This window comes from Phalacrocorax carbo, unplaced genomic scaffold, assembly GCF_963921805.1.
Source record: "Phalacrocorax carbo unplaced genomic scaffold, bPhaCar2.1 SCAFFOLD_203, whole genome shotgun sequence".
NCBI classification, from domain to species: Eukaryota; Metazoa; Chordata; class Aves; order Suliformes; family Phalacrocoracidae; genus Phalacrocorax; species Phalacrocorax carbo.
The window spans coordinates 1-66,431 of record NW_026990343.1 but is presented as its reverse complement, the minus strand read 5'-3'; the positions used below and the strand labels follow the sequence as shown (position 1 = coordinate 66,431).

Here is a 66,431-nt window from a genome sequence, read left to right as displayed (position 1 = left end):
CCCCGTGGGCACCGTGGGGATGCCGTGGGGCCCTGTTGGGACCCCGCTGGGATCCCGTGGGCACTGTGGGGATGCCGTGGGGCCCTGTTGGGACCCCGTTGGGACCCCATGGGCACTGTGGGGATGCCGTGGACCCCACTGAGACCCCGTGGTGTGGCGTGGGGCCCCGCTGGGACCCTGTGGGCACCGTGGGGATGCCATGGGACCCCATTGGGACCCCGCTGGGACCCCGCTGGGACCCCGCGGGCCCCGGGGAGGTGCCGGGGGGCCCCGTGGGGCGGCGCGGGCGCCGTCCGGGCCCGGGGGGTCGCGGGGGGCCGGTGGCGGCGGGCGCTGCCGGGGCCGACAGCTTGAGCGATGGGCGGCATTAACCAGTTAATCCGCCTGATTGAATGTTTGCTTCCTCCAAATTGAAACATTAAACAACGCGGGGCCGGGCGGGCGGCGACAAATCACTCATGAAAGATTCATTTTCTCCCGAATAATGCGGCTCATGAGCGCGGAATATCCAAATAGGCGGCGGCGGCAACTCCCCTTCCCGCCCGCCGCCCCCCGCCCGGCCCCCGCCCGCCGCCCCGGGCGGGATGGGGGGCGGGGGGGATCCTGCGGGATGGGGGGCGCGGGGGGATCCTGCGGGATGGGGGGCGCGGGGGATCCTGCGGGATGGGGGGCGGGGGGGATCCTGCGGGATGGGGGGCGCGGGGGGATCCTGCGGGATGGGGGGGCGGGGGGGATCCCGAGGGATGGGGGGCGCTGAGGGATGGGGGGCGGGGGGGGATCCTGCGGGATGGGGGGCGCTGAGGGATGGGGGGCGCGGGGGGAATCCTGCGGGATGGGGGGGCGCTGAGGGATGGGGGGCGCTGAGGGATGGGGGGCGCGGGGGGATCCTGCGGGATGGGGGGCGCTGAGGGATGGGGGGCGGGGGGGGGATCCTGCGGGATGGGGGGCGCTGAGGGATGGGGGGGCGGGGGGATCCTGCGGGATGGGGGCGCTGAGGGATGGGGGGCGGGGGGATCCTGCGGGATGGGGGCGCGGCGGGGGGATCCTGCGGGATGGGGGGCGGGGGGATCCTGCGGGATGGGGGGCGCGGGGGGATCCTGCGGGATGGGGGGCGCTGAGGGATGGGGGGCGCTGAGGGATGGGGGGCGCGGGGGGATCCTGCGGGATGGGGGGCGCTGAGGGATGGGGGGCGGGGGGATCCTGCGGGATGGGGGGCGGGGGGGATCCTGCGGGATGGGGGCGCTGAGGGATCCTGCGGGATGGGGGGGCGGGGGGATCCTGCGGGATGGCGGGGGCGGGGGATCCTGCGGGATGGGGGGCGCGGGGGGATCCTGCGGGATGGGGGGGCGCTGAGGGATGGGGGGCGGGGGGATCCTGCGGGATGGGGGGCGCTGAGGGATCCTGCGGGATGGGGGGCGCTGAGGGATGGGGGGCGGGGATCCTGCGGGATGGGGGGCGCGGGGGGATCCTGCGGGATGGGGGGCGCTGAGGGATCCTGCGGGATGGGGGGTGCTGATGGATCGCGTGGGATGTGGGGTGTGGGGTGCTGAGGGGTGCGGGGTACGGGATGGGGGATGCTGAGGGATGCGGGATGGGGCGGGATGGGGGGTGTGGGGTGCTGAGGGGTGCGGGATGGGGTGGGATGCGGGATGTGGGGTGCTGAGGGATGCGGGATGGGGCAGGATCGGGGGTGTGGGGTGCTGAGGGATGCGGGATGGGGCGGGATGGGGGGTGTGGGGTGCTGAGGGGTGCGGGGTACGGGATGGGGATGCTAGGGATCCTGCAGGATGCGGGATGTGGGGTGCTGAGGGATGCGGGATGGGGCGGGATGGGGGGTGTGGGGTGCTGAGGGATGCGGGATGGGGCGGGATGGGGGGTGTGGGGTGCTGAGGGATGCGGGATGGGGCGGGATGGGGGGTGTGGGGTGCTGAGGGGTGCGGGATGGGGAGGGATGTTGAGGAAAGCGGGGTGTTGAGGGACGCTGAGGGACGCGGGGTGTGGGATGAGGGATGCGGGGGGATGCGGGGTGTTGAGGGACACTGAGGGATGCTGGGGGATGCAGCAGGGTGGGGGATGTTGAGGAATCCTGTGGGATGCGGGATGTGGCGGGGTAGGGGGTGTTGGGGTGGCTGAGGGATGGGGGATGCTGTGGGCCGTGGGGTGTTGAGGGATGCTCTGGGCTGCGGGATCCCGTGGGATGCGGGATGCTGTGGGATGATGTCAGACAACCCGGCATGGGGGGTGCTGCGGGATGCGGGATCCTGAGGGATGCGGGATGCAGGACACCGAGGGATGCTGCGGGAGGTGGGGTGCTGCGGGAGGAGGGGTGCTGCGGGAGGAGGGGGTGCTGCGGGAGGTGGGATGCTGCGGGAGGAGGGGGTGCTGCGGGAGGTGGGATGCTGCGGGAGGAGGGGGTGCTGCGGAGGTGGGATGCTGCGGGGAGGTGGGGTGCTGCGGGAGGTGGGGTGCTGCGGGAGGTGGGGTGCTGCGGGAGGAGGGATGCTGCGGGAGGAGGGGGTGCTGCGGGAGGAGGGATGCTGCGGGAGGAGGGGGTGCTGCGGGAGGAGGGGTGCTGCCGGGAGGAGGGGGTGCTGCGGGAGCAGGGGATGCTGCGGGAGGAGGGGGTGCTGCGGGAGGAGGGGTGCTGCGGGAGGAGGGGGTGCTGCGGGAGGAGGGATGCTGCGGGAGGTGGGGTGCTGCGGGAGGAGGGATGCTGCGGGAGGTGGGGTGCTGCGGGAGGTGGGATGCTGCGGGAGGAGGGGGTGCTGCGGGAGGAGGGGTGCTGCGGGAGGAGGGGGTGCTGCGGGAGGTGGGATGCTGCGGGAGGAGGGGTGCTGCGGGAGGAGGGGGTGCTGCGGGAGGAGGGGATGCTGCGGGAGGAGGGGTGCTGCGGGAGGAGGGGTGCTGCGGGAGGTGGGGTGCTGCGGGAGGTGGATGCTGCGGGAGGAGGGGGTGCTGCGGGAGGTGGGATGCTGCGGGAGGAGGGGTGCTGCGGGAGGTGGGATGCTGCGGGAGGAGGGGTGCTGCGGGAGGTGGGATGCTGCGGGAGGAGGGGGTGCTGCGGGAGGTGGGATGCTGCGGGAGGAGGGGGTGCTGCGGGAGGTGGGTGCTGCGGGAGGTGGGATGCTGCGGGAGGTGGGATGCTGCGGGAGGAGGAGGTGCTGCGGGAGGTGGGGTGCTGCGGGAGGTGGGATGCTGCGGGAGGAGGGGGTGCTGCGGGAGGAGGGGTGCTGCGGGAGGTGGGGTGCTGCGGGAGGAGGGGGTGCTGCGGGAGGTAGGATGCTGCGGGAGGAGGGGGTGCTGCGGGAGGTGGGATGCTGCGGGAGGAGGGGGTGCTGCGGGAGGTGGGATGCTGCGGGAGGTGGGGGTGCTGCGGGAGGTGGGATGCTGCGGGAGGTGGGACTCGGGGAAGATGCAGGATGCAGGATTTTGAGGGATGCTGCGGGATGAGGGATGCAGATGCGGGACGCTGGGGGATGGGGGGATGTGGGGGGACGCTGGGGACACTGGGGGATGCCACAGGGTGCGGGGTGGGGGGGGGCATCCCGGGACGGGGAGCAGCCGGACGCTCCCTGGCACCCCCGCACAGAGGCTCCAGGCAGCCCCCTCCCCACAGGCGTCATCCCCTTCCCACCACAGCCGGGGGGCGTCCCGGGGGGGGGACACGGCCCCGAGCACACGCGTGTGCGCGCACACGGGCCTTGCACACACGCCGTTACATGGGACCACACGCATGTGCACAGGGACACAGGCTGGGCGGGGCGGGGGGCGTGATGCCGCTGTGTCCCCCGGGGCTGGGGGAGCGGGGGGTCCCCATCCTGTCCCTCTGTCCGTCTGTCCATCCCATGGGGGGGGAATATGTCACACACGTGGGTCATGGGTGACGGTGCTGGTGGCCTGGGGATGGGGATGTGTCATGTGTCCCCCCCCCCCAGGCTGGGGACACCCCAAGGCCGGGGATGCCCCCCATCCCGGGGGGGGGGGGGGTCAGCAGCCTCCCCCCATGTCCGTCTGTCCTGCCTGCTGCTGCCTGTCCCCCTCATCCCTGCCGCACCCCGCCCCCCGCAGCTTCCCACCCCTGTGCCCATCCAGCTGTCCGTCCAGCTGTCTGTCTGTCCCCCTTCTCCCTCTGTCCGTCTGCGTCCCCGGACACCGTCAGCCTGATGTCGCCCCGAGGGTCTCCGTCACCCCCGTACCCCGCTGACACCCCCTTATCCCTCCGTCACCCCTTAATGCCTGGGTCACCCCCGTATCCCCCGATACCCCCTTGTCCCTGTATCACCCCTTAATGCCCCCATCACCCCCCAATCCCCCATCCCCCCTTATCCCTCTGTACCCCCCAATCCCCCCATCCCCCCCTTATCCCTCTGTACCCCCCAATCCCCCCATCCCCCCCTTATCCCTCTGTACCCCCCAATCCCCCATCCCCCCCTTATCCCTCTGTACCCCCCAATCCCCCCATACCCCCCTTATCCCTCTGTACCCCCCAATCCCCCCATCCCCCCCTTATCCCTCTGTACCCCCCAATCCCCCCATCCCCCCCTTATCCCTCTGTACCCCCAATCCCCCCATCTCCCCCTTATCCCTCTGTACCCCCCAATCCCCCATCCCCCCCTTATCCCTCTGTCACCCCCCAATCCCCCATCCCTCCCTTATCCCTCTGTCACCCCCCAATCCCCCATCCCCCCCTTATCCCTCTGTCACCCCCCAATCCCCCCATCCCCCCCTTATCCCTCTGTCACCCCCCAATCCCCCATCCCCCCCTTATCCCTCTGTCACCCCCCAATCCCCCCATCCCCCCCTTATCCCTCTGTACCCCCCAATCCCCCCATCCCCCCCTTATCCCTCTGTACCTCCAATCCCCCCATCCCTCCCTTATCCCTCTGTACCCCCCAATCCCCCCATCCCCCCCTTATCCCTCTGTACCCCCCAATCCCCCCATCCCCCCCTTATCCCTCTGTACCTCCCAATCCCCCCATCCCTCCCTTATCCCTCTGTACCCCCCAATCCCCCATCCCCCCCTTATCCCTCTGTCACCCCCCAATCCCCCCATCCCCCCCTTATCCCTCTGTCACCCCCCAATCCCCCATCCCCCCCTTATCCCTCTGTCACCCCCCAATCCCCCCATCCCCCCTTATCCCTCTGTACCCCCCAATCCCCCCATCCCCCCCTTATCCCTCTGTACCTCCCAATCCCCCCATCTCCCCCTTATCCCTCTGTACCCCCCAATCCCCCCATCCCCCCCTTATCCCTCTGTCACCCCCCAATCCCCCATCCCTCCCTTATCCCTCTGTCACCCCCCAATCCCCCATCCCCCCCTTATCCCTCTGTCACCCCCCAATCCCCCCATCCCCCCTTATCCCTCTGTCACCCCCCAATCCCCCATCCCCCCTTATCCCTCTGTCACCCCCCAATCCCCCATCCCCCCCTTATCCCTCTGTACCCCCCAATCCCCCCATCCCCCCCTTATCCCTCTGTCACCCCCCAATCCCCCCATCCCCCCCTTATCCTTCTGTCACCCCCCAATCCCTCCATCCCCCCCTTATCCCTCTGTACCCCCCAATCCCCCATCCCCCCCTTATCCCTCTGTACCCCCCAATCCCCCCATCCCCCCTTATCCCTCTGTCACCCCCCAATCCCCCATCCCCCCCTTATCCCTCTGTACCCCCCAATCCCCCCATCCCCCCCTTATCCCTCTGTACCCCCCAATCCCCCATCCCCCCCTTATCCCTCTGTACCCCCCAATCCCCCCATCCCCCCCTTATCCCTCTGTACCCCCCAATCCCCCTTCACCCCCTTATCCCTCTGTCACCCCCCAATCCCCCCATCCCCCCCTTATCCCTCTGTCACCCCCCAATCCCCCATCCCCCCTTATCCGTCACCCCCCAATCCCCCCATCCCCCCCTTATCCCTCTGTACCCCCCAATCCCCCCATACCCCCCTTATCCCTCTGTACCCCCCAATCCCCCCATCCCCCCCTTATCCCTCTGTACCCCCCAATCCCCCCATCCCCCTTATCCCTCTGTCACCCCCCAATCCCCCATCCCCCCCTTATCCTCTGTACCCCCCAATCCCCCCATACCCCCCTTATCCCTCTGTCACCCCCCAATCCCCCCATACCCCCCTTATCCCTCTGTACCCCCCAATCCCCCTTCACCCCCTTATCCCTCTGTCACCCCCCAATCCCCCTTCACCCCCTTATCCCTCTGTCACCCCCCCCAATCCCCCTTATCCCTCTGTCACCCCCCAATCCCCCATCCCTCCCTTATCCCTCTGTACCCCCCAATCCCCCATCCCCCCCTTATCCCTCTCTCACCCCCCAATCCCCCCATCCCCCCCCTTATCCCTCTGTCACCCCCCAATCCCCCATCCCCCCCTTATCCCTCTGTCACCCCCCAATCCCCCCATCCCCCCTTATCCCTCTGTCACCCCCCAATCCCCCATCCCCCCCTTATCCCTCTGTACCCCCCAATCCCCCCATACCCCCCTTATCCCTCTGTCACCCCCCAATCCCCCCATCCCCCCCTTATCCCTCTGTACCCCCCAATCCCCCTTCACCCCCTTATCCCTCTGTCACCCCCCAATCCCCCTTCACCCCCTTATCCCTCTGTCACCCCCCAATCCCCCCTTATCCCTCTGTCACCCCCCAATCCCCCATCCCTCCCTTATCCCTCTGTACCCCCCAATCCCCCATCCCCCCCTTATCCCTCTCTCACCCCCCAATCCCCCATCCCCCCCTTATCCCTCTGTACCCCCCAATCCCCCCATCCCCCCCTTATCCCTCTGTCACCCCCCAATCCCCCCTTATCCCTCTCTCACCCCCCAATCCCCCATCCCCCCCTTATCCCTCTGTCACCCCCCAATCCCCCTTCACCCCTTATCCCTCTGTCACCCCCCAATCCCCCCCTTATCCCTCTGTCACCCCCAATCCCCCCCATCACCCCGCCTCCCCCCCCCATCCCGCTGCCCATCCATCCCGGTGGTGTCCGTCCATCCCGGTGTCCGTCCGTCCGCCCCCCCGCTCCCCCCCCCGCCCTCCCCTCCCCCGTCCCTCTCTCCTTTGTCTCTCCCTCTCTCCCGCTCTCAAGTGTTTTCAATTTTATTCTGAGTGGAATTAACTACCCCTGATGTCAAATTGCCGCCGCAATCGATAATAATATCTTTACAAAAGAGGATATTCTTCTCTCTGCGAACGGCCCCTGAAAAATGGAAAATTTAGTCGAAATTGATTCATTACTTGACACTTTATAGGACGGGCCTGCTATTGATCGGGGGCTGTCATGTCCTATCTGCCGTAATCGAAGCTGAGCCGCGCTGTCGATGGGGGTATTTTTCATAATTCCAGGAGACCAGACAGATACGAAAACACACGCGGCTCCCGCCCGCCCCCCCCCCCCGCCCGCCCCCCTCCCTCCGCCGCCCCCGGACCCCCGCGCGCGGACCACCGACCGGCCGCCCGCGGGGATGGGGGCACCCACCCCCCCACCCCCGCCCCCAGAGCAAATGGGGGGACCCCCTGCTGGGAGGGGGGGCGGGGGGGGCAGGGAGGGGGGGCAGGGAGGGTCCCCCCCCCATCCCCATTCTGCCTCCGGGGACTCCCCACACACACACAAGGGGGTGGGAATGGGAAGGGTGACACACACACCCCCCCCCGACCCAAAATGGGGGACCCCCCGGTGAGGCTGGGGTCGGGGAGGGGGTCCCCAGAGCCAAAATGGGGGGACCCCCCCCAACCAATGAGTTTGGAGTCAGAAGGTAGGGGGGGTGTGTCGTTCCCCCCAGCCCCAAAATGGAGGGTACCCCCTGCTGGGATCGGGGCGGGGGGGGGGGGGCGTGTGTGTGTGTGTCCCCGGACCACAAATTGGGGGACTCCCCCACCCCCCCGTAAGCACAAGGTTTGGGGTTAGGAGGGCGTCCCCCAGACCCAAAATGGGGAGGGGGGGAACCCCTGATGGAGATGGGGAGGAGGGGGGGGTTCCCCCAGAATGGGTCAGGGTGGAAGGGGGTCCCCCAAGATCAAAAATTTGGGGGTTCCCCCTCCTGGGATCTGGGAGAGGGGCCCCCAGACACAGATCGGGGGGGGAAATGCCCCTCCCGAGGGTGGGGGGGGGGTGTCAGGGCGGGAAGGGCATCCCCCAGCCCCAAAAGTGGGGGGGCCCTCCCAGACCCTCCCATAATGAATTTGAGGTGTAAAAGGCGTCCCCCAGACCCCAGATTTGGGGACACACCCCCCAAGAAGAGGCTTGGGGTGGGAAATGCCCCCCTCGAGAACCATAACCGTGGGGTGCCCCCCCCCCGGTGCCTCGCCAGCCCACCCACGCTGCCCCTTCGTTTAACCGCCGCTAACGAGGTCCCTGCTCGGGGACGCCGCCGTGACAGCCCGTGGGGGGGGTGGGGGGCACACGCGTGTGCGTCCTGCCAGCACGGGCGCGTGTCACACGCCGGCTGCGTGTGCAAGGCCACGCTCGTCACGGCACGCGTGTGTCACGGCACGCACGTGCCAAGGCTTCGGCCTCCTCCGGGCACACGTTTGCACACGCGTGTGCGGCACGCCTGCAGCCTTCACGCGTGCCTTTGCACACGCCTGTGCGCCAAGGGTGGCCTTCGCACCCAGGGCAGGCGTGTTCGCCCCTCGCACGCCCCTCGCACACCCGTCGCACACCCCTCGGCCGGCCGGTGTCCCGGGGGTCCGGGGGTCCCGGGGTGCTGCCGGCGCCTCCCGCCGCCCCCCCCCAGATCGAAGCCCATTTAAGGCCGCGCCGCGACATCTGTTTTCAAATTTGATCAGCGATGAACTTTATTTTCCGAGTTTGAGGAAAATTATATCCATCGATCCGCCGGCCCCGCTCGGCCGCTACTTAAACCCCACGCCGCCGCCGCCGCCGCCGCCGCCGCCCCGCATCCCTCCCGCAGCCCCTTCCCGCTCCTCCGGCCCCACATCCCTCCCGCAGCCCCTTCCCGCTCCTCCGGCCCCGCATCCCGCCTCCGGATCCTGCCCCACTCTCCCTCAGCCCTCCTCCTCGCCTTCATCCCCTTCCCGCTCCCTCCATCCCTCCCGCAGCCCTCCTCTTCTCCTTCATCCCCTTCCCGCTCCCTCCATCCCTCCTCCAGATCCTGCCCCACTCTCTCCATCCCTCCATCCCTCCTCCAGCCCCTTCTCCTCTCCCTCCATCCCTGCCCCTCTCCCTCCATCCCCCCACTCCTCCTCCAGGCCTCCTGCCCTCCCTCCTCCTCCTCCTCTGCCCCATCCCTCTCTCCTCCCCTCTCCCCTGCCCCGCTCCCTCCTTCCCTCCCTCCCGGCTCCCACCTGCCCGCTCCGCTCCCTCCTTCCCCCTCTCCTCCTTCATCCCTCCTTCCCCCTCTCCTCCTCCATCCCTCCTTCCCCCTCTCCTCCTTCATCCCTCCTTCCCTCTCTCCTCCTCCATCCCTCCTTCCCCCTCTCCTCCTTCATCCCTCCTTCCCTCTCTCCTCCTCCATCCCTCCTTCCCCCTCTCCTCCGGCCCCTGCCCCGCTCCGCGCCCGCCTCCATCCCCGCTCCGCCGCCGCCGCCTTCCCTCCCGCACGCCGGATCCCGCTCCCTCCGTCCCCGCCGATCCCGGACCCTCCGTCCCCGCTCCCTCCGTCCCCACCGCCCCCAGACCCTCCATCCCCGCTCCTCCGTTCCCGCCGACCCCAGACCCTCCATCCCCGGACGCTCCATCCCGCTCCCTCCGTCCCCGATCCCGCCGACCCCAGGCCCTCCGTCCCCGCCGACCCCAGACCCTCCATCCCCGCTCCTCCGTCCCCGCCGACCCCAGACCCTCCGTCCCCGCTCCCTCCATCCCCGCCGACCCCAGACCCTCCATCCCCGCTCCTCCGTTCCCGCCGACCCCAGACCCTCCGTCCCCACACCCTCCGTTCCCTCTCCCTCCATCCCCGCCGACCCCAGACCCTCCATCCCCACACCCTCCGTCCCCGCTCCCTGCATCCCCGCCGCCCCCAGACCCTCCGTCCCCAGACCCTCCGTCCCCGCTCTCTCCATCGCCGCCGCCCCCAGACCCTCCGTCCCCAGACCCTCCGTCCCCGCTCCCTCCGTCCCCGCCGACCCCAGACCCTCCATCCCCAGACCCTCCGTCCCCGCTCCCTCCGTCCCCGCCGACCCCAGACCCTCCATCCCCAGACCCTCCGTCCCCGCTCCCTCCGTCCCCGCCGACCCCAGACCCTCCGTCCCCGCTCCCTCCATCCCCGCCGACCCCAGACCCTCCATCCCCAGACCCTCCGTCCCCGCTCCCTCCGTCCCCGCCGACCCCAGACCCTCCGTCCCCAGACCCTCCGTCCCCGCTCCCTCCATCCCCGCCGACCCCAGACCCTCCGTCCCCAGACCCTCCGTCCCCGCTCTCTCCATCGCCGCCGACCCCAGACCCTCCATCCCCAGACCCTCCGTCCCCGCTCTCTCCATCGCCGCCGCCCCCAGACCCTCCGTCCCCAGACCCTCCGGTCCCCGATCCCGCCGACCCCAGACCCTCCGACTCCGCTCCCTCCATTCCCGGCTCCTTCCCGCACTCCTCCGTCCCCGCTGTCCCGCTCCCCGCATCCCCGGTGCTCCATCCCCGCTCCCTGCGACCCCGCATTCCCGCTCCCTCCGACCCCGCATTCCCGCTCCCTCCGACCCCGCATCCCCGCTCCCTGCGACCCCGCATCCCCGCTCCCTCCGATCCCTCCGATCCCGCTCCCCGCATTCCCGGTGCTCCATTCCCGCGCTCTCCGATCCCGCTGCCGCCGACCCCGATCCCGCCGACCCCAGACCCTCCATCCCCGACCCCTCCGGTCCCGATCCCCGCATCTCCCGGTCCCCCATCCGCTCTCCCCGCATCCCCGCTGCTCCCGGTCCCCCCAATCCCGGCTCCCTCCGACCCCTCTCCCCGCATTCCCGGTGCTCCATCCCCGCTGTCCCGGCTCCATCCCGCTTGTCCCGGTCCCCGCATCTCCGCTCCCCCCGCTCCCGGTGGCTCCAGCCCGCATCCCCGGTCCTCCAGCCCGCATCCCCGGTCCTCCAGCCCGGCTCCAGCCCGCATCCCCGGTCCTCCAGCCCGGCTCCAGCCCGCATCCCCGGTCCTCCAGCCCGCATCCCCGGTCCTCCAGCCCGGCTCCAGCCCGCATCCCCGGTCCTCCAGCCCGCATCCCCGGTCCTCCAGCCCGGCTCCAGCCCGCATCCCCGGTCCTCCAGCCCGCATCCCCGGTCCTCCAGCCCGGCTCCATCCCGCCTCCCGCTGCGGATGCGACGGACCTTCTAGGCGGGCTCCGCCGACCCCGGCCCCGGGGGCGGCCCCGGAGGGTCCCCCCGCCGCCGCCGCGGAGCCCGGCCCGATGCGGAGCCGCCCCGCGGTGAGTTGCGAAGTTTCCCGACGGCGCCGGCTCGGGCCGGTCCCGCGTCCCCGTGTCTGTCCGTCCTCGTTGTGTCCGTACGTGTGTCCGTGCGCGTGTCCCACCCCCACCCCCGCACCCCGTGTCCGGGTCCCGCCGCGTCCGTGTCCCGCCGCCCATCGCCGCGGCCCCGGGGCGGCTCCGCCCGGGCTCCCCCGGCCCCGCCGCCCCCGGCCCGGCCCCGCCGCCCCCGGCCCGGCCCCGCCGCCCCCGCCCCGGCCCCGCCGCCCCCGGCCCGGCCCCGGCCCCGGCCCCGGCCCCGGCCAGGATCGAAGTTTCTGGCAACAAAGGGAAATAGCGAATCGATCGGCGCCGGAGATTAAGAGACAAGTGCGAGAATCCATCAGCGCCCGCGGCCGCCCGCAGCCCCCGGAGCCCCCGGAGCCCCCGGCCCCTCGAGCCCCTATAGCCACGGCCCCTCGAGCCCCCGGAGCCCCCGGCCCCTCGAGCCCCTATAGCCACGGCCCCTCGAGCCCCTATAGCCACGGCCCCTCGAGCCCCCGGAGCCCCCGGCCCCTCGAGCCCCTATAGCCACGGCCCCTCGAGCCCCTATAGCCACGGCCCCTCGAGCCCCCGGAGCCCCCGGCCCCTCGAGCCCTTGCCCCTATAGCCCCCAGAGCCCCGATAGCCCCGGGTCCCTATAGCCACGGCCCCTGTAGCCCCCAGAGCCCCAAAAGCTCCCAGGGCCCCGATAGCCCCCTGGCCCCTATAGGACACCCCAGAGCCCCCGGTAGCCCCTATAGCCCCCAGCCCTTATACATCCCAGAACCTCCAGGCCCTATAACCCCCAGACCCTATACACCCCAGACTCCCTCATCCCTATACACCCCCAACCCCATAGACCCTGGCCCCTATACATCCTCTGACCCCATAGACCCCCCGACCCCGCAGACCCCAGACTCGCAGCCGCATGGTCCTATGGGCCCCCTGACCCCCAGCCCCCCCATAGCCCTATAGCCTCCCCATAGCCCTATAGCTTCCCCATAGCCCTATAGCCCCCAGCCCTATAGTGGGGGGCAGGGTGGGGGGCTGCATAATGCGGCGCAGGGCGCAACGCGTGACCGGGGTGCAAAGCTGGCGGGGGGGGGGGGCTCAGCGCTGCCACGTGCGGGGGACACACGCGTGTGCACACACACGCCACCACCCACCCCGCCAGGCGTGCAACGCGTGTGCCGCTGAGTCCGCACCCCCCCAGCGCCACCAGGGCTGCGGACTCGGGGTGGGGGGGCCTGCGCGTCAACCCAAAATAAGCCAGTTTGAACCCAAAACCCCAGCTGGGGTGGGGGGGTCTGAGCCTGACCCACCGGGGGGGCTGCGGCAGACGGGGGGCCGGGGAACCCCGAGTTGCCGGGGGGTCGGGGTGGGGGGGGGGCTGATGCTGGGCAAGCCCACGCGTGCGATCGCACACGTCTCGCTGCGTGCGCCGACACCGGCTTGCACACCCGTGGGCTCCCCGCACCGCCGCGGTGGGCTTGCACACGCGTGTCGCGTGCCCGGGCACGCGTGCTCTGCGCGGCCTTGCGCGTGTGCTCACGCACCCTTGCATGTGCTCCGCACACCTGTACACGCGTGCCCTGCATGGCCTTGCACGTGTGCTCTGCGCATCTGTACACGTGAGCTCTGCACGCCCTTGTCTGCGTGCTCCGCACGCCCTTGCATGTGCTGTGCACGCCTGTACACGTGTGCTCCGCACGCCCGTGCATGTGTGCACTGCACGCCCTTGCATGTGCTCTGCACAGCCTTGCACGTGTGCTCTGCACGCCTGTACACGTGAGCTCTGCACACCCTCGTCTGTGTGCTCTGCACACCCGTGCACGTGTGCTCTGCACAGCCTTGCACGTGTGCTCTGCACGCCTGTACACGTGAGCTCTGCACACCCTCGTCTGTGTGCTCTGCACACCCGTGCACGTGTGCTCTGCACAGCCTTGCACGTGTGCTCTGCACGCCTGTACACGTGAGCTCTGCACACCCTCGTCTGTGTGCTCTGCACACCTGTACACGTGTGCTCCACACGCCCGTGCATGTGCACTGCACAGCCTTGCACGTGAGCTCTGCACGCCTGTACACGTGTGCTCTGCACACCCGTGCACGTGTGCTCTGCACAGCCTTGCACGTGAGCTCTGCGCACCCGTGCACGTGTGCTCTGCACGCCCTCGTCTGTGTGCTCTGCACGCCTATACACGCGTGCTCTGCACAGCCTTGCACGCGTGCTCTGCACGCCTGCACACGCGTGCTCCGCGTGCCGTTATGCGCGCGCCCTGCACGCCCGGGCACGCGTGCTCCGCACGCGCCCGTGCCCTGCTCGCCCTCGCGCCGCCGCTTTGCACGCCCGCCCTCGTGCCCGCGCGCCTTGCACGCCCGCGGGCCTACGCGTGCGGGGCGGCGGTGCCGGGGCCCGTGCGCGGCCGCCCAGCGCCCGATCGATCGGCGCGAGAGTTGCATCTTGTCACAATAATTTATTGCTCTCATCCCGCCTGATCGATGCCGGGAATTAGCGCCCGGCTTTCGGCGGTACCCTCCGCCGCGTCGGCCCCCCCCCCGCCCCCCGCCCCGCCGGGACCCCCCCGGCACCCCCCGGCCCCGCCACCGCTCGCCCCTCCGGCGCTGGGAGCTGGCCCCGGGGCGCTGCCGGAGCCCCCCCCCCCCCGCCCCCCGCCCCGCCGCAGCCGAACCCCGAAACGTCGGTGCCAGGGACCCATGGGCGGCGCCGCTCAGCCTCGGCCCCCCCTCGCCGGCGCCTCGGCTCTGCCCCACGGCGGCTCTGCCCCACGGCGGCTCTGCCCCACGCTTCGGCCGTACGCTGGCGCCTCAGCTTTGCCCCACGGCAGCTTTGCCCCATGGTGGCTTTGCCCCACGGCGGCTTTGGCCATACACCGGCACCTCGGCTTTGCCCCACAGCAGCTTTGCCCCACGGCGGCTTTGCCCCACAGCAGCTTTGCCCCACGGCAGCTTTGCCCCATGCTTCAGCCATACACCGGCACCTTGGCCTTGCCCCACAGCAGCTTTGCCCCACGGCGGCTTTGCCCCACAGCAGCTTTGCCCCACGGCAGCTTTGCCCCATGCTTCAGCCATACACCGGCACCTTGGCCTTGCCCCACGGCAGCTCTGCCCTAGGGCGGCTCTGCCCCACAGTGGCTTTGCCCCACGGTGGCTCTGCCCCATGCTTCGGCTGTACACCGGCGCCTTGGCCTTGCCCCACGGCGGCTCTGCCCCACGGCGGCTCTGCCCCACGCTTCGGCCATACACCGGTGCTTTGGCCTTGCCCCATGGCGGCTCTGCCCCACGGTGGCTTTGCCCCACGGCGGCTCTGCCCCACGCTTCGGCCGTACACCGGCACCTCGGCCTTGCACCGGCATCTTGGCTTTGTATCGGCGCCTCGGTTTTACGCCGGCATTTCGGCGCTGCGCCGTCGATCCGCCTGCACCCGGCGACCCGGCGCGGCTCTGCCCCACAGCGGCTCTGCCCCACAGTGGCTCTGCCCCACTGCCTCGGCTTTACCCCACTGCCTCGGCTTTACCCCACTGCCTCGGCTTTACCCCAGCGCCTCGGCTTTACCCCACTGCCTCGGCTTTACCCCACTGCCCCGGCTTTACCCCGGTGCCTCGGCTTTACCCCAGCGCCTCGGCTTTACCCCACTGCCTCGGCTTTACCCCACTGCCTCGGCTTTACCCCAGCGCCTCGGCTTTACCCCACTGCCTCGGCTTTACCCCACTGCTCTGGCTTTACCCCAGTGCCTCGGCTTTACCCCACTGCCTCGGCTTTACCCCACTGCCTCGGCTTTACCCCACTGCTCTGGCTTTACCCCAGTGCCTCGGCTTTACCCCACTGCCTCGGCTTTACCCCAGCACCTCGGCTTTACCCCAGCGCCTCGGCTTTACCCCACTGCCTCGGCTTTACCCCACTGCTCTGGCTTTACCCCAGCGCCTCGGCTTTACCCCACTGCCTCGGCTTTACCCCAGCGCCTCGGCTTTACCCCACTGCCTCGGCTTTACCCCACTGCCTCGGCTTTACCCCAGCGCCTCGGCTTTACCCCAGCGCCTCGGCTTTACCCCACTGCCTCGGCTTTACCCCACTGCTCTGGCTTTACCCCAGCGCCTTGGCTTTACCCCAGCGGCTCGGCTTTACCCCACTGCCTCGGCTTTACCCCAGCGCCTCGGCTTTACCCCACTGCCTCGGCTTTACCCCACTGCTCTGGCTTTACCCCACTGCCTCGGCTTTACCCCAGCGGCTCGGCTTTACCCCACTGCCCCGGCTTTACCCCAGCGCCTCGGCTTTACCCCACTGCCTCGGCTTTACCCCACTGCTCTGGCTTTACCCCACTGCCTCGGCTTTACCCCAGCGCCTCGGCTTTACCCCACTGCCCCGGCTTTACCCCAGCGCCTCGGCTTTACCCCACTGCCTCGGCTTTACCCCACTGCTCTGGCTTTACCCCACTGCCTCGGCTTTACCCCAGCGGCTCGGCTTTACCCCGGTGCCTCGGCTTTACCCCAGCGCCTCGGCTTTACCCCACTGCCTCGGCTTTACCCCACTGCCTCGGCTTTACCCCAGCGGCTCGGCTTTACCCCACTGCCTCGGCTTTACCCCAGCACCTCGGCTTTACCCCAGCGCCTCGGCTTTACCCCACTGCCTCGGCTTTACCCCACTGCCTCGGCTTTACCCCAGCGGCTCGGCTTTACCCCACTGCCTCGGCTTTACCCCAGCACCTCGGCTTTACCCCAGCGCCTCGGCTTTACCCCACTGCCTCGGCTTTACCCCAGCGCCTCGGCTTTACCCCACTGCCTCGGCTTTACCCCACTGCCTCGGCTTTACCCCAGCGGCTCGGCTTTACCCCACTGCCTCGGCTTTACCCCACTGCTCCGGCTTTACCCCACTGCCTCGGCTTTACCCCAGCGCCTCGGCTTTACCCCGGCGCCTCGGCTTTACCCCACTGCTCCGGCTTTACCCCACTGCCTCGGCTTTACCCCAGTGCTTCGGCCTCACGCCAGCGTCTTCACCTTCGCGTCGGTGCCTCGGCTTCGCACGACCACCCCGCTCTTGCCCCCCCTTGCACCCCCCCGGCCCCCCCTTGCCCCACCGAGCCGCCGGCGGGCGAGCGAAGGGCGCGGGTCCCCCCGGGACCGGAGCGGGGGGGTCCCCCACGCCCCCCCCCCCCCCCCCGGCGGCGTCTCGGGCCGCGCACGCGAAACGCTTAAATAAAAGTGGCGTCAGGACTAAAGTGGCTCCAAATGAAGAAATATGGAGCCGGGGCCGGCGGCGGCTCCGCGGCGCGGGGGGACCCCGGGGGGGCGCGGGGGGACCCCGGGGGGGCGCGGGGGGGACCCCGGGGGGGCGCGGGGGGCGCGGGGGGGACCCCGGGGGGGCGCGGGGGGGACCCCGGGGGGGGCGCGGGGGGCGCGCGGGGGGACCCCGGGGGGGCGCGGGGGGGCGCGGGGGGACCCCGGGGGGGCGCGGGGGGCCCGCGGCCGGGAGCCGAGGGTGGGACGCCTGCCTCGCACACGCGTGTGGGTCCCAGGCATGTTGCACACGTGTGAATCCAAGGCTTGTCGCACACGCGTGTGACTCTGAGGCACGTGCACACGCGTGTGGGTCCCAGGCGTGTCGCACACGCGTGTGGATCCATGCGGCATGGCGGGTGCTTCTGGGTTGTGTCGCACACGCGTGTGACTCTGAGGCACGTGCACACGCGTGTGGGTCCCAGGCGTGTCGCACACGTGTGAATCCAAGGCTTGTCGCACACGCGTGTGACTCTGAGGCACGTGCACACGCGTGTGGGTCCCAGGCGTGTCGCACACGTGTGTGAATCCATGCGGTGTGGCGGGTGCTCCCGGGGCACGTCGCACACGCGTGTGGATCCGTGCGGCGCGGCGGACGCTGCCGAGGCGCGTGCACACGCGTGTGCAAGGGGCCTCTCGCCCCCCGCCCTCACTAACACCCCACCTGCCGCTGTGGTTAATTAGCGCCGCCGTCCCGGGGGGGTCCCCGGGGGGGTCCCGTGGGGTGGCCCGGCCCCCCCCCCCCCCCCCGCGCGGGTTCCGGCCCCCCCCCCCCGCCGCATTAATCACCCGGTAACGGCTAATGACGGCAGCCCCGCCCCCCCCGCCCCCCCGCCCCCCCTCCCGGGACCCGCCGAGCGCAAACAGCCCCCGGCCACGCGTGTTCGCGGCGGGGCCGGATCCGCCCCGCGGCGGCGGCGCTTTGATCTGGCGGCCCCGGGCCCCCCCCCGCCCCCTCCCCCTTCCCCCCCCGCCCCCCATAGGGGACCCGCTTCTGGCGCCCGCGCCGTCCCCTATGCAGGGGCCATATGGACACGCTGCTGCCGCATCCCCCACGCACGGGCCATGCAGCCCCCCACCCCCTATACACGTGCCATACTGACCCCCCCCCAATGCACACTCCATGCAGGCGCCCCCATCCCCTATAGACGTGCCACACAGCCCTCTTGTACCCTATACACGGCCCACAGTGACCACCCCCCCCTTTATGCACACTCCATACGGACCCCCAGCCCCTATACACACACCATACGGACCCCCCGTACACGGTCCATACTGACCCCCCCCCGCGCACGCTCCATACGGCCCCCCCATCCCCTATGCATGCCTGTACGGCCCCCCCATCCCCTATGCATGCCTGTACGGCCCCCCCATCCCCTATGCATGTCTGTACAGTCCCCCCATCCCCTATGCATGCCTGAACGGCCCCCCATCCCCTATGCATGTCTGTACGGCCCCCCCATCCCCTATGCATGTCTGTACGGCCCCCCCATCCCCTATGCATGTCTGTACGGCCCCCCCATCCCCTATGCATGTCTGTACGGTCCCCCCATCCTCTATGCATGTCTGTACGGCCCCCCCCATCCCCTATGCATGTCTGTACGGTCCCCCCATCCTCTATGCATTGTCCATACGTGTACGGACACGCCGCTGTTGCCGTCTGCACCCCGTATGCACGGTACGTATGGACACGCTGCTCTCCCCATCCACATCCCCTATGCACAGCCCGTAGCCTTGTCCCCTATGCACGGTACGTATGGACACGCCGCTGTCCCCGTCCCCCCGTCCCCTACACATGGTCCATAGGGCCACGCTCCGGCTCTATAGGGTCCGCAGGGGCGCGGCAGCCCAGCCGCGGGAGCAGCCCTCGATGTAGGCGCCGCGGTATGGAGCCGCCTATGGGGTGCGTGTGCGGCCCGTGCGGGAGGGCACAGGGGCCGCGGCCGCCTGCGCGCAGGTATATAGGGGCTGGGACACCCCCTCTGCAGCCACCCCTATAGGACCGGGGGTTGTGTCGGTGCCGTATGGACGCGCCCCACGCGGCCCCGCCGCGCAGCCACCTATAGCCGAATTGCATAGGGGACGCGCTCCCTGCACGGGTGTCCCCGCTCTCGGCTGCCGCTCCCGCGGGAGCACCTATAGCTGCCTTGCACTAACGCTCTGCTATAGGGGCCGCGCGGGGCCGGCCGCAGGGCAGGGATGGGCACGGCGCCCGTGCGGCGGGGGGTTATTCCTCCGCAAACAGCTATAGGGGGCGATCCTATAGCGGTGTCTCGGTTGATGCTGTTTATTCAGCGCGCAGGCAGCGGCGGTGCCTCTATAGAGGGACGTATAGCTGCTGCGGGCATTTCCCTTCATCCTCCCCTTCAAAGGATATTTATATAGGGAAGCTGCCCCTATAGGCTGCTGCTGTTTCTATACCGGTTTCTGTATTTACAGAGCGTGCGGTAACGCGCGGCGTGTAGGGGCTGCTCGTCCTGCTGGGGGTAGGCTGCCGCGTTCCCCTATAGACCCGCCATAGGGACCCCTCGTGCCCCTGCAGCGCTCCGGCCGTGCAGGCTCGCCTGGCGGGGCCCTATAGCGCTATACGGTGGGGCTGTATACCCGCATATAGGGGTGTGTGTACCTCTATACGGTGGGGCTGTATACCCGCATATAGGGGTGTGTGTACCTCTATACGGTGGGGCTGTATACCCGCATATAGGGGTGTGTGTACCGCTATACGGTGGGGCTGTATACCCGCATATAGGGGTGTGTGTACCGCTATACGGTGGGGCTGTATACCCGCATATAGGGTGTGTGTGTACCGCTATACGGTGGGGCTGTATACCCGCATATAGGGGTGTGTGTACCTCTATACGGTGGGGCTGTATACCCGCATATAGGGGGTGTGTGTACCGCTATACGGTGGGGCTGTATACCCGCATATAGGGGGTGTGTGTAGCGCTATACGGTGGGGCTGTATACCCGCATATAGGGGGTGTGTGTACCTCTATACGGTGGGGCTGTATACCCGCATATAGGGGGTGTGTGTACCGCTATACGGTGGGGCTGTATACCCGCATATAGGGGGTGTGTGTAGCGCTATACGGTGGGGCTGTATACCCGCATATAGGGGGTGTGTGTACCTCTATACGGTGGGGCTGTATACCCGCATATAGGGGTGTGTGTAGCGCTATACGGTGGGGCTGTATACCCGCATATAGGGGTGTGTGTACCTCTATACGGTGGGGCTGTATACCCGCATATAGGGGTGTGTGTACCGCTATACGGTGGGGCTGTATACCCGCATATAGGGGTGTGTGTACCTCTATACGGTGGGGCTGTATACCCGCATATAGGGGGTGTGTGTAGCGCTATACGGTGGGGCTGTATACCCGCATATAGGGGTGTGTGTACCTCTATACGGTGGGGCTGTATACCCGCATATAGGGGTGTGTGTACCTCTATACGGTGGGGCTGTATACCCGCATATAGGGGTGTGTGTAGCGCTATACGGTGGGGCTGTATACCCGCATATAGGGGTGTGTGTACCTCTATACGGTGGGGCTGTATACCCGCATATAGGGGTGTGTGTACCTCTATACGGTGGGGCTGTATACCCGCATATAGGGGTGTGTGTAGCGCTATACGGTGGGGCTGTATACCCGCATATAGGGGTGTGTGTACCTCTATACGGTGGGGCTGTATACCCGCATATAGGGGTGTGTGTACCTCTATACGGTGGGGCTGTATACCCGCATATAGGGGTGTGTGTACCTCTATACGGTGGGGCTGTATACCCGCATATAGGGGTGTGTGTAGCGCTATACGGTGGGGCTGTATACCCGCATATAGGGGGTGTGTGTACCGCTATACGGTGGGGCTGCACAGCCCTATAGGGGTGCTATAGGGCCACCCACACCCCCCCATCGTGGCGCCAGTTCCCGTCAGAGCCAAAGCTCTGCCCCGTGCTCACGGGTGAGCACACGCGTGCCCGGCTTTGCACACGCGTGCCCGGTGCAGCTCCGGCGCGCTCAGCATTGCAGGCGTTGCACACCCATCCGCGACCTTGCAGGACGTTGCACACCTGTGTCAAGCGTTGCAGGGCTCTGCACACCCGTCCCTGGCTTTGCACAGGGTTGCACACGCGTGGCAGGGCGTTGCACACGCATCCTCAGCTTTGCTGGGCGTTGCACACCCGTCCCCGGATTTGCAGGGCGCTGCACACCTGTGCCAAGCATTGCACGCCTGTCCCTGGCGTTGCAGAGCGTTGCACACCCGTCCCCGGGTTTGCACACCCATGCCAAGCGTTGCACACCCATCCCCGGCATTGCAGGACGCTGCACACCCGCGCCAAGCGTTGCAGGGCGTTGCACACCCGTCCCCGGCGTTGCACACCCGTCCCCGGCGTTGCAGGACGCTGCACACGCGTGGGGACCCCCCGCACCCCCCATCCCCCTCCCCGGCCCATGCGGCGGGGGTCGCCCCCCCCCGCCCCCCTCGTTCTGCTGCCGGGGCCGGCGGATCAAAGCGGCCCCATTGATCCCCGCATCGATCCGGGCCGGGGGGGCCGGGGGGGGCCGGGGGGGGCCGGGGGGGGCCGGGCCGCGCTCCCATCGCCGCGGGTCATGAAACAACGAGCCCAGGCGGGCCGGCGGCCGGGCGCTAATTGGGGCCATGAATAATGCAGGGAGGGGGGGCTGGGCCGTGGGAAAGGGGGGAGGGGCGGGGGGGAGGGGGGCCGGGCAAAGCACGCACCCCCCCCCGCCATCCCCGCGCGGCCACGAGTGGGTACGGGGCCGGGGGGGCTGCGCATATGGGGGTGCGGCAAAGGGGGTGTATGTGTAGGGGTGCACGTGTATGGGGGTGTGTGTATGGGGGGGCACGTGAAGGATCCGAGGGTATAGGGGACGTACGGCAGGGGCTGGGGGTATAGGGGACGTATGTGAAGGGGGTGAGCGTATAGGGGTGTATGTAAAGGGTCTGACAGAATAGGGATGTACATGCAGGGACCATGTGTATGGGGTGCACGTGCAGGGGCTGAACGTATAGGGGATGTACACGATGGATCTGAGGGTATAGGGGACGTACGTGCAGGGGCTGGGTGTGCAGGGGATGTACACGATGGATCTGAGGGTATAGGGGACGTACGTGCAGGGGCTGGGTGTGCAGGGGATGGACACGATGGATCCGAGGGTATAGAGGGGACGTATGTGCAGGGGCTGGGTGTGCAGGGGATGTACACGATGGATCCGAGGGTATAGAGGGGACGTATGTGCAGGGGCTGGGTGTGCAGGGGATGGACACGATGGATCTGAGGGTATAGGGGATGTACGTGCAGGGGCTGGGTGTGCAGGGGATGGACACGATGGATCCGAGGGTATAGAGGGGACGTACGTGCAGGGGCTGGGTGTGCAGGGGATGGACACGATGGATCCGAGGGTATAGAGGGGACGTACGTGCAGGGGCTGGGTGTGCAGGGGATGGACACGATGGATCCGAGGGTATAGAGGGGACGTATGTGCAGGGGCTGGGTGTGCAGGGGATGGACACGATGGATCCGAGGGTATAGAGGGGACGTACGTGCAGGGGCTGGGTGTGCAGGGGATGGACACGATGGATCCGAGGGTATAGAGGGGACGTACGTGCAGGGGCTGGGTGTGCAGGGGATGGACACGATGGATCCGAGGGTATAGAGGGGACGTATGTGCAGGGGCTGGGTGTGCAGGGGATGGACACGATGGATCCGAGGGTATAGGGGACGTACGTGCAGGGGCTGGGTGTGCAGGGGATGGACACGATGGATCCGAGGGTATAGAGGGGACGTACGTGCAGGGGCTGGGTGTGCAGGGGATGGACACGATGGATCCGAGGGTATAGGGGACGTATGTGCAGGGGCTGGGTGTGCAGGGGATGGACACGATGGATCCGAGGGTATAGAGGGGACGTACGTGCAGGGGCTGGGTGTGCAGGGGATGGACACGATGGATCCGAGGGTATAGAGGGGACGTATGTGCAGGGGCTGGGTGTGCAGGGGATGGACACGATGGATCCGAGGGTATAGGGGACGTACGTGCAGGGGCTGGGTGTGCAGGGGATGGACACGATGGATCCGAGGGTATAGAGGGGACGTACGTGCAGGGGCTGGGTGTGCAGGGGATGGACACGATGGATCCGAGGGTATAGAGGGGACGTATGTGCAGGGGCTGGGTGTGCAGGGGATGGACACGATGGATCCGAGGGTATAGAGGGGACGTATGTGCAGGGGCTGGGTGTGCAGGGGATGGACACGATGGATCCGAGGGTATAGGGGACGTATGTGCAGGGGCTGGGTGTGCAGGGGATGGACACGATGGATCCGAGGGTATAGAGGGGACGTATGTGCAGGGGCTGGGTGTGCAGGGGATGGACACGATGGATCCGAGGGTATAGGGGACGTACGTGCAGGGGCTGGGTGTGCAGGGGATGGACACGATGGATCTGAGGGTATAGGGGACGTACGTGCAGGGGCTGGGTGTGCAGGGGATGGACACGATGGATCCGAGGGTATAGAGGGGACGTATGTGCAGGGGCTGGGTGTGCAGGGGATGGACACGATGGATCTGAGGGTATAGGGGACGTATGTGCAGGGGCTGGGTGTGCAGGGGATGGACACGATGGATCCGAGGGTATAGAGGGGATGTACGTGCAGGGGCTGGGTGTGCAGGGGATGGACACGATGGATCCGAGGGTATAGGGGATGTACGTGCAGGGGCTGGGTGTGCAGGGGATGGACACGATGGATCCGAGGGTATAGGGGATGTACGTGCAGGGGCTGGGTGTGCAGGGGATGTACACGATGGATCCGAGGGTATAGGGGATGTACGTGCAGGGGCTGGGTGTGCAGGGGATGTACACGATGGATCCGAGGGTATAGGGGACGTACGTGCAGGGGCTGGGTGTGCAGGGGATGGACACGATGGATCTGAGGGTATAGAGGGGACGTATGTGCAGGGGCTGGGTGTGCAGGGGATGGACACGATGGATCTGAGGGTATAGGGGACGTACGTGCAGGGGCTGGGTGTGCAGGGGATGGACACGATGGATCCGAGGGTATAGGGGATGTATGTGCAGGGGCTGGGTGTGCAGGGGATGTACGTGATGGATCCGAGGGTATAGGGGATGTATGTGCAGGGGCTGGGTGTGCAGGGGATGTACGTGATGGATCCGAGGGTATAGGGGATGTATGTGCAGGGGCTGGGTGTGCAGGGGATGTACGTGATGGATCCGAGGGTATAGGGGATGTACGTGCAGGGGCTGGGTGTGCAGGGGATGTACGTGATGGATCCGAGGGTATAGGGGACGTACGTGCAGGGGCTGGGTGTGCAGGGGATGGACACGATGGATCCGAGGGTATAGGGGACGTACGTGCAGGGAGCGCCCCTATAGGGCTGTACATAAGGGCTCTGGGTGTGGGTGTCGGGACGCGCTCACGCCGCGCTGCCCCTCTGCACGGGGGGGAGTCGGGGGGCGTGTAAGGGGTGTGTGTGTGCGCGTGCAAGGAGCGTATGTGTAGGGGGTGTGTAAGGGACGTGTCTATACGGGAGCTGGGTGGGTGTAAGGGAGGCGTGTACGTGTACGAGGGAGGCGTGTGTAAGGGGAGCTGTATAAGTGACGCACGTGTGTAAAGGCGGTGTGTGAGCGCGGTGCGTATGTGTGTAAGGGAGGCGTGTGACCGTGCGGGGGGGGTGTCCCGCTGCCTAAAGGGGGGTGCAGGGGTGTAAGGGGCACGTACATGTGTGTAAGGGGCACGTACATGTGTGTAAGAGGCATGTACACATGTGTAAGGGGCACGTACACGTGTGTAAGGGGCACGTACATGTGTGTAAGAGGCACGTACACGTGTGTAAGGGGCACGTACACGTGTGTAAAGGGCATGCACACATGTGTAAGGGGACATACACGTGTATAAGGGGCACGTGCATGTGTGTCAGGCACACACATGTGTATAAGGGGCACGTATAGGTGCGTAGGGGCACATAGATGTGTGTAAGGGACGTGTACGCACGTGTGAGGGTGGAGCAGGGATGTTCATGGGGCTCGTGTGCGCCAGGGTGAGCGTGCAAGGGATGAGTGTGTAAGGGGTGACCGTGTATGAAGGGATGAGTGTGTGAGGGGTGCCCGTGTGAGGGGCGCTTGCACGAGGGCCGCGCGCACACGGCGGGGCCGCGGGGGCCGCGTCTATAGGGGCTGCGCGTGCAGGGCCGGCGGCGGGGGGGCCGCGGGCCCCAATTCCCAGCGCTGCTCGTTAGTGGCGGCCGCGGGAGCCGCCGCCGCGGGTTGGAAGCGCCGCGACCCCCCTCAGAACTGACAAGGAAACGGCCGGGCGCCGGCGGGGAAACGGGGGGGGTGGGGGGGGATGGGGGGGGATGGGGGGGGAATGGGGGGGGAATGGGGGGAAACGGGGGGGAAACGGGGGGAAACGGGGGCAGGGGGAAACGGGGGGGAGGGGGAAAAAACGGGGAGGAAACAGGAGGGAAATGGGGGGGAAACGGGGGGCTGGGGGGGCAGGGATCCTCCCCAGGCCCCAAATCCCCCTCTGCGCCCCATCCCTGCATCCCCAAATCCTCCCCGTGCCCCCAAATCCCCCATGCGCCCCATTCCTGCCCCCCCAAATCCTCCCAGTGCCCTCAGAGCCCCCCACACCCCCTGTGCCTGCACCCTCAATCCTCCCTGCGCCCCTAAATCCCGCTGCACCCCCAAACCCTCCGGCCGCCCCCCAGGTCTGACCCACGCCATGGACTGCAGCTGCGTCTCCGACCTGCTCCTCACCTCGCCGGTGCCGGCCCTCTGGACCCCAGGTACCGCCCAGACGGACGGACGGACAGACGGACGGACACCCTTGGGGACCCTGCGAGGACCCCCCCCCGCCGTGAGCGGCACCGCCCCCCCCCACTCCCGGTGGGGCTGGCGGTGGGAGTGGGGGCACATGCGGTGTGGGGCACCGCACTGTCCCCCAGGACCCTCGGGACGTCGTCCCGGGCACCCCCCTTTCTCTGGGGCACCGCACTGTCCCCCAGGACCCTCGAGACGTCGTCCCGGGCACCCCCCTTTCTCTGGGGCACCCCACTGTCCCCCAGGACCCTCGGGGACGTTGTCCCGGGCACCCCCCTTCTCTGGGGCACCCCACTGTCCCCCAGGACCCTCGGGGACGTTGTCCCGGGCACCCCCCCTTCTCTGGGAAGGACCCACGAGGATGTTGTCCCGGGTACCCACGTTGTCCCAGGCACCCCACCGTTACCCGTGGCCGTGGGGTCCCCTTCCCATCCCCCACTGTCCCCCGCGGCCGTGGGGCCACCATCCCATCCCCCGCCATCCCCCGCGGCCGTGGGGCTCCCATCCCATCCCCCGCCGTCGCCCACCCCCCGCGGGCCCCCCGTCACCCGTGGGGCCGCCCCGCAGGCTTCGCCTTCCCGGACTGGGCGTACAAGCCGGAGTCGAGCCCGGGCTCGCGGCAGATCCAGCTGTGGCACTTCATCCTGGAGCTGCTGCGGCAGGAGCAGTACCGGGAGGTGATCGCCTGGCAGGGCGACTACGGCGAGTTCGTCATCAAGGACCCCGACGAGGTGGCCCGGCTCTGGGGCGTCCGCAAGTGCAAACCCCACATGAACTACGACAAGCTCAGCCGCGCCCTCAGGTGGGGCCCCCCCGGCACCCCAAAACCCGCCGGGCCCCCTGCCCCCGGGCACCCCAAACCCCCACCGGGACCCCCGGGCACCCCCGAACACACTGACACCCCCCAAACCCCCACCGGGACCCCCGGGCACCCCCAAACACACTGACACCCCCAAACCCCCACCGAGACCCCCGGGCACCCCCAAACACACTGACACCCCCCAAACCCCCACCGGGACCCCCAGGCACCCCCAAACACACTGACACCCCCAAACCCCCACCGAGACCCCCGGGCACCCCCGAACACACTGACACCCCCACGGGCACCCCAAAACACACTGACAGCCCCCAAACCCCCACCGAGACCCCCGGGCACCCCCGAACACACTGACACCCCCCAAAACCCCCACCGAGACCCCCGGGCACCCCCAAACACGCTGACACCCCCAAACCCCCACCGAGACCCCCGGGCACCCCCGAACACACTGACACCCCCCAAAACCCCCACCGAGACCCCCGGGCACCCCCAAACACACTGACACCCCCAAACCCCCACCGGGACCCCCGGGCACCCCCGAACACACTGACACCCCCCAAAACCCCCACCGAGACCCCCGGGCACCCCCAAACACACTGACACCCCCAAACCCCCACCGAGACCCCCGGGCACCCCCGAACACACTGACACCCCCCAAAACCCCCACCGAGACCCCCGGGCACCCCCAAACACACTGACACCCCCACGGGCACCCCAAAACACACTGACACCCCCCAAACCCCCACCGGGACCCCCGGGCACCCCCGAACACACTGACACCCCCACGGGCACCCCAAAACACACTGACACCCCCCAAACCCCCACCGAGACCCCCGGGCACCCCCGAACACACTGACACCCCCCAAACCCCCACCGGGACCCCCGGGCACCCCCGAACACACTGACACCCCCAAACCCCCACCGGGACCCCCGGGCACCCCCGAACACACTGACACCCCCCAAACCCCCACCGAGACCCCCAGGCACCCCCAAACCCACTGACACCCCCCAAACCCCCACCGGGACCCCCGGGCACCCCCAAACACGCTGACACCCCCAAACCCCCACCGGGACCCCCGGGCACCCCCAAACACACTGACACCCCCACGGGCACCCCAAAACACACTGACACCCCCCAAACCCCCACCGAGACCCCCGGGCACCCCCGAACACACTGACACCCCCCAAACCCCCACCGGGACCCCCGGGCACCCCCGAACACACTGACACCCCCAAACCCCCACCGAGACCCCCGAACACACTGACACCCCCCAAACCCCCACCGGGACCCCCGGGCACCCCCGAACACACTGACACCCCCCAAACCCCCACCGGGACCCCCGGGCACCCCCGAACACACTGACACCCCCACGGGCACCCCAAAACACACTGACACCCCCCAAAACCCCACCGGGACCCCCGGGCACCCCCAAGCCCACCGACCCCCCCTCAGGGCACCCCCAAACGAACCGACCCCCTCCTGGGCACCCCCAAATACACTGACACCCCCCAGGCACCCCCAAACCCCCCAGGACCCCTGGCCGTGCCCCCGGGGTGCTGCGGGGGCAGTGGTGAGGGTGGGGGGAGCGGAGCTGGGGGTCCTGGAGGGTACCAGGGGGTACTGGAGGCGCGGGGGGGGGGGGCACTGGGGGGCACTGGAGGGCACTGGGGATGCCCTGGGTCCCGGGGGGTTCCGGGGGGATCCAGGGGGGGTCGGGCGGTGTCCGGCGGCCGTGGCGGTCGGGGGAGCCCGGGGGGGGTCCGGGGGGGGTCCGTGGCGCCCCCCCGCCAGCCCCCCCGCCCCCCCCCCAGGTACTACTACAACAAGCGGATCCTGCACAAGACCAAGGGGAAGCGCTTCACGTACAAGTTCAACTTCAGCAAGGTGGTGCTGGTGAACTGCCCGCTGCTGGAGCTGCCGGGGGGCGCCGCGCCGCTGCTGCTCGCGCCCGCGCCCTTCCCGGGGGGCGCGCCCGCCGCCGACGCGCCCCCGCTCGCCCCCGAGGTTCGGCGGGTGCACGGCGGGGGGGGTGGGGGTCCCCCGCACCCCCGCGCCGCTCACCCGCGCCTCCCGCAGGCGCTGCAGGCGCTGTTCTGCGCCCCCCGGCCCGCCGAGCCGCCCCCCCCCGGGCGGGGGGTCCCCGTCTTCGAGCCGAGACCCGCCGAGGGCGACAAGCTGCGGCTGGAGGTGGCCGTGCCCTTCCTGGGGCCCGGTGAGCGGCGGGGGGCTGCGGGGGGGCTGCGGGGCGCGGGGGTCAATGAGGGGCGCGGGGGGCTGAGGCGGTGCGGGGGGCTGAAGGGGTGCGGGGGTCAATGAGGGGCGCGGGGGGCTGAGGCGGTGCGGGGGTCAATGAGGGGCGCGGGGGGCTGAGGCGGCGCGGGGGGCTGAGGCGGTGCGGGGGTCAATGAGGGGCGCAGGGGGCTGAGGCGGTGCGGGGGTCAATGAGGGGCGCGGGGGGCTGAGGCGGCGCGGGGGGCTGAGGCGGTGCGGGGGTCAATGAGGGGCGCGGGGGGCTGAGGCGGTGCGGGGGGCTGAAGGGGTGCGGGGGTCAATGAGGGGCGCGGGGGGCTGAGGCGGTGCGGGGGTCAATGAGGGGCGCGGGGGACCGAGGGGGTGCTGCAGGGGACTGAAGGTGCGGGGGGGCTCGAGGTGCGGGGGGGCTGCGGAGGGGCTGGGGGCGTTAGGGTCAACGGGGGGCGCGGGGGGCTGAGCGGTTGCGGGGGGCTGAGGGGGTGCGGGAGGCTGCGGGCATCAATGGGGGGCGCGGGGGGGATAAGAGGATGCGGGGGGAGGGGGGTGCGGGGGGATGAGGAGGCGTGGGGGGCTGCGCGGGGAATAGGGGTCTGCGGGGACGCGGGGGGTTGCGGGGGGCTGCGGGGGCCGCCCCCTCACGCCCCCCCGCCCGCAGCGCTGCCCGGGTACGCCAAGGCGCCGGCGCTGCTGGGCCCCTACGCGCGGCCGCTGCCCGAGTGCCCGTGGGGCTGGGGGCCCTGCGCGCCCCCCGCCGCGCTGCCGCTGCCCCCCCCCAAGCTCCCCGCCGCGCTCTACCCGCCCCCCCCGTTCCCGCTGCCCCCCCCGGCGGCGGGCGCGGGGCCGGGGCTGGGGGGGGGCGCCGCGGGGGGGGCGCCGGGACCCGCCTCCGACTCGGAGCTGGAGGTGACGGACGGCGGCAGCTCGGGGGACGAGGCCGGCAGCCCCCCGCCCCCCGGCCCGGGGGGGCCCTGACGCCCCCCCCGCCCCCGCCCCTGCAAGTGCAATAGCGGCTGTGCCCCCCCCCGCCCCCCCCCCCCGAGCTTGTGCGTCGTTGTGATGGAGGAACGAGACCCCCCCCCGCCCCCCAACACCCCGCCGCCCCCCGGCGGCTGCTCAAGCAATAAAGTCACCTCGCTCGGGCCCGCCTCCGCCTCGGGGGGCTGGGGGCGTCCGGGGGGGCTGGGGGGGTCTCTGGGGAGGGGCTGGGGGCGTCCGGGGGGGCTGGGGGGGTCTCTGGGGAGGGGCTGGGGGCGTCCGGGGGGGCTGGGGGGGTCTCTGGGGAGGGGTTGGGGGCGTCCGGGGGGGCTGGGGGGGTCTCTGGGGAGGGGCTGGGGGCGTCCGGGGGGGCTGGGGGGGTCTCTGGGGAGGGGCTGGGGGCGTCCGGGGGGGCTGGGGGGGTCTCTGGGGAGGGGCTGGGGGCGTCCGGGGGGGTCTCTTGGGAGGGGTTGGGGGCCTCCGGGGGGGCTGGGGGGGTCTCTGGGGAGGGGTTGGGGGCCTCCGGGGGGGCTGGGGGGGGTCTCTGGGGAGGGGTTGGGGGCGTTCGGGGGGGCTGGGGCGGGCTTGGAGGGGGCCTGGGGAGGGTCCGGGGGATCTGGGGAGGGGGCTTGGGTGGTCCGGGGGGGGGGGCGTGGAGGACTCGGAGGGGGGCTCTGAGGGTGTCCGGGGCGGCTTGGGGGACTCTCGGGGGTCTTGGGGGGCCTGAGGGTGTGCGGGGGGGGGATCTGAAAGGGGCTTGGGGGGGTCCGTGTGGGTCTGGGGGCTCCGCCCAGCGCCCCCCCCCCCCCCCGAAAAACCGCAGGCGGGGGCAGAAGCAACGACGGTTTATTTGGCATTTTCTCAGATTCTTTGGTTTTCTGCTCGATTCACCCCAAAACTGCGCGTGTCCCCCCTCCCCCCCCCCAGCGCCTGCCCACAGCGGGGGGGGTGGGGGGCGCCGCGGGGCCCCCCCGCCTTCTGTACAGGAACTGCCCCCCGCCCCCCCCGCCCCCCCGTATATATATATTTATATAAAACACCAGCAAATGTATAAAACAAAGTAAAAACCCGCCGGGGGGGCGGGGAGGGGGTGTGGGGCCCCCCCGAGCGGTACCGGGGGGGCGGGGGGGGGGCCGGGGCCCCCCTGAGCGGTACCGGGGTGGGGGGGCACCCCCGGCAGTGCCCCCCAGCCCTACGGAGGGGTCAGGATGGGGCCCGCGGGGGGGGACCCCAAGTCCGCCGGGGGGGTCCTGGGGGGAGAGACAGAGCGGTCAGCCAGGGATGTGCCCCACTGCGCCCCTCGGTGCCCCCAGCCCCATGGCACAGACCCCATGGCACCCCCAGCCCCACGGCATGGTGCCCCCCCCAGCCCCACGGCACAGACCCCACAGCGCCCCCAGGCCCATGGCACGGACCCCATGGCGACCCCAACCCCACGGCATGGTGCCCCCCCCAGCCCCACGGCACAGACCCCAAGGTTCCCCCAGCCCCACGGCACAGCCCTCATGGCCCCCCCCAGCCCCACAACACTCCCCTCACAGCACCCCCAGCTGGGCCGTCCCAGCCCCATGGCTCCCCCCAGCCCCCCACGCCCCCAGCCCCACAGCGGCCCCCCCGTACCTGCCCTCATGTGAAGAGGCAGCCGCTGGAGCCGCGCTTGGCCAGGAACTCCTGGAGCTGCCAGTAACGCTCCTCGATCTCCTGGGGGGCAGAGCCACGGCCACGCCCGTTGGGGGGCCAGACCCACAGCCGGACCCACGGCCAGACCCATGGGGGGGGCAGAGCCACGGCCACGCCCGTTGGGGGGCCAGACCCACGGGGGGGGCAGAGCCACGGCCACGCCCGTTGGGGGGCCAGACCCACGGCCAGACCCATGGGGGGGCGCAGAGCCACGGCCATGCCCGCTGTGGGGCCAGGCCCACGGCCAGACCCATGGCGGGGGCAGAGCCACGGCCACACCCGTTGGGGGGCCAGACCCATAGCCATAGCCAGACCCACGAGGGGCACCCAGACCCACACCTGTTAGAAGGACCCAGCCCCGCTCACCTTCAGCCCCCGCAGCGCCTCCTCGAGCCCCCGCAGCTCCTCCCCCAGCCAGGCCGCCTGCTGCGGGGGGAGCGCCGGGGGGGGCGCAGGGGGGGGCACCGGGGGCCCCCCCGCCTCGGGCAGCCGCGGGCCCCACTGCGGGGAGTGGGGGCCGTTGGGGGTCCCCCCTGCCAGGAGAGAGAGGGGGGGTTACACCCCAAAGCCCCCCCGCACGTGTAGCCCTCAACGTGGGGGGCTCCAGCAGCCCCCCCCAGCCCCCCTCCCCTCTGTACCTGCAGGCCCCCCCTTGGGGCACCCCCCCACCCATACCTGTAGCCCCCAACTCAGGGCGCTGCCCCCAGCCCCAGCGCCCCTCCCCCCATACCAGCAGCCTGCTCCGGACCCCACCCCCCGGTACCTGCAGACCCCTCCCTGGGCCCCCCCCAGCCCTCGGGGGGCCCCCCCCACCCCGCCGTACCTGCGGCCCCCCCCCTCGGGGCGCTGCCCCCGCCCCTCGCCCTCGCTCTCGGCGCCGTCACCCGCGTCCCGCCGCTCCTCTTCGGGGGGGGCCGGCCCGGGGCCCCCCCAGTTCTCCTCGGGGGGGGAGGGGGCCCCATCACCCACCCCCGCGCCCGGCAGCAGCTGCTTCAGCGCCGATACTGGGGGGGGGGCGACAGCAGCGTGGGGGGGGGCATGGGAGGGGGCTGGGGACAGGGGTGAGGGGCTGGGGACACATTGGTGGGGGGGGTGGGGAGGTGGTCTGAGCAGGGTCTGGGGGCACGGTGGCGGGGCAGGGGTCCAGGCGGGGGTCTGGGGCACAGAGGTGGGGCAAGTGGACGGGTGGGGGTCTGGGGGCACGGTGGCGGGGCAGGGGTCCGGGCAGGGGTCTGGGGGCGCAGGGGTCTGGGGGCACAGAGGCGGGGCAAGTGGCCGGGTGGGGGTCTGGGGGCACAGTGGCAGGGCAGGGGTCCGGGCGGGGGTCTGGGGCACAGAGGTGGGGCAAGTGGCTGGGCGGGGGTCTGGGGCACAGAGGCGGGGGTCTGGGGCACAGAGGTGGGGCAAGTGGCCAGGTAGGGGTCTGGGGGCATGGTGGTGGGGCAGGGGTCCGGGCAGGGGTCTGGGGGTGCAGGGGTCTGGGGGCACAGAGGCGGGGCAAGTGGCCGGGTGGGGGTCTGGGGGCACGGTGGCGGGGCAGGGGTCCGGGCAGGGGTCTGGGGGTGCAGGGGTCTGGGGGCACGGTGGCGGGGCAGGGGTCCGGGTGGGGGTGCAGGGACATGGCGGTGGGCTGGGGGTACAGCCGCGGGGGGCTGGGGGGGCACGGCCGGGGGGGTTCCGGGGGGGGTTCCGGGGGGGCGCGGGCGCTGCCCCCCGCCTCACCTCTGCCCAGCGCGGTGGCAGCCAGGCGCCCCTCGCCCGGGGGCGGGGGTCTGCGCAGCGCCAGCAGCCCCCCCAGCGCCCGCTTCTCGGGGCCGCCCTCCGACTCCGTGCCCTCCACCGCCCCGTCCTTCTCGCGCTCTGGGGGGGGGGCGGCGGTGTCAGACCCCCGCCGCGCCCCCCGGGGGCCGTCAGAGCCCTCCCCCGCGCCCCCCGGGGGCCGTCAGAGCCCTCCCCCGCGCCCCCCGGGGGCCGTCGGACACCCCCGCCGCGCCCCCCGGGGGTCCCGTCCCGCCCCCCCCCTCACCGTCCAGGGGCAGCGGCTCCTTGAGGGCCCCCCCGTTCTCCGAGGTGCTCAGCAGCGGCTCCCGGTAACTGCTGGGGGGACAGGGGGGGCTCAGCGAAGGGCTCGGACCCCCAAAGCCCCCCCCATTCGATGGGGTTCGGCCCCCCCAAAGCCCCCCCACTCACTCGATGGGGCTCAGCCCCCCCCCAAAGCCCCCCCGCTCACTCAATGGGGCTCAGCCCCCCCCCAAAGCCCCCCCCATTCGATGGGGTTTGGCTCCACCAAAGCCCCCCCCAAAGCCCCCCCCCTCACTCGATGGGGCTCAGCCCCCCCCCCAAAGCCCCCCCACTCACTCAATGGGGCTCAGCCCCCCCCCAAAGCCCCCCCGCTCACTCAATGGGGCTCAGCCCCCCCCCAAAGCTCTCCCTCACTCACTCGATGGGGCTCGGCCCCCCCCCAAAGCTCTCCCTCACTCACTCGATGGGGCTCTGCCCCCCCCAAAGCTCTCCCTCACTCACTCGATGGGGCTCAGCCCCCCCCAAAGCTCTCCCTCACTCACTCGATGGGGCTCAGCCCCCCCCAAAGCTCTCCCTCACTCACTCGATGGGGCTCTGCCCCCCCCAAAGCTCTCCCTCACTCACTCGATGGGGCTCAGCCCCCCCCAAAGCTCTCCCTCACTCACTCAATGGGGCTCTGCCCCCCCCAAAGCTCTCCCTCACTCACTCAATGGGGCTCTGCCCCCCCCAAAGCTCTCCCTCACTCACTCGATGGGGCTCAGCCCCCCCCAAAGCTCTCCCTCACTCACTCGATGGGGCTCAGCCCCCCCCAAAGCTCTCCCTCACTCACTCGATGGGGCTCTGCCCCCCCCAAAGCTCTCCCTCACTCACTCAATGGGGCTCTGCCCCCCCCAAAGCTCTCCCTCACTCACTCGATGGGGCTCGGCCCCCCCCCAAAGCTCTCCCTCACTCACTCGGTGGGGCTCGGCCCCCCCAAAGCCCCCCCGCTCACTCGATGGGGCTCAGCCCCCCCCCAAAGCTCTCCCTCACTCACTCGATGGGGCTCAGCCCGCCCCCAAAGCCCCCCCGCTCACTCAATGGGGCTCAGCCCCCCCCCAAAGCTCTCCCTCACTCACTCGATGGGGCTCAGCCCGCCCCCAAAGCCCCCCCACTCACTCAATGGGGCTCAGCCCCCCCCCAAAGCCCCCCCGCTCACTCAATGGGGCTCAGCCCCCCCCCAAAGCTCTCCCTCACTCACTCGATGGGGCTCAGCCCGCCCCCAAAGCCCCCCCGCTCACTCAATGGGGCTCAGCCCCCCCCCAAAGCTCTCCCTCACTCACTCGATGGGGCTCAGCCCGCCCCCAAAGCCCCCCCACTCACTCAATGGGGCTCAGCCCCCCCCCAAAGCCCCCCCGCTCACTCGATGGGGCTCAGCCCCCCCCCAAAGCTCTCCCTCACTCACTCGATGGGGCTCAGCCCGCCCCCAAAGCCCCCCCACTCACTCAATGGGGCTCAGCCCCCCCCCAAAGCCCCCCCGCTCACTCAATGGGGCTCAGCCCCCCCCCAAAGCTCTCCCTCACTCACTCGATGGGGCTCTGCCCCCCCCAAAGCTCTCCCTCACTCACTCGATGGGGCTCTGCCCCCCCCAAAGCTCTCCCTCACTCACTCGATGGGGCTCAGCCCCCCCCCAAAGCTCTCCCTCACTCACTCAATGGGGCTCTGCCCCCCCCAAAGCTCTCCCTCACTCACTCAATGGGGCTCTGCCCCCCCCAAAGCTCTCCCTCACTCACTCGGTGGGGCTCAGCCCCCCCCAAAGCCCCCCCGCTCACTCGATGGGGCTCTGCCCCCCCCAAAGCTCTCCCTCACTCACTCAATGGGGCTCTGCCCCCCCCAAAGCTCTCCCTCACTCACTCGATGGGGCTCAGCCCCCCCCCAAAGCCCCCCCCCTCACTCGATGGGGCTCAGCCCCCCCCCAAAGCCCCCCCGCTCACTCGATGGGGCTCTGCCCCCCCCAAAGCTCTCCCTCACTCACTCAATGGGGCTCTGCCCCCCCCAAAGCTCTCCCTCACTCACTCGATGGGGCTCGGCCCCCCCCCAAAGCTCTCCCTCACTCACTCGGTGGGGCTCGGCCCCCCCAAAGCCCCCCCGCTCACTCGATGGGGCTCAGCCCGCCCCAAAGCTCTCCCTCACTCACTCGATGGGGCTCGGCCCCCCCCCAAAGCCCCCCCGCTCACTCGATGGGGCTCAGCCCCCCCCCAAAGCCCCCCCCCTCACTCGATGGGGCTCGGCCCCCCCCCAAAGCTCTCCCTCACTCACTCGATGGGGCTCGGCCCCCCCCCAAAGCCCCCCCGCTCACTCGATGGGGCTCAGCCCGCCCCAAAGCTCTCCCTCACTCACTCGATGGGGCTCGGCCCCCCCAAAGCCCCCCCGCTCACTCAATGGGGCTCTGCCCCCCACAAAGCACCCCCCCCTCACTCGATGGGGCTCAGCCCCCCCCAAAGCCCCCTCACTCACTCGATGGGGCTCGGCCCCCCCAAAGCCCCCCCACTCACTCGATGGGGCTGGGGGGGCTCTGCCCCACACGCGACGCCTTCACCCGGTGGGACCCCGGCAGCTTGAGGGAGCCGGCCGTCTCGCTGATCATGGCGCACCAGCTGGGGGGGGGGGGGGGGAGACACGGGGTGAGCCCGGCGCCCCCAGACCCCCCCCCGGACCCCCAGACCCCCCCCAGACCCCCCCCCGCGCCCCCCACTCACTGCTTCCTCTCCGAGACCGTCTGCGCCACCAGCTCGTAGATCTGCGCCCCGTTCTCCCAGCTGATGATGACGTAAAAGGCCTTGTGGTCTGGGGGGGGGCCCGGCAAAACGGGGGTGTTGGGGCGGATTTGGGGGGACCCCAGCCCCCGGGCTCCGCTGTGCCCCACAGCGCACCCCAAACGGGCCCGACCACCCCCCAGCCAAGCTCCGTTACCCCAAAACAAGCCCCATCGCTCCAAACCAGCCCCGCGCCCCCCAAGCAGCCCCCTCGCCCCCCAAAACAAGCTCCATTGCCCCCAGGGAGCCCCCTCGCCCCCCAGGGAGCCCCCGGGCCCCCCCAGGCAGCCCCCTCGCCCCCCAAAACAAGCTCCATTGCCCCCAGACAGCCCCCTTGCCCCCCAGGGAGCCCCCAGGCCCCCCAGGTGCCCCCCCAGGCACCCCCCTCGCCCCCTGGCAGCCCCCTCATCCCCCAGGCAGCCCCCGTGCCCCCCCAACTAGCTCCCTCGCCCCCTGGCAGCCCCCTCGCCCCCCAACTAGCTCCCTCGCTCCCCAGGCAGCCCCACAGCACCCCAGGCAGCCCCCAGGCACCCGCCTTGCTCCCAGGCACCCCAGGCAGCCCCCCCGCCCCCCAGCTAGCTCCCCAAGCAGCCCCCTCGCCCCCCAACTAGCTCCCTCGCTCCCCAGGCAGCCCCTGCGGCCCCCTCACTCCCCAGGCACCCCCCAGGCACCCTAGACAGCCCCCGCGCCCCCCCAGGCACCCCAGGCAGCCCCACAGCACCCCAGGCACCCCAGGCAGCCCCCCGGCAGCCCCCCCGCCCCCCCAGGCAGCCCCACAGCACCCCAGGCAGCCCCCGCGGCCCCCTCGCCCCCCAGGCAGCCCCACCTGTGGCCACCTCGCGCGTCATGGCCGAGCTGAGCTTGATGATGGGGCTGAGCATCTGCTTGCCGTCGGGCGCCGGCGTGATGGTGCGGCTGTGGCAGCGCAGCACCAGCCGCTCCTCCTGCCGCTGCAGCAGCACCAGCAGGTCGTCCAGCAGCAGCACGTGCACGTCTGGGGGGGCGGGGGGGGTCAGCGGGGGAGCGGGGAGACCCCCCAAGGCCCCCCCCACCCCGCCAAGGGCCCCCCTCGCTGCTCACCCACGGCCTTGTCCCGCGTGACGCGCCAGGTCAGCGGCCCCTCGTGCACCAGGTTCCGCTTGGTGATGTCCGTGTTCTGCGGGGAGGGGGGCAGTTGGGGGGCTGGGGGGGGGGCGGCTGGGGGGCTCGGGGGACCCCCGGACCCCGCGGCAGCCCCCCCCGCCTCACCTTGAACTCGCTCAGCAGCGGGTCCGTGCTCTGCTTCAGGTTGGAGAGGTCCAGGCGGCGCTGGTAGTCCTTCAGCTTCTGCGGGGGGAGGGGGGCGTGGGGGGGCGTGGGGGGGCGTGGGGGGGCGTGGGGGGGCGTGGGGGGGGCCGGAGAACACATGGGGTCCGCGGAGAACACACAGGGCCACGCAGGGGGACGCTGGGTGAGGGGCACAGGGGGATATGGGGGCTGGGGGGGACACACGGAGGGGATGTGGGGGGCTGTGATACATGGGGGGGCCGTGGGGGATGTGGGGGGACACAGGGGGGGCGCAGAGAACACATGGGGGGACACAGGGGGGTTGCGGGGGGATGTGGAAGACACACAGGGCCACGCAGGGGGACGCTGGGGGGGCACAGGGGGATATGGGGGATGTGTGGGCTGTGGGGGGGACACAGAGGGGATGTGGGGGGCCGTGACACATGGGGGGGCCGTGGGGGATGTAGGGGGGCCGCGGGGGGGCCGGAGAACACATGGGGGGACACAAGGGGGCCACAGGGGATGTGGGGTGCCACACACGGGTAATGTGGGGGGACACAAGAGGATGCAGGGGGGCCCCACGGGGACATGGGGGGATACAGGGGAGTGCAGGGGACACAGGGAGGGGATGTGGGGGGGCCATGGGGGGCTGCAGGGGCCACATGGGGCCACAGGGGGCCATAGGGAGGGGATGTGGGGGGGCTGTGGGGGGCCGCACAGGGACGCTGGGGAGGTGCATGGGGCCACAGGGGGGACACGGTGGGGTGTGGGGGGACACGGTGGGGTGTGGGGGGACACGGTGGGGGCACGGGGGGATGCAGGGGGGCATCTGGGGACACGGGAAGACACTGTGGGGGCATCTGGGGACACGGGAAGACACTGTGGGGACACTGGGGGGACACTGGGGGGACATAGGCACAGGTGGGGGGCACGGGGGGACACGCGGGGGGCCACGGGGGTCCCTTACCATGAGGTTCTCCATGTCGCGCACCTCCTGGTTGACGTGGTTCAGGATCTGGCGGCAGCACTCGGCCGCCTGCTCCACCTTGGCCCGCTCGCCCTCGTCCTCTGCGGGGGACGGACAGACGGACGGGGGGGACGGAGAGGCGGGCGTGTGGGCGGGGGGGCGCGGGGGCGGGGGTCTGGGGGCGCGGGGCGGGCCCCCCTCTCACCCGTGCACTTGGTGACGCTGTGCAGCAGCAGCGGGTACTTGGTGAGGCGCTGCATCTCCGTGGGGATGATGTCCTTCAGCTGCAGCCGCCGGCACCGCGGCTGGCTCTCGGCCTCCTGGGGGGGCGGGGGGCGGCGCTGGGACCCCCCGGGCGGGCGCGGGGACGCCCCGGGGGGCGCGGGGTGGGGAGGGGGGGCGCGGCGGTACCTGTATGAACTGGCTGAAGCGCGCGTCCTTGCGCTGCTTGGCCTTGAGCTGCTCCAGGGCGAAGGACTGGCGGCTGCAGAACCGCGCCGAGATCTTCTGGAACCAGCTGCCCTCCGCGCCCTCGAACTGCGGGCGGCACCGGCACGCTCGCCTCGCACGCCCGCCTTGCACGCCCGCCTCGCACCAGCAGGGCGCGTGTCCCTCACACGCTGCCCACGCTCACACGTGACCCTCGCGCTCGCCTCAGCCCCGGGTGCTCATCCCTGCACGCTCACGCCTGCTCTTGCACGCTCACACCCGCCCCTGCACACCCGTCCTGCACACACGTGCCTTGCACGCTCACACCCGCCCCTGCACACCCGCCCCTGCACACACGTGCCTTGCACGCTCACGTCTGCCCCTGCGCACCCGTCCTGCACACGTGTGCCTCACACCCCGCGCGCACACACAGGTGCCTCGCACGCCCCCCGCACACTCACACCCTCCCTTGCACACTCGCCACGCACGCGCAGACGCCCCCGCACGCCCCCCGCGCCACCCCGCACGCCCCCGCGCACACGCGCCCCCACCCCCCATGCGCCCCCTGCACACACGTGCCCCCTGCACACACGCACGCGCCCCCCGCACCCCCTCGCACCCCCGCCCCGCACACCCACACGCCCCCGCCCCGCACACCCACACGCCCACACACGCGCCCCCGCCCCGCACCCACACGCGCCCCTGCCCCGCACCCCCACACGCCCCCCACGCGCCCCCCCCGCGCCCCCCACGCGCGCCCCCCACACGCCCCACGCGCCCCCCACGCGCACGCCCGGCCCCGCTCACCCGCGCCAGCAGCACGTCCCCGATCTCCGCGATGACGTAGCCGCTCTCCTCCCGCAGCTTCTTGAGGCTGTCGAGGAAGACGGCTGGGGCGGGGGGGGGGGGGGGGTCAGCCGCGCCCCCCGGGACCCTCCCCCGGCCCCCCCCAGCCCCCCCGACTCACTGTGCACCTCCACCAGGTCCTCGAGGCTGGGGAAGATGTTGGAGAGCTCGTGCTCGTCGAAGAAGGCCTCCCGCAGCATGGGCTGGTAGAAAACCTCCAGCAGCACCCGCAGCATGCGGACGTGGGCGTGCTCCGTCAGGAACAGCTCTGGGGGGGTCAGGGCGGCGGGGGGCTCAGGAGGGCGGCAGGGGGCTCAGGGCAGGGGGACGGGGTCAGGGCAGCGGGGGGGCTCAGAAGGGCGGCTGGGGGCCTCAGGAGGGCAGGGGGATGGGGTCAGGGTGGAGTGGGGGTCTCAGAAGGGCAGGTGAGGGGCTCAGGGCAGCAGGCTGGGGATCAGCACGGCAGGGGGACGGGGTCAGGGTGGCAGGGGGTTCTCAGAAGGGCAGCCTGGAGGGCTCAGAAGGGCAGGGGGACGGGGCTCAGAAGGGCAGGGGGTGTCTTAGAAGGGCAGCTGGGGGCTCAGAGCGGTGGGGGGCGAGAGTCAGCAGGGGAGGGGGAGGGGGTCAGAGCGGCGGGGGGGGCTCAGAAGGGCAGGTGGGGGGTCAAGGCAGCAGGCTGTGGGTCAGGAGGACAGGGGGAGAGGGTCAGGGCGGCGGGGGGTGTCTTAGAAGGGCAGGTGGGGGGTTCAGAGTGGTGGGGGGGCTCAGGACAGTGGGCTGGGGGCTCAGAGCGGTGCGGGGAGGGAGTCAGCAGGGCAGGGGAGGGGGTCAGAGCGGCAGGGGAGGGGGTCAGAGCGGCAGGGGAGGGGGTCTCAGAAGGCAGGTGGGGGTCTCAGGACAGTGGGCTGGGGGTCAGGAGGGCAGGGGGAGGGAGTCAGAGTGGTGGGATAGTCTCAGAAGGGTAGGTGGGGCTCTCAGAACGGCAGGGTGGGGGGATCAGAGCAGCGGGCCAGGGGTCAGGACAGCAGGAGGGAACTCAGGGCGGCAGGGTGGGGGGCTCGGAGTGGTGGGTCAGGGGTCAGGACAGCGGGTGGGGGGCTCAGAGTGGTGGGTCAGGGGTCAGGACAGCGGGTGGGGGGCTCAGAGTGGTGGGCCAGGGGTCAGGACAGCAGGTGGGGGGCTCAGAGTGGTGGGTCAGGGGTCAGGACAGCGGGTGGGGGGCTCGGAGTGGTGGGTCAGGGGTCAGGACAGCGGGTGGGGGGCTCAGGATGGCAGGGTGGGGGGCTCAGAGTGGTGGGCCATGGGTCAGGACAGCGGGTGGGGGGCTCAGAGTGGTGGGCCAGGGGTCAGGACAGCAGGTGGGGACACTCTGGACAGCAGGGTGGGGACAGCTAGGACAGCGGGGTGGGGGGCCAGAACAGCGGGGTGGGGTCAGAGTGGTGGGTCAGGACAGTGGGGGGCGACTCAGGACAGCGGGGTGGGGGGCCAGGATGGCGGGGTGGGGGGCTCAGAGTGGTGGGCCAGGGGTCAGGATGGTGGGGTGGGGTCAGAGTGGTGGGTCAGGACAGTGGGGGGTGACTCAGGACGGTGGGGTCAGAGTGGTGGGTCAGGACAGTGGGGGGCGACTCAGGACGGTGGGGTGGGGGGTCAGGACGGCGGGGTGGGGTCAGAGTGGTGGGTCAGGGGTCAGGATGGCGGGGTGGGGGGTCAGGACGGCGGGGTGGGGTCAGAGTGGTGGGTCAGGACAGAGGGAGGCGACTCAGGACGGCGGGGTGGGGGGTCAGGACGGCGGGGTGGGGTCAGAGTGGTGGGTCAGGACAGTGGGGGGCAACTCAGGACGGTGGGGTGGGGGGTCAGGATGGCAGGGTGGGGTCAGAGTGGTGGGTCAGGGGTCAGGATGGCGGGGTGGGGGGTCAGGACGGCGGGGTGGGGTCAGAGTGGTGGGTCAGGACAGAGGGGGGCGACTCAGGACGGCGGGGTGGGGGGTCAGGATGGCGGGGTGGGGTCAGAGTGGTGGGTCAGGGGTCAGGATGGCGGGGTGGGGTCAGAGTGGTGGGTCAGGGGTCAGGACGGTGGGGTGGGGTCAGAGTGGTGGGTCAGGACAGAGGGGGGCGACTCAGGACGGCGGGGTGGGGGGTCAGGATGGCGGGGTGGGGTCAGAGTGGTGGGTCAGGGGTCAGGATGGCGGGGTGGGGGGTCAGGACGGCGGGGTGGGGTCAGAGTGGTGGGTCAGGACAGAGGGGGGCGACTCAGGACGGCGGGGCGGGAGTCCTGGGGGTCCCGGGGCGGGGGTCTCACCGTTGATGACTTCTTGCCGCTTGACCTCGCTCTTCTTCAGCCTGAGGAGTGCGTCGGGGGCGGCGAGCTGCCGCCAGGCCGGCGGCTCCAGCTCCAGCTCCGCAACGCGCGGCTCAGTCTCCTCAGACTGGGGAGGCAGAAAGGACTGCGGGGGGTCGCCCCCCCCCGGCCCCCCCGGCTCCAGGCTGCGGGGATCAGGAGGGGAGGGGGCTCAGCACGGGCGCGGGGCCACCCCGAGACCCCGCGGCGGGGGGAGGGAAGGGGAATGGCCGGGTGTGGGGGGGGAGGACCTGCCCCGCCCTGCCCCGCCCGCGCGGGGCGGGGGGCTCCCGCCACCTACGTGGGTCGGCGGCGGGCGGGCGGGGGCGCGGGGGGCTCCTCCGTAGGGGCGGCGCGGGCGGCCGCCTGCAGGTCGACGTCGCTGCGGGAGCGCGGCTGCTTGCCCTTGGCCGAGCCGCGGCGGGAACGCTTCCGCTCGCACACGCGCAGGCTCTCCGAGCGCCCCAGCTTCCCCGGCAGCCTGCGGGGGCGGCGGGGGGCGCGGGGGGCGGGGGGGGGGCCCCGCCGCGGGGGGAAGCCGAGGGGGCGACGCGGACGGACGGACGGAGGGAGGGAGGGGGACAGGCGGCACAGAGAGCACGGGGGGAGCGGCGCCCAGGGGGGAGCGTGCGTGCACAGACGGGGGGGGGGGTGCGGGGGGAGAAACAGCGTGAGATCAACGGGGAAAAGTGGGGGGGGGGGTGTCCATGCATCTGATTTGGGGAGGGGGCGCGGAGCCATGCATCAGCCCGGGGGGCCTGGGGGGAGGGAGGGGGCCGGGGGCGCCCCCCCGCGGCACCTGGGCCGGGCCGGGGGGGCCCCGGTACTTAGCTGAGGCGGCGGGGGGCTCTAGGCCAGCGTCCCGTGCCCCCCCCGGCTCCGTCACGCCCCCCCAGGCATGCAAGGGGGGGGGCCGGGGGGCCGGGGGTCACCAACCTGATCCGTCTTCTGGGGGGAGAGAGAGCGGGTTGGGGGGCAGCAGCCAAGCGGGGGGCCCATGCCCCACAACTCCCCATGCCCTCATGCAGGGAATTTGGGGGGTAATTGGGGGGTAATTGGGGGGTAATTGGGGGGTAATTGGGGGGTAATTGGGGGGTAATTGGGGGGTAATTGGGGGGTAATTGGGGGGGGGGGGGGGTTGCTCGCCATCTCACCTCTCGCTCTCGGCCCCCTCCTCGGTGGGGTGCTGCTCGCTGGCAGGGGGCTCAGGGGGGCAGAGCCCGCGCGGGGGGGGCTCCCCCAGCTCCGCAGTGCCCGGGGGGTCTGAGGCTGTGGGGCACGATGGGGGGGGTGAGCAGCGGGAAGACCGAGACCCCTGCCCCCTCCCCACGGCCCCCTCCTCACCTGGATCGCCCTCGGCGCCCTCCCCCGGCGGGGGGTTGATGGTGACGGCCATGCTGGGGGGGTCGGGGGGGCCGGTCGCCCCCCCCCGGGGCCGCGCCGCCCCCCCCTCCATCCTCTCGGCCACCTTCGGGCCCTTCCTCTCGGCGTGCGGCGCCTTTTCGGCTGGGGGGGGCCGGGGGTCAGCAAAACCCCCTCCAACCCCCCCCGGATCGGGCCCGCGGGGGGGACACACACAGGGGTGTGGGGTGTAGGTGGGGGTCGCAGGGGCGAGGCCCCCCAGGGCGGGGGCGTGGAGCGGGGGTACCTTCACTCTCCGGGATTTTGCTTTGCCTGAATTCGGCGTCTGCAGGAGAAAAGTCACAGGTGAAGGGGGAGCTGAGGGGGCGGGGGCCGGCGAGACCCCCGGCGCCGCCCCCCAGGCTTGCAGCAGGGCAGGGGGCTCACAGAGAAGGCAGGCAGGGCCCCCCCAAAGGCAGTGCCCCCCACTCACTGTGGGCGTCCCGGCCCCACAGGGCCGCCCCCGGCAGGCTGAAACCCTTCCGCGACTTCGCCTGCAGCTCGTTCTCCTTCTTGCCCCCCGAAATCTGCGGGGAGACAGGGGTTGGGGGGGTTCGGGGGGGCTCAAGGGGGTCGGGGGGGGTTTGGGGGACCCTCCGCGCCCCGGGGTCTCACCTTTTTTCGGAAGAAGTTGGACTTGGACTTTTTGCCGTCGCCCACTTTGGTTTTAACCCCCAGGTACTTCATGTAGGTGACGATGGCGCCGAAGATAGCAGAGCTGGGGGGGGGGCAGTGAGGGGGGGCCCCATCTCCCCACAGAGCTGGGGGCACCCCCGCTCCACCCGGGACCCCACACAACACCCACCCCCCCCTCCCGACACCCCCAAAATGCTTCCTCTCACCTTTTCTCCTCGTCGGACGAGATGGTGAGGCTGGGGAAGGGAGGAGAGCGTGAGCCCCGGCGTCTGGGAAGCCCGGCGCCCCCCAAATCGCCCCTCGGCGCCCCCCCAAATTGCCCCCCAGACCCCCCAGATTGCCCCCCGGCCCCTAACCCGCGGGCCAGCCCCATGTTGGCGTGTCAGTGTCGGGCGCTGGAGCATGATCCGGGGAGGAGAGGCCGTGCGCGCGCTGGGACGGGCTGGGACGGACTGGGCTGGGGCGGGAGGGGCCGGGGGGGTTTAGAGGGAGCCCGGGATGATGCAATCGGGAGAAACAGCTGGGAAAAAGGGGGGGGTCTCACACCCCCCCGCAGCCCACCGCAGCTGGCTCTGGGCTGGGCCCGGTGCCCGGCAGGGGAGGGCGGCCAGATGTGGGGGCGGGAGGGGACGGCCCAAAGGGGGAGGGGGCTTTGGGGGGGGCGTTCCGCGTGTCTGGGGGGGGGGGGCCGTTCCGCGCCGGGCGGGGGGTCCCGGGGCCCCCCACTCACTGCATCTCCTCCAGGCGGGTCAGCAGCACCTCCGCCAGCTGCTTCTCCTTGGCGTCGCGGATGCCGTGGTCCCGCGTGCGGTACGACTCCAGCTCCGACAGCTCCTGCTCGCCCGGCGTCATCCCCATCAGCCGCTTGGACCTGCGGGAGGGGCGTCAGCCGCGGGGCCGGGACCCCCCGGGACCCCCCCGGGACCCGTCTCCCCCCACCTGAAGTCCTCCAGCTGCCGGGAGATCTCGGGCTCCTGGAAGGCCTGGATCTCCTGCAGGTACCGGCGCTGCACCTCGTCGGGCAGGAGCTCGGGGCGCGTCCGGTCTGGGGAGGGGGTGTCAGCCGAGGGGGCGCCCCCCACCGCCACCCCACACACACTTGGGGGGGGGGGGGGGGCTCTCCGTGGCGCTGCCGGCCCCCCCGGCCCCCCCTGCGGAGCCGCGGGCCCCCCCTCGTCCCCGTGGTTGGGGCTTCCCAGGCGGCTTCCGGGCCCGGCCGCAGGCGCTGGGTGCGGCGGGTGGGGGAAGGGCCGGGGCGTGGCGGGGGGGGGCCCCCCAAAAGGTGGAGGGGGGCTTTGGGGCCGGCGGAGGTGGGGGGAGCAGCAGGGGGCGGGGATTGACTCACCCAGTTCGAACTGCACCTGGTGGGGGACGGGCACCCGCAGCAGCTGCGAGAGAGGGGGGAGGGAGGGTGGTGGGACCCCCGCCGAGGCCCCCGGGGGGGTGCAGAGGGGCTGCGGGGGCGTTTTGGGGGGGGCCGCGGGGGCGTTTCGGGGGGGCCGCGGGGGCGCACTCACCCCTGCCTTGTCCAGGAACATGTGGCAAAATTCCAGGAACTGCTTCTTGCCCTCCTTGGGGTTCATCCTGCGCAGCATGTCCACGTGCAGGTAGCAGAGCTGGGGGGGGGGGGGGGAGCGGAAAGGGGGGGCCACGGGCCGGGGGTGAAGGCAGGGCGACGCTCCCCCCGCCCCCCCGAACCCCCAAACCTTCCCCCCCCCCCCCCCCAGTGTTTTACCTCGGCTCCGGCCCCTGCCAGCGGGGGGGGGAACAGAGACAAGAAGTTATTCGAGGTGGGGCGGGGGGCGCAGCCGCTCGCCCGTGGGTGCTGCCGCACTTGTGGGGGGTCCCCCTGCACCCGCCGGGTCCCGTCCCCCCCCCCCCGAACCCGCTGACCCTCCCCGGCCCCCGCCGGCCCCCCCCCGAGCCCCCTCACCACGGGGCAGGAGTCGAACTGGAGCACGACGTGCTGGAGGAAGGCCATGAGATAGACGGGGTGCTGCCGGACCAGCTCCAGGCTCTGGAACAGGCTGTTCTGGTCGTCGGGGTTCTGGGGGGCGGGGAGGGGGGCGTCAGGCCTTGGGGGGACCCCCCCAGCCCCCGACAGGGCGCCCGGCGACACAAGGGTGGGGACTCACCGGCTCGATGTCATTCTCAAAGTCCTCGTCCTCGGCGCCGATGATGGGCACGGCCGAGGCGCCGGCGCCGCGAGCGCCCGCCGCGGGGCTCTGGGGAGAGATGGGGCGCTGGGGGGGCGCTGGGGGGTCCCCGGGGCGGGGGGGGGGCGGGGCGGCCCGTCGGGGGGCTCCAGGGACCCCCCCCCAGCACAGCACGGCGGCGGGGACAACCTCTCACCGAGTTAGAGGCCTCCTCCGGCTCCATCCTGCGCCGGGGGGGCCCGGGCGGCAGGCGGCGGGGTCAGCGCTGCGGGGCGGAATTGGGGTGAGCCTGGGGGGTCTCGGCCCCCCCCGGGCGGTTTGGGGGCGCGGGTGGGTGGGGCGCTCTCCCCGCCCCGGGGTTGGGGGGGGCGGCGCCCGCTCTCAAAGGGGCTCTGTGCCACACAAAGGGCCCCATTGAGTGCCCTGCGCCGGGGGGGGGGGGGGCCCCCACCGGCCCCCGCCCCTCCGGGCAGCGTTTTGGGGGGGCACGGGGGGGCACAGGGGAGCCCCCCCCACCCCCAAAACCGGCCTCCACGTACCTGCTTCCGAGCTGGGGAAAGATCCCGGCGGGGCAGGAAATGTGGCAACCCCCCCCGGGGCTCGGCCGAGCGGCCCAGGAGCGGGGGGCGGCGGGGGGTGGTGGGGGGCGGCGGCGGGGCGGCGGCAGGGGGGGTCCGGCTCGGGGGGCACCCCCCGTCACCCCACGGCGGAAAGGCGTCTCCCGGCTGTAACACAAAGCGGCGGCCCCCGGTTATTTACAGAGCAGCGGAGCTTCCTGCAGGAAGTGATGTGCGGCGCGGCCGCAGGGCCCCCGGCCTCCCCCCACGGCGTGTGGGGCGCCCCACGGCCCCCACGCACCCCTGCCCCGCGGCGCCGTGGGGCTCTGCCATAGCTCCCACATCCCCTGCCCCGCGGCGCCGTGGGGCTGTGCTATAGCCCCCACGTACCCTGCCCCACAATGCCGTGGGGCTGTGCCATAGCCCCAACATACCCTGCCCCGCGGCGCCGTGGGGCTCTGCCATAGCCCCAACATACCCTGCCCCGCGGCGCCGTGGGGCTCTACCATAGCCCCCACATACCCTGCCCCACGGCGCCGTGGGGCTCTGCCATAGCCCCGACATACCCTGCCCCGCAGCACTGTGGGGCTCTGCCATAGCCCCGACATACCCTGCCCCGCGGCACCGTGGGGCTCTGCCATAGCCCCCACATATCCTGCCCCATGGCGCCGTGGGGCTCTGCCATAGCCCCGACATACCCTGCCCCGCGGCGCCGTGGGGCTCTGCTATAGCCCACACATATCCTGCCCCACGGCGCCGTGGGGCTCTGCTATAGCCCCACATACCCTGCCCCACGGCGCCGTGGGGTACACCACAGCCCCTGCGCCCCCTGCCCAACATCACCGTGGGGCTCTGCTATATCCCCCATACATCCTGCCCCACAACCCCTATGAACCCTGCCCCACGGCACCATGGGCCTGCACCACAGCCCACACGCACCCCTGCCCCACGGCGCCATGGGCCTGGCCCACGGCCCCCGCGCACCGGTGCCCCACGGCGCCATGGGGCTGTGCTATAGCCCCCACATACTCTGCCCCATGGCCCCCAGCCCCACGGCGCCGTGCGCCTGCGCCACGACCCTGACGCCCCCCTGCCGCACGGCGCTGTGGGGCTGCGCCACGGCCTTCACACCCCCCTGCCCCACGGCACACCACATCCCTGCCCCACGGCGCCCCATCCCACCCCACACGAGCGACAGGGTGTTGGCCCCCGGCGTGGCAGCGCCCCACGGCTGAGGGGAGCCCCGGCCCCCTTGGCCGCCCCCCAGCCTGGACCCCCTTGTTGCGGGGTGCGCGGAGGCGCGGGGCGGGTGGGGGTGTCGCGGGGGCGGCGGGGAGCGCCCCCCCGCGCCCCCCCGGCAGGAAGCGCCGCCCCCGCCCCGGGACACTCACCGGAGCGGTCCCGCGGCCGCCCCGGGGCGACAGAGGGCGGTACCGGAGCCCACCGGCGCGGTCCCGGGGCTCAGGGGTCCCGTCGCAGCGCCCGGAAGCGGCTCCCCCTCCCCCCCCCGTGGGTGGGTCCCCCCGCCCCGCCCCGCCCCGCCCCTTCCTGCGGGAGGAGCGAGCCCCGCCCCGCCCCGCCCCGCCCGGGACACGGCGCCCAGCGCGCCCCGGACGCCAAACCGGGACCCCTGGGACCCCGGGTCCCTCAAACTGGGGACCCCCAAACCCCCCCGTCCCTCAAACCCAGGACCCCTGGGACCCTTAAACCCGGGACCCCCGAGACCTCCAAACCAGGGACCCCTGAGACCCCAGGACCCTCAAACCCGGGACCCCCGAGACCTCCAAACCAGGGACCCCTGACACCCCAGGACCCTCAAACCCGGGACATCTGGGACCCCCAAGATGCCGGTACCCCCAAACCCAGGACCCTTAAACCAAGGACCCCTGGGACTCTGAGACCCCAGGACCCCCAAATCTCCAGGACCCTCAGGACCCCCAACACTCCTCAGGTCACTCATAGCTGGTATCCTCAAACCCGGGACCCCCAAACCCGGGACCCCCAAACCCTTGGGACCCTCAAACCCAGGACCCCCAAACCTAGGACCCCGGTCCCTCAAACTGGGGACCCCCAAACCCTTGGGACCCTCAAACCCAGGACCCCCAATGTCCTGGGACCTGCAGGACCCCTGACACCTCAGGTCCCTCAAACCTGGGACCCCCAAACACTTGGGACCCTCAAACCTGGGACCATCAAACCCCAGGACCTTTGAAACCCAGGACCTTCAGGCCCCTGGGACCCCCCCAGACCCCTGAGACCCCCCCCAAACATGTGGCCCCTGGCACCCTGGGACCCCCAAGCCCCTGGGACCCCAGGACGCCTGGCCCATGACACCCTGGGACCCCCAATTCCCATGCCCCAAACTCGTGTGCCCCCAGACCCCTGCAGCCCCCCCATCCTGGGGCAGGCCGTGGGGTGACGCCAGGGTGGGGCCCGCCCCACCCTGCGCCCCGCCCACCGCAGCCCCCCGAGAGGGCGGTCGCGGGCATCGGGGCGCATCTCCTGCGACGGGGCCTGGCGCAGACGGCGGCGACGACAACGACATGGCGGGCGCTCCCCCAAAACGGGGCGCCCCGCTCCCCTTCCTCCTCATCCTCCTCTGCCTCCTCCCAGGTGAGGCGGTGTGGGGCGGGGGGCTCGGGGGCACGAGGGGCGCAGGGGTGGGGGTGCACGGGTCGCCTCGCCCCGCTCGAGGCGGGGACGGCACGGGGTCACGGCGCGACCCCTCCGGTGCCCCCCAAAGGGCGAGGGGCTGGCGCGGCGCCCCAAAAGGCAGCGTGTCCCCCCCGATCTGCCGGCGCATCCCCCCCCCGCCCCCCATTGAGACACCCCGAAACGGCCTGGCTCGGTGCTTCCTGTCAACAGCGCCCGGCGGAGGAACCGAAACCGCCCGGGGCGTCGGGGCGGGACCCTCGCCCGCGCTGGGGTCTCAGGGTGCCGCGGTGACGCCCCCCCCCCGCCCCTCCGTCGCCCGCAGGGTACCTCGGCCAGGTGTCGGCCCCATCGGGGTGCCAGGGTGGGGGCTGCCCGACGCCCCCCGCCCCGGCGAAGGCGCGGAGCCCCGGCGAGGTGCGGATGGTGGAGGCCGGCCCCGTGTCCCGCACAGCCACCGTCGGGGACCACCTGAGCCTGGAGTGCCGGTACCAAGCCCCCCGCGACGCCCGCGTCACCTGGTACCAGGTGTGCCCCCACCGCAACTGCAGCCAGGACAGCGTGCCCGTGCTGGACGGCCAGGCCGGCCGCCAGCTGCGGCGGGAGGAAGGCCTCGTCACCCTCACCTTCCTCCGCCTCGCGCACAACGACACCGGGCTCTACTACTGCCGCGTGGAGGCCGGCTGGGCCAGCAGGCAGTCCTGCGGCACCTTCCTGCGGGTGCGCGGTGAGTGCGGGGGGCCGGGGCTGACCCCTCGTGGCCCTCCTCGCCCTCCTCATCCTCCCCCGCCTCCCCGCGCAGACCCCATGGCCGTGCCCTTCCTCAACATCAAGGAGTCCACCAAGAACCAGATCATCACGGCCGAGGGCATCCTGCTGCTGCTCTGCACCGTGGGGCCCAGCATCTTCCTCCTCTTTAGGGTGAGGGGGCTTTGGGGGGCCCTGGGGGGGCTCTGGCGGGTCTGGGGGGGCCCTCCCTGACTCTGCCCCGCGCCCACAGAAGCGGTGGGCCAACGAGCGGCTGCTGCAGATGAAGAAGAGCGCCTACGAGGAGGAGAACCTCTACGAGGTGAGGGGGGGGGTCCCGGCGCGCGCCGCGGGGGGCCGGGGAGGGGGCCGGCGGCGCCCACCGCCCTGACACCCCCTCCCCGCACCCCGTCACCCTCCGCAGGGGCTGAACCTGGACGAGTGCTCCATGTACGAGGACATCTCGCGGGGGCTGCAGCCCACCTACCAGGACGTCGGCAGCCTCCACGCCGCCGACGCGCAGCTGGAGAAACCCTGAGGGGGGGGTCCCGCGGGCCCCCCCAGCTCCCCGCGAGGCTTCGCTCCGTTAGCGCCTTCGTCAACGCGAGGCTCCCCCGCCGTCGTCAGCGCGACCCCGCCCCCGGGGGTGGGTGACGACCCCCCCAATAAAGCTGCCGAGCTGCCGGGGGGTGCTCGGGGTGCTCTTTGGGGGGGTGGGGGGGCGTTCTGCGCCCCGGGAAACCCTTGGACGCCCCGTTTGTGCCGGTGTTAATTAAACACGGGGGGAGGATGAGGAGGGGGCGGGAGAGCGGCCAGCTCGCTCCTCGGTTCCTGGCTGGCTGCGGCTGCAGCCAGGGGTCTCCGATGTCGGGGTGTCCCCGGGGGGACGTGGGTGTCACCCCGCCCCTGCTGTTGTCCCGTACTGAGATCCCCCCTCTCACACCCCCACCCACCCCCACTCCTCACCTGCCGGCGGCCTGGGGCGGGTGTGGGGCACCATGGGGTGGGGGTCACTCAGCTTGGGGGCACCCCGGGGTGGGGGTCCCTCGGGGCGGTGCATCTGCAGGGTCTCAGCAGCACTGGGGGTCCTGGGGCGGGTGGCAGTGCCCTCAGCCGCAGGGGGCTCTGTCCCCTCATTCGTCTCCCTATGGACTCTCCATCGCCTCAGGGCTGCCACCTCTCTCCCTACACACTCCCCATCCTTAGGGTCTCCCCATCCCTAGGATCTTTCTATCCCTATGGACCCTCCACCCCTAGGGTCTCCCCATCGCTAGGGTCTCCCCACCTTTAGGGACTCCCCACCTTTAGGGTCTCTCCATCCCCTCAGGGCTGATCCCCACCCCCGCCGCGCGAGCCCTTCCCGCCGCCGCGCCCCCAGCCAATCAGCGGCGGCCGCCGGGAGCCGGCTGGCCAATGAGCGGGCAGGGCGGGAAAGGCGGAAGGCCGCCGGCACGCGCGGGTGGGCGGGGCCGGCCCTTCCCAACGGCTCGGGCGCGAGGAGCGACCCCCCCCGCAGGCCCCGCCCACCGGCGGGAGTGGGCGGGGCTTGTGCGGCCGTTGGGAGCGGGGGGAGGTGGGGGGGTAATGGGGGGATCTGGGGGGGGAATGGGGGCCCTTGAGGGGGCCCTGGGGGTATCGGGGGGCCTGAGGGGGAAATGGGGGTACTGGGGGGGGTCTCTGGGGGCAGAATGAAGGGCCCTGAGGATACTGGGGTGGGAGAGAGGGGAGATCTGGGTGGGAAATGGGGCTGGGGGGGGCCTCTGAGGGGGAAATGGGGGTTTGGGGGGCGGGTCTGAGGGGAGAATGGGGGCCTTTGGGGGGCCCTGAGGGGGGAATGGGGGTCTGGGGGTTCTCTGGGGGGAGAATGAGGGGCCCAGGGGATGCCAGGGGGGTATAGAGGGGATCTGAGGGGGAAATGGGGGTCTGAAGGGGAAATGGGGGCCCTTGAGGGGGCCATGGAGATGCTGGGGCGGGGCTAAGGGGAAAATGGGGGTGTGGGGTAAGATATGAGGGGCCCTGAGGGGTGGCTCATGGAAATGGGGGGCCTGAGGGGGACGCGGGGGGCCTGGTGGGGTTTCAGGGGGGAAATGGGGGCCCTTTGAGGGGTCCCTGAGGGTATTGGGAGGGGCTGAGGGGGAAATGGGGGTGCTGGGGCGGTCCCGGGGTGGGGAATGGGGGCCCTTGGGGGGGCCCTAATTAACAGGGTGCCCCAAAACCCCCGCCCTCGGTCGCCTCCCCCCTCCCTCCGCTCACCCCGTGCGGATAAAAAGACCCTTTTTTTGGCGTTTTCCCGTCAGGCAGCGGGTGCCATGAGCCACCGCAGCGGCAGAGGGGCCGGCGGGGACCCCCGCCCGGGGGGGGGCCCGCACCCCCCGGGACCCGGACCCCGACCCGGCCGCGTCAAGCGCCGCAGAACCAGGCGGGAGCGCGACACGGCCAGATTCGGCCGGAGGGTCCCCGGCGAGGGGCGGCGGGCGGCCGGACCCCCGCCACGCCGCCCGCCGCCCCCGTGGGGGGGTCGCCCCCTCGCCAGCCCGCTCCCAGCCCCCAGACCCGTCGTGATCACCGAAAGCCGCCTGTGCCAGCACCGGGGCTTGTTCAACCGGGAGGTGAAGTCGGTGGACGTCGAGCGGCTGCTGAGCCCGCGGCGGGACGCGGCCCCCCGCGGCGAGACCCCCGCCGCAGCGCCCCAAAACCGCGCGGAGGAGGGGGTCCCCGTGGCGCCGTCCCCCCGCGAGCTGGCCGGGGGGCTCTGCGCCCTCCTGGGGGGCACCCGCGCTTTCCGGGGGCGCGATCTGGCGGGCGAGCGTCGCCGCGCCGTCCTGGCCGCCCTCCTGCGCTGGCACCGGGCGCTGCCCGAGCTCTCCCCCCTCCTGGCGCACCGCAGTCGGGGGGCTGACGCCGCCCCCCCAGGTACACGGCGCCGCGGGGAGGGGGCTGCGCCCCCCTGGCCGCGCCTCACCCCCTCTCGCCCCTCGCAGGTCGCTGGAGCCCCCGGACCCCCGAGCGGGAGCGGAGCGGCAGCGCCGAGCGGGGCGATTTCGGGGAGCCGAGACGGAGCTGGGAGGTGACGCCCCCCTACAGCAGCACCCCCGGCCCCCTGCAGGGCGTCGCGACCAGGGTGAGCGCCCGAAAACCCGCCTTTTCCCCCCAGAACGGGGACGTCCTCCCCCTCCCGCCCCCTTCACGCCACGCTCTTCCCCGGCAGACCCCCACCTACCGCACCGGGCCCGGCACCCCCAGCCCCATTTTTGGAGGCGACGGAGACGAGAGGGAGGTGAGTCCGAAGGCGGGGTGACGGCCCCAGGGACCCCCGGGGGGTTTATTGACCCGCCGCCGCCTCCCTGCAGACCCCCTTCTCCTGGACCTCGGGCGAGGAGGAGGAGGAGGAGGACGACGACGACCCTCATCCCGGCAGCCCAACCACGCTCTTCCAACCCCGGGGAGAGGGGCGGCCGTCCTGGGGGGATCCCCGCCGGCACGGGGGGTCCGTGGCCCCCGGCGGACCCCCGCCCGGCTCCCCCCCCGGCTGCACCTGCGGGGGTGCCCCCTTCGCGCCGTGCGGGTTCGGGGAGGACGCCGGCGAGGGCTGCAGCTGGAGCCGCCGGCCGCCCATCGCCCCGCCGGCCTTCGGCCCGGTGCCGCCGCGGCGCCGCCGGCCGCCCCGCCGCTCCCTCGCGGCCCTCTTCCCCCCCCGGAGCCCGGCCGCGTGCCGCGGGGCCAGCCCGGACCCCCGGACCCCCGACGCGTGGAGTCCCGAGCCTTCGCGCCGGCTGGGCTTCGCGTCGGGCCGGCCGCGTGCCGAGCGCCGAGCGTCGCGCTGCCGCCGCCACCGGCACGGCTCCCACCGCCCCGGGCGGCCGCCGGCGCCCCCGACCCCCGGCCCGTGCCGCTGGCAGCCGCCGCTGGCGCGCGGGGCCCCCCCGGGGAGCCGCCGGCGGCGGGGCTGGGACGCGCCGGAGTCGGGGTGCCGGGGGGAGCCGGGCTGGCTGCGGGCGCTGCGGTGCCTGCCCCTCTCCTGCTTCCCCCCCTCGGGGGCGCCGGGGCAGGACGCGTCCCCCCTGCCCGGCCCCGCGCCCTGGGGGTGCCCCTGCGCGGGGCTGTGCTGAGGCGGCGCGCCCCCCACCCTTCCCGGGGCGCCCCCCACCCTTCCCGGCACGCCCCCCACCCTTCCCGGGGCGGCCCCCCCCATTCCCGGGGCGCCCCACGGCTCAATAAAGGCTGTTCCTCCCAACCCAACCGTGGCGTCACTGCTGCTGCCTGTGGGCACCCCCAAACCCCCCCAGGGACACCCCCCCCCCCCGATGCCGCCCCGGCCCCGCGGCGGGAGGAGCCGGGCAGGGAAGCGCGGCTGGTGGTTTTGGGGCGAGAAAGTCCCATTCTGGGCCGTTTCCCGGCGCGGGAGGGGGGCGACACACGACACGGGTGGGTTTGGGGCGCCCGGGGCAGAGCCGTCCCCCTGCCCCGCCGGCTTCGCCCGTGGATGGGGTGGGGGGTGGGGGGGGGGCTGTCCCCGGGGGTCCCGCTCACGGCGGGGAGCGAAGGTCGCCGCCGCGGGGCCACTCGCCGCCCTCCCCGCAGCCTTCCTCCGGCTCCCCCCCGCCCTCCTCCTCCTCCTCGTCGCCCTCGGCGTAGCCGCTCCGCAGGGCGCGCTTGAGCTTGGCCCAGAAGAGGCGGCGGGCGGGGGGCTCGGGGGGCCAGCGCAGGTAGGTGCGCTTGAGCAGCACGCGGCGCATGCGGTGGTAGGCGGAGAGCTCGGCGTCGGGGATGGCCTCGAGGAAGACGAGCACCAGGACGTCGCGGAGCTCGTCGAAGAGGCGGTAGCTGGCCAGCTGGATCTCCAGCGAGCACCACTCGCTGCGCAGGTAGCTGCGGCTCACCACGCACACCGTCTTGCGGCTGTTGTAGACGGCGTCGACGATGTTGTCGACGATGGCCCTGCCGGGGCTGAAGTCGCGGTGGTGCAGGCAGAGGCGCAGCGCGCCGCGCTCCAGCTCCGGCACCAGCTCGCCCAGCACCCACCCCTCGTCGGCCGAGTTGTAGGAGACGAAGGTGTCGTAGGCGTAGCGGCGCCGCTCCCGCCGCCAGCGCCCGCCGGCCCAGGCCCGCAGCAGGTACAGCTGGTACCGCAGGCGCCAGTACCCGCGGTGGTGCAGCAGCGGCAGCGCCAGCAGCAGCAGCACGGCCGGCGCCGTGCCGGCGAACAGGTACAGCCCCACGTCCAGGAAGCAGACGCGGGTGTCGAAGGCGTGCAGGTAGGCGGGCGGCCCCCCGCCGCCCCCGCCGCAGCTGTAGTTGTAGAGGTAGACCACCTGGACGCGGCTGCGGTCCAGCCAGGCCGGCAGCCAGGCGTTGGCGCAGGCGCAGCTCAGCGGGCACTTGCGCAGGTCCAGGTAGCGCAGGGCGGGCAGCCGCCCGTCCAGGCGCCGGTCCAGCGTGCGCAGCTCGTTCTTGGCCAGGCGCAGCCGCTCCAGCCGGCTGAGGTTGCCGAAGACCTCGGGGCCGAGGCTGCGCAGCCCCACGTTCTCCAGGTCGAGGCTGCGCAGGCGGCTCAGGTTCTTGAAGACGCCGGGCGGCAGGTCGCCCATGCCGCCGCTGCTGTCGGCCAGCGTCAGGTAGCGCAGCTGGGCCAGGTCGTCGAAGGCGTCGGCGGGGACGGCCAGCAGCCAGTTCCGCGCCAGGTAGAGGGAGCGCAGCGAGGTCAGGCCCTGGAAGAAGCGGTGGGGGACGATCCGCAGGCCGTAGGGCTGCTGCGCCTGCAGCTTCAGGTCGTAGAGGCGCCGCAGGTGCCGGAAGGGCGGCGGGTGCCGCGGGCGGCGGGTGATGTACCGCAGCGCGTTGGCGCGCAGGTCCAGCACGCCCAGGGAGGCCTGCACCGGGCGGAAGGCCGCGGCGCTCACCTCCTGCAGCCGGTTGCGGTCCAGGTAGAGGCGGCGCAGCTCGCCCAGCCCCTGCAGCGCGGCGCCCGCCAGGTGCCGCAGGTTGTTGCCGCCCAGGTCGAGCGTCTGCAGCCGCGGCAGCCCGGCGAAGGCGCCGGGGAAGAGCACGGAGACGCGGTTGTTGCGCAGGTTGAGCGTGCGCAGCCGGCTCAGGTCGGCGAAGGAGCCGGGGTAGAGGTCGGTCAGCAGGTTGTTGTCGAGCCGCAGCTCGCGCAGCTCCCGCAGCCCCCGCAGCGCCCGCTGGTGCAGCCGCGCCAGGCCGTTGACGTCGAGGCGCAGCGAGCGCAGGCCCGGCGCGTCGGCGAAGGCCCCCGGCCCCACCACCAGGATGCGGTTGAAGCGGAGCGAGACGTTTTGGAGGCGGTGGAGGAGCGGGGCCTCCCGGCAGGAGGGCAGCCGGCGCAGCAGGTTGTGCTCCACCAGCAGCGCCCGCAGCGCCCGCCGCTGCGCCGGCCCCAGCAGCCGCCCCACGCAGCCCAGGCGCCGCAGCCGGTTCCCGGAGAGGTCGAGCGCGCCGGCGGGCGGGCAGCGGCCCAGCGCCCCGTCCGGCAGCGCCGCGAGGCCGTTGCGCCGCAGCCGCAGGCGCGGCAGCCGCGGGCCCCGCAGCCGCCCGCACAGCTCGGCCACCCCCGGCGCGTCCAGGCGCAGCCCGGAGAGGTCCACGCTCCGCGGCGGCACGTCCGACGCCTCCAGCAGCCGGAAGACGTCGAGCGGGTTGCCGGCCAGCCAGAGCCGGCTGAGGTTGCGCAGGCAGAGCCGGGCGAAGGGCGCCGCGTCCGAGATGTTGTTGTAGGAGAGGTCGAGCGCCCGCAGGGCCGGCAGCAGCCCCGGGGCGGCGCCGGCCAGCCCCGCCAGCGAGTTGTTGCAGAGGCGCAGCGTCAGCAGCGAGGGCGGCAGCGGCGGCGCCGGGCCCAGCGCCGCCAGGCCGTTGCCGCAGAGGTCGAGCAGGCGCAGGCGCGGCAGGCGCCGCACGGCCGCCGCCACGGGCCCCAGCGCGGGCAGGCGGCCGCCCCGCAGCGACAGCCGGCGCAGGTTGGCCAGCGGCAGCAGCGCGCCGGGCGCCAGCGCCGACAGCGGGTTGCGGTCCAGCCGCAGCCGCGTCAGGTTGGCCAAGCCCAGGAAGGCGCCCTCGGCCAGCCCGGCCAGGCGGTTGTGGGACAGGTCGAGGGCGCCCAGCGCCCCCAGCCCGGCGAAGGCGCGGGGGGCGATGGCGGCCAGGCGGTTGTGCGAGAGGTCGAGGGTCCGCAGGAGGGGCAGGCGGGCGAAGGCGCGGGGCGGCAGGCGGACCAGGGCGTTGTGCGAGAGGTTGAGGGCGGTGGCGGCCGGCGGCAGGTCGTCCACCGCCTCGGCCGCCGCCTCCAGGAAGCGCTGGACGCAGCGGAAGAGCCCGGGGTCCCAGGGCGCCTGGATGCAGTTGCGGAAGCCGTAGGCCGAGACCCCCGGCGCCGCCGCCAGCAGCGCCGCCAGCAGCACCGGCGCCGGCACCCGCCGGCGCTCGGGGGACGGGGACGGGGGGCGCATCCTGCCCCGCGCCCGCCCCGGGGCGGCCCCACGCCTGGGACCCCCTGAGGGCAGGGGCGCGACGGGGGTCCTCCGGGGGAGGCGGGGCCGGGGGGGGTTTGGGGCCGGGGACCTCCGACAGGCAGGGTGGGGGGTCTGGGGACAGGAGGGTTTGGGGACAGGGACCCCCAACAGGCGGGGTGGGGGATCTGGGGACAGGGGGGTTTGGGGACAGGGACCTCCGACAGGCGGGGTGGGGGGTCTGGGGACAGGGGGGTTTGGGGACAGGGACCTCCGACAGGCAGAATGAGGGGTCTGGGGACAGGGGGGTTTGGGGACAGGGACCCCCGACAGGCGGGGTGGGGGGTCTGGGGACAGGGGGGTTTGGGGACAGGGACCCCTGACAGGCAGAATGAGGGGTCTGGGGACAGGGGGGTTTGGGGACAGGGACCTCCGACAGGCGGGGTGGGGGGTCTGGGGACAGGAGGGTTTGGGGACAGGGACCCCCGACAGGCAGAATGAGGGGTCTGGGGACAGGGGGGTTTGGGGACAGGGACCCCCGACAGGCAGAATGAGGGGTCTGGGGACAGGGGGGTTTGGGGACAGGGACCCCCGACAGGCAGAATGAGGGGTCTGGGGACAGGGGTGTTTGGGGACAGGGACCCCCGACAGGCAGAATGAGGGGTCTGGGGACAGGGGGGTTTGGGGACAGGGACCCCCGACAGGCGGGGTGGGGGGTCTGGGGACAGGGGGGTTTGGGGACAGGGACCCCCGACAGGCAGAATGAGGGGTCTGGGGACAGGGGGGTTTGGGGACAGGGACCCCCGACAGGCGGGGTGGGGGGTCTGGGGACAGGGGTGTTTGGGGACAGGGACCCCCGACAGGCAGAATGAGGGGTCTGGGGACAGGGGGGTTTGGGGACAGGGACCCCCGACAGGCGGGGCGGGGGGTCTGGGGACAGGGGGGGTTGGGGACAGGGACCTCCGACAGGCGGGGCGGGGGGTCTGGGGACAGGGGGGGTTGGGGACAGGGACCTCCAACAGGCGGGGTGGGGGGTCTGGGGACAGGGGGGTTTGGGGACAGGGACCCCCGACAGGCAGAATGAGGGGTCTGGGGACAGGGGGGTTTGGGGACAGGGACCCCCGACAGGCGGGGCGGGGGGTCTGGGGACAGGGGGGGTTGGGGACAGGGACCTCCGACAGGCGGGGCGGGGGGTCTGGGGACAGGGGTGTTTGGGGACAGGGACCCCCGACAGGCAGAATGAGGGGTCTGGGGACAGGGGGGTTTGGGGACAGGGACCCCCGACAGGCGGGGTGGGGGGTCTGGGGACAGGGGGGTTTGGGGACAGGGACCTCCAACAGGCGGGGTGGGGGGTCTGGGGACAGGGGGGTTTGGGGACAGGGACCCCCGACAGGCAGAATGAGGGGTCTGGGGACAGGGGGGTTTGGGGACAGGGACCCCCGACAGGCGGGGTGGGGGGTCTGGGGACAGGGGTGTTTGGGGACAGGGACCCCCGACAGGCAGAATGAGGGGTCTGGGGACAGGGGGGTTTGGGGACAGGGACCCCCGACAGGCGGGGCGGGGGGTCTGGGGACAGGGGGGGTTGGGGACAGGGACCTCCGACAGGCGGGGCGGGGGGTCTGGGGACAGGGGGGGTTGGGGACAGGGACCTCCAACAGGCGGGGTGGGGGGTCTGGGGACAGGGGGGTTTGGGGACAGGGACCCCCGACAGGCAGAATGAGGGGTCTGGGGACAGGGGGGTTTGGGGACAGGGACCCCCGACAGGCGGGGCGGGGGGTCTGGGGACAGGGGGGGTTGGGGACAGGGACCTCCAACAGGCGGGGTGGGGGGTCTGGGGACAGGGGTGTTTGGGGACAGGGACCCCCGACAGGCAGAATGAGGGGTCTGGGGACAGGGGGGTTTGGGGACAGGGACCCCCGACAGGCGGGGTGGGGGGTCTGGGGACAGGGGTGTTTGGGGACAGGGACCCCCGACAGGCGGGGCGGGGGGTCTGGGGACAGGGGGGGTTGGGGACAGGGACCTCCGACAGGCGGGGCGGGGGGTCTGGGGACAGGGGGGGTTGGGGACAGGGACCTCCAACAGGCGGGGTGGGGGGTCTGGGGACAGGGGTGTTTGGGGACAGGGACCCCCGACAGGCAGAATGAGGGGTCTGGGGACAGGGGGGTTTGGGGACAGGGACCCCCGACAGGCGGGGTGGGGGGTCTGGGGACAGGGGGGTTTGGGGACAGGGACCCCCGACAGGCGGGGTGGGGGGTCTGGGGACAGGGGGGTTTGGGGACAGGGACCCCCGACAGGCGGGGTGGGGGGTCTGGGGACAGGGGGGGTTGGGGACAGGGACCCCCGACAGGCAGAATGAGGGGTCTGGGGACAGGGGGGGTTGGGGACAGGGACCTCCGACAGGCGGGGTGGGGGGTCTGGGGACAGGGGGGTTTGGGGACAGGGACCCCCGACAGGCAGAATGAGGGGTCTGGGGACAGGGGGTTTTGGGATGGCGACCCCCAACAGGTGGGGCAGGGGATCTGGGGACGGAGGGGGTTGGGGACAGGGACGCTGAAGCCGGTGGGGTGGGGGGTCTGGGGACAGGGAGGTTGGGGACAGGGACCCCCGAGCAGGCAGGGTGAGGGGTCTGGGGACCCTCTCCCTGCTCTGGAGACGCTCTCCCTGCCTCTGGGGACCCTCTCCCCCCTCTGGGGACCCTCTCCCCGCTTTGGGGACCCTCTCTCCCCCTCCGGGACCCTCTCCCCCCTCTGGGGACCCTCTTACTCCCTCTGGGGACCCTCTCCCCCACTTTGAGGACCCCCTCCCCACTTTGGGGGCCCTCTCACCCCCTCTGGGGACCCTCTCCCTGCTTTGGGGACACTCTCTCCCCCTCCGGGACCCTCTCCCCCCTCTGGGGACCCTCTTACTCCCTCTGGGGACCCTCTCCCCCACTTTGAGGACCCCCTCCCCACTTTGGGGGCCCTCTCACCCCCTCTGGGGACCCTCTCCCTGCTTTGGGGACACTCTCTCCCCCTCCGGGACCCTCTCCCCCCTCTGGGGGCCCTCTCACCCCCTCTGGGGACCCTCTCCCCGCTTTGGGGACACTCTCTCCCCCTCCGGGACCCCCTCCCCGCTCTGGAGACCCCCTCCCCCCTCTGGAGACCCTCTCACCCCCCCTGGGGACCCTCCCCCCGGGCCCTACCGTCCCCCTCCCGTTCGCGCGCTCCGGCCGTTTTGGGGCAGAAAAGGGAAGCGCGGGGAATCGCTCACGTCACCGCAGCCCCCCGTGACGTGGGCGGGGGGGTGGCGCGTGTGCCCCCCCACCGCCCCCCCCAGGGCCGGGGCTCGGGGGTCGCGGGGGGGGGGGGCTGGGGGGTGACACGGGGCCGCACGGCGGCGCCCCCTCCCCCGAGCTCTGGGCCTGCGGACCCCCGGGAGCGGGGGGGGGGGGGGGGGTCCCCGCGCCCCGCCCCCCGCCGCCACCTGCTGCTCTCACTTCCCCTCCCCCCGGCCCCTCCCCCGGGTTTTGGTTCCCCTCTGCTGGGTCCGCACTGGCCCGGGCTGGGAGGAGGGGATCGGGGGGGGCGGGGGGGCGCGGGGTTCTACTGGGTGGCACTGGGTGGCACTGGGAGAAGGTGCCGGGGGGGCGGGGCCCCTACCGGTGCGGGGGGCGGGGCCTCTGCCGCGCCGCTGGGCGGGGCCTCTTGCCGAGCCGCTGGGCGGGGCCTCTGCCGAGCCGGTGGGCGGGGCCTCTGCCGAGCCGGTGGGCGGGGCCTATGGCGACGGTGCCGACTCGGTGCTGGGCCGCTGGGCGGGGCCTATGGCGGGGCCTGCGCGGTGGGCGGGGCCTGCGGCGGCGGGGCCGCGCCCGGGAGCGCGCCGGGGCCGGGGGCGATGGGGCTGCGGCGGCGGCGCGGGGGGGCCGCGGGGGGGGCGCGGCCCGGGGGGGGGCCCCGGGGGGCTCCGGTGCCGCCGCCGCCGGTGCCACTGGTGTTGCTGGTGCTGCTGGTGCTGCTGGCGCTGCCCGCGGGCGGCGGCGCCAAGTACGTGCGGGGCCGCATCAGCACCAAGGAGGTGAGCGGGGACCCCCCGGGTGCACCGGCACCCCCCGGGATGCACCGGCACCCCGCCCGGGATGCAGCGGGACCCCCCGGGATGCAGCGGGACCCCCCCCGGGATGCAGCGGGACCCCCCCCGGGATGCAGCGGGACCCCCCGGGATGCAGCGGGACCCCCCCCGGGATGCAGCGGGACCCCCCGGGATGCAGCGGGACCCCCCCGGGATGCAGCGGGACCCCCCCCGGGATGCAGCGGGACCCCCCGGGTGCACCGGCACCCCCCGGGATGCACCGGCACCCCGCCCGGGATGCAGCGGGACCCCCCGGGATGCAGCGGGACCCCCCCCGGGATGCAGCGGGACCCCCCGGGATGCAGCGGGACCCCCCCCCGGGATGCGCCGGCACCCCCCGGGATGCACCGGCACCCCCCGGGATGCAGCGGGACCCCCCCGGGATGCAGCGGGACCCCCCCGGGATGCACCGGCACCCACCCCGGCATGCACCGGGACCCCCCAGCATGCAGCGGGACCCCCCCCGGGATGCAGCGGGCCCCCCCGGGATGCAGCGGGACCCCACCCCGGGATGAGCGGGACCCCCCCGGGATGCAGCGGGACCCCACGGGAGGCACCGGGCCCCCCCCACCCCGCCATGCACCGGCACCTCCTCTTTTTTGCACCGGGACCCCCTCCTGCATCGGGCCCCCCCTCCCCTGTTTGCATCGGGGCCTCATTTGCACCAGGAACCCCCCGCCTTTTGCACCGGGACCCCTCCCCGATTTGCACCGGGACCCCTCCCCCCGATTTGCACCGGGCCCCCCGCCATTTGCCCCCGCCCCCGTTTATCTCGGGGGGCCCTGAGAGGCTGGGGGCCGGGGAGGGGGGCGGCTCTGGGGGGTCCTGGGGTGTCGGGGACCCCCTTCCCAGCTCCCACCCGGGGCCTCCCGGCCGTTGCCGTGGAAACCCGGAGCAGGGACGTTGGCATGACAACGGCGGGGCTGCGGGGGGGTCCTGGGGATGGGGTTCCCCCCCCGTGTCCCTCCCCCCCCCCCGTGGGGGCCCCAGGACCGGGCCCTGCCGGGACCCCGGGTCACCACGGCCGGCTCGGGGGGTACCTGGGGGGGCCGTGGGGCGGCTGTGAGGGGGACTGGGGGTCTCTGGGACCCGGGGGGGGGGGGGCTGTGGGGGTGCCTGGGGTGCAATGGGGAGTCCTGGGCAGGGGAGGGGGCTCCTGGATGCCTGAGTCCCCTGGGATGGGGGGGGCGATCCCTAAAGGGTAGCAGAAGGGCTGTGGGGGCGCCTGGGGGGGTCCATGGGGGGACTGTGGGAGTCTCTGAGGGTCCCTGGGGTGCAATCGGGGAGTCCTGGGGGGCAGAGGGGGCTCCCGGATGCCTGGGTCCCCTGGGGATGGGAGGGGTCTCTAAAGGGTCCCTGGGGGGCTATGGGGGTGTCCCTAAAGGGTGCAATGGGGGGCTGTGAGGGTCCCTGGGGTGCAGTGGGGGAGGCCTGGGGGGCAGAGGGGGCTCCCAGGCTGTGGTGTGGGGGGCAGAGCTGGGGGTCCCGGGCACCGGGGCCCCCCCTGACCCCCCGCTGCCCCCCAGGACTGGGTGTTCCTGACCCGCTTCTGTTTCCTCTCCGACTACGGGCGCCTCGATTTCCACTTCCGATACCCCGAGGTGAGTGGGGGGCTCCCGCCCGCCTGGACGCCGGGGGTCCCCCCGCGCCGCTGACCCCCCCGACCCCCCCAGGCCAAGTGCTGCGAGAACATCCTGCTCTACTTTGACGACCCCTCCCAATGGCCGGCGGTCTACAAGAAGGGCAACAAGGTGGGGGGGGGCTTATGGGGGTCTGGGGGGGCTTATGGGGGTCTGGGGGGGTCTTATTGGGATCTTGAAGGGGCTTATTGGGGTCTGGGGGTATCTGGGGGGGTCTTATTGGGGTATGGAGGGGGGCTTATTGGGGTCTGGAAGGGGCTTATTGGGGTCTGTGGGCGTCTAGGGGGGTCTTATTGGGGTCTGGGGGGTTATAGGGGTCTGGAGGGTGTCTGGAGGGGCTTTATTGGGGTCTGAGGGGGGCTTATTGGGGTCTGGGTGGGTCTGGAGCAGGTGTTATTGGAGTCTGGGGAGTTATTGGGATCTGGAGGGGTCTGGGGGGGCTCGTTGGGGTCTGGGAGGGTTTATTTGGGTCTGGGGTGTACAGGTGTTCTGCAGGGGTTGGGGTGCGTCAGGGCCTGGGGGTTTTTATGGGTCTGGGGGGGCTTATTGGGGTCTGGGGGGGTACATGGGGTTGTCAGGGGTTGGGGCGCATCAGGGGCCGGGGGTTTTATTGGGTCTGGGGGGGTCCAGGGGGTCGGCAGGCATTGGGGTGCACTGGGGTCTGGGAGGCTATGTGCTCTGGGGGGGACGATATTGGGCTCGGGGGGGCTCGGGGGGCTCCATGGGGCGCAGGAGGCCCGCGGGGGCTCCCCTGGGGTGTGTGTGGGGGGGTGTCCGGGTGCTGGGGGGGGTCCCTGCCCACGCTGCGCCCCCCAGGACTGCCTGGCCAAGGAGTCGGTGATCCGCCCCGAGAACAACCAGGTCATCAACCTCACCACGCAGTACGCCTGGTCGGGCTGCCAGGTGCGGGGGTCCGGGGGCCCGGGGGGGGGGGCCGGGGGGGGGGCCCGGGGTGGGGGGGCCCCCCGGGCTGACGGTCCCCCCCCCCCAGGTGCTGCTGGAGGACTCGGTGCGGTACCTGAGCTGCGCCAGCGGCCGCAGCTTCCGCTCCGTGCGCGAGCGCTGGTGGTACGTGGCCCTCAGCAAATGCGGGGTGAGTGTGTCCCCCCCCACCCCGACCCCCCCAGGGGGCCCCCCGGACCCCCCCGGCCCCCCCTGACCCCCGGCCCCCCCCCCAGGGCGACGGGCTGGAGCTGGAGTACGAGATGGTGCTGACGAACGGGAAATCCTTCTGGACCCGGCACTTCTCCGCCGATGAGTTCGGTGCGGCCTCAGCCGGGGGGGGGCGCGGGGGGGCTATGGGGGGCTATGGGCGGGCTGTGGTGTGGGGGGGCTATGGGGGGGCTATGGGGGTCTGCGGTGCGGGGGGGCTATGGGGGGCTATGGGCGGGCCGTGGTGTGGGGGGGGTTATGGGGGGCTATGGGGGTCTGTGGTGCGGGGGGGCTATGGGGGGGCTATGGGCGGGCCATGGTGTGGGGGGGGTTATGGGGGGGCTATGGGGGTCTGCGGTGCGGGGGGGCTATGGGGGGCTATGGGCGGGCCATGGTGTGGGGGGGTTATGGGGGGGCTATGGGGGATCTGTGGTGGAGGGGGGGCTATGGGGGGGCTATGGGGGTCTGCGGTGCGGGGGGGCTATGGGGGGGCTATGGGGGATCTGCGGTGCGGGGGGGGCTATGGGGGGTCTGCGGTGCAGGGGGGGCTATAGGGGGGCTATGGGGGTCTGCGGTGCGGGGGGGCTATGGGGGGCTATGGGGGTCTGTGGTGTGGGGGGGTTATGGGGGGGCTATGGGGGTCTGCGGTGCGGGGGGGCTATGGGGGGGCTATGGGGGTCTGCGGTGCGGGGGGGCTATGGGGGGTCTGCGGTGCAGGGGGGGCTATGGGGGGGCTATGGGGGGTCTGCGGTGCAGGGGGGGCTATGGGGGGCTATGGGCGGGCCGTGGTGCAGGGGGGCTATGGGGGGGCTATGGGGGTCTGCGGTGGAGGGGGGGCTATAGGGGGGCTATGGGGGATCTGCGGTGCGGGGGGGGCTATGGGGGGGCTATGGGCGGGCCGTGGTGTGGGGGGGCTATGGGGGGGCTATGGGGGTCTGCGGTGCGGGGGGGGCTATGGGGGGCTATGGGCGGGCCATGGTGTGGGGGGGGTTATGGGGGGGCTATGGGGGATCTGCGGTGGAGGGGGGCTATGGGGGGGCTATGGGCGGGCTGTGGTGTGGGGGGGCTATAGGGGGGCTATGGGGGTCTGCGGTGCGGGGGGGGCTATGGGGGGGCTATGGGGGGGCTATGGGCGGGCTGTGGTGTGGGGGGGCTATGGGGGGGCTATGGGGTCTGCGGTGCAGGGGGGGCTATGGGGGGGCTATGGGGGGGCTATGGGGGGGCTATGGGCGGGCTGTGGTGTGGGGGGGCTATGGGGGGGCTATGGGGGTCTGCGGTGCAGGGGGGGGCTATGGGGGGCTATGGGCGGGCTGTGGTGTGGGGGGGCTATAGGGGGGCTATGGGGGTCTGCGGTGCGGGGGGGGCTATGGGGGGGCTATGGGCGGGCTGTGGTGTGGGGGGGCTATAGGGGGGCTATGGGGGTCTGTGGTGCAGGGGGGGCTATGGGGGGCTATGGGCGGGCTGTGGTGTGGGGGGGCTATAGGGGGGCTATGGGGGTCTGCGGTGCGGGGGGGGCTATGGGGGGGCTATGGGGGGGCTATGGGGGGTCTGCGGTGCAGGGGGGGGCTATGGGGGGGCTATGGGGGATCTGCGGTGCGGGGGGGGCTATGGGGGGCTATGGGCGGGCTGTGGTGTGGGGGGGCTATAGGGGGGCTATGGGGGTCTGCGGTGCAGGGGGGGCTATGGGGGGGCTATGGGGGGCTGCGGTGCAGGGGGTGTCGGGGGCCACCTCTGGGGTGCCCTGGTCAGAACTGGGGGGGCTCACGGGGGATGCACAGGAGGTAAATCCACCCCCCCCCGCACCCCCCCAGGCATCCTGGAGACGGACATCACCTTCCTCCTCATCTTCATCCTCATCTTCCTCGTCTCCTGCTACTTCGGCTGTGAGTGTTGGGGGCCGGTGGGGGCTGTGCTGGGGGGGGGGTCGCGGCGCTGATGCCCCCCCCCGGGCCCCCCCCAGACCTGCTGAAGGGCCGGCAGCTGCTCCACACCACCTACAAGATGTT

The 66,431-nt window shown here is 72.1% G+C and overlaps 5 protein-coding genes across 12 annotated transcripts; 3 read left to right on the top strand and 2 right to left on the bottom strand.

The window, feature by feature from the left end:
* The first annotated feature begins 25,434 nt into the window (after positions 1-25,434).
* Positions 25,435-29,590, top strand: ERFL (ETS repressor factor like). Its single transcript, XM_064440175.1, has 5 exons — positions 25,435-25,598; positions 25,924-26,334; positions 28,162-28,354; positions 28,427-28,562; positions 29,259-29,590. Exons 1-5 carry the CDS (start codon positions 25,435-25,437, stop codon positions 29,573-29,575), a joined length of 1,221 nt encoding a protein of 406 aa, XP_064296245.1. The 3' UTR covers positions 29,576-29,590.
* Positions 29,591-30,408: 818 nt separating this feature from the next.
* On the bottom strand, positions 30,409-48,192 carry ARHGEF1 (Rho guanine nucleotide exchange factor 1). 7 transcript variants are annotated; one of them, XM_064440176.1, is made up of 34 exons: positions 48,059-48,192; positions 46,650-46,835; positions 46,307-46,375; positions 46,090-46,179; positions 45,888-46,001; positions 45,472-45,570; positions 45,300-45,342; positions 44,894-44,999; positions 44,685-44,825; positions 44,161-44,190; positions 43,934-44,036; positions 43,752-43,845; positions 43,566-43,604; positions 43,262-43,423; positions 43,072-43,186; positions 42,854-42,865; positions 42,219-42,398; positions 41,879-42,063; positions 39,702-39,848; positions 39,542-39,624; positions 38,717-38,842; positions 38,511-38,625; positions 38,306-38,406; positions 37,321-37,398; positions 37,153-37,228; positions 36,899-37,066; positions 36,016-36,103; positions 35,812-35,913; positions 33,285-33,355; positions 32,981-33,118; positions 32,082-32,262; positions 31,625-31,791; positions 31,199-31,279; positions 30,409-30,828 (listed from the first exon to the last, which is right to left on the bottom strand). In XM_064440176.1, the coding sequence occupies exons 3-34, from the start codon at positions 46,331-46,333 to the stop codon at positions 30,782-30,784; spliced, it is 3,309 nt and encodes a 1,102-aa protein (XP_064296246.1). In that variant the 5' UTR covers positions 46,334-46,375; positions 46,650-46,835; positions 48,059-48,192; the 3' UTR covers positions 30,409-30,781. The 7 variants fall into 7 exon arrangements, with proteins under 7 accessions (XP_064296246.1, XP_064296247.1, XP_064296250.1 ...); XM_064440177.1 differs by having other exon boundaries at positions 33,285-33,352; XM_064440180.1 differs by having other exon boundaries at positions 42,219-42,299.
* Positions 47,997-50,750, top strand: CD79A (CD79a molecule). 2 transcript variants are annotated; one of them, XM_064440186.1, is made up of 5 exons: positions 47,997-49,280; positions 49,645-50,046; positions 50,122-50,240; positions 50,323-50,388; positions 50,491-50,750. In XM_064440186.1, the coding sequence occupies exons 1-5, from the start codon at positions 48,995-48,997 to the stop codon at positions 50,602-50,604; spliced, it is 987 nt and encodes a 328-aa protein (XP_064296256.1). In that variant the 5' UTR covers positions 47,997-48,994; the 3' UTR covers positions 50,605-50,750. The 2 variants fall into 2 exon arrangements, with proteins under 2 accessions (XP_064296256.1, XP_064296255.1); XM_064440185.1 differs by having other exon boundaries at positions 48,000-49,280; positions 50,320-50,388.
* A 1,456-nt stretch (positions 50,751-52,206) lies between these two features.
* On the top strand, positions 52,207-54,224 carry LOC135311039 (basic proline-rich protein-like). Its single transcript, XM_064440174.1, is given in 3 exon segments — positions 52,207-53,133; positions 53,324-53,411; positions 53,414-54,224. Coding segments are annotated over 3 exon segments (1,746 nt in total). The 5' UTR covers positions 52,207-52,237; the 3' UTR covers positions 54,176-54,224.
* LOC135311042 (toll-like receptor 13) lies at positions 53,528-57,614 on the bottom strand. Its single transcript, XM_064440184.1, has 2 exons — positions 54,214-57,614; positions 53,528-54,171 (listed from the first exon to the last, which is right to left on the bottom strand). Exon 1 carries the CDS (start codon positions 57,524-57,526, stop codon positions 54,593-54,595), a length of 2,934 nt encoding a protein of 977 aa, XP_064296254.1. The 5' UTR covers positions 57,527-57,614; the 3' UTR covers positions 53,528-54,171; positions 54,214-54,592.
* Between the last annotated feature and the right edge of the window lie 8,817 nt (positions 57,615-66,431).

Bases quoted from the DNA above. Each gene is read 5' to 3' on its own strand.
- ERFL (XM_064440175.1), top strand. From the start codon at position 25,435: ATGGACTGCAGCTGCGTCTCCGACCTGCTCCTCACCTCGCCGGTGCCG. The intron at 25,599-25,923 runs GTGGGGCTGGCG...ACGTTGTCCCAG, and splicing joins ACCGCCCCCCCCCACTCCCG to GCACCCCACCGTTACCCGTG. The intron at 28,355-28,426 runs GTTCGGCGGGTG...CGCCTCCCGCAG, and splicing joins CGCCCCCGCTCGCCCCCGAG to GCGCTGCAGGCGCTGTTCTG.
- ARHGEF1 (XM_064440176.1), bottom strand. From the start codon at position 46,333: ATGGAGCCGGAGGAGGCCTCTAACTCG. The intron at 33,356-35,811 runs GTGAGTGGGGGG...CTGTCCCCCCAG, and splicing joins AGCCCCCCCAGCCCCATCGA to CAGTTACCGGGAGCCGCTGC. The intron at 31,792-32,081 runs GTACGGCGGGGT...CTCTCCTGGCAG, and splicing joins CCCGAGGGGGGGGGCCGCAG to GGGGGACCCCCAACGGCCCC.
- CD79A (XM_064440185.1), top strand. From the start codon at position 48,995: ATGACACCCTGGGACCCCCAATTCCCATGCCCCAAACTCGTGTGCCCC. The intron at 49,281-49,644 runs GTGAGGCGGTGT...CGTCGCCCGCAG, and splicing joins CCTCCTCTGCCTCCTCCCAG to GGTACCTCGGCCAGGTGTCG. The intron at 50,241-50,319 runs GTGAGGGGGCTT...CCGCGCCCACAG, and splicing joins GCATCTTCCTCCTCTTTAGG to AAGCGGTGGGCCAACGAGCG.
- LOC135311042 (XM_064440184.1), bottom strand. From the start codon at position 57,526: ATGCGCCCCCCGTCCCCGTCCCCCGAGCGCCGGCGGGTGCCGGCGCCG.